Here is a 72089-nt window from a genome sequence, read left to right on the forward strand (position 1 = left end):
TATCAGAAGGTGCTGCAGGAATCTACTGGGTTCTCCCCATTCTAATTATTGTATGGGAGGAGGATGAAGGGGCCCCTAAATCTAGTCAGAGCCCACTGGGAAGGGGGGGATGAATCCCAAGGGGACCTCTACTGTAGCATATGTTCTTAAGTTCAGGGAAAGACTGAAGGAGCTCACGAACACTGTCCACGAGAACCTTCAGGCTGCCCACAGGCAGCAGAAGCAATAGTATGATCGTAAAACCCGAAACCACACTCTGGAGGGTGGGCAGAAGGTTTTTTGCCATCATGCCGACCAAGCAAGACAAGTTACAGGACACTTGGCACGGACCTTACTGGTTTGTGGCACAGCTCAATGACACAACCTACCTGGTGGCTAAATGTTCAGATGAATTGACAAATGTATTGGCAAATTCCTGTGGGTGCAAAATTTATTCAGAAGTCGGCATTCATTACCCTATTTGGCCTATACCAGTCTAGGTAATGCCCTTTGGGATGAAGAATGCTCCGGCTACTTTCCAGAGGATGGTAGATCGACTCCTAAATGGCCTCCAGGACTACGCTAGTGCATATCTGGACAACATTGAGATCTACAATGATACCTGGGCTAAAGGTAATACTTTTTTTTTAGTTTTGGATAGGGTAGAGGGGGAACCTGACAGATTTTTATTGCTGTCTGTGACCCATTTAGGGAACTTCATCTTCTCAATGTGTCAGTTTTACCACTATCATAAGTGAAAGTAAAGGAAAATCCAAAATTTTGGGTTGTCCTCAGAACAGTGATAGCAGGGAAATCTTCCAATTAGGACACTAGTCCAAGTGACCCTGGTGACAACCAGGGATTCTCTCACTTTGGAGGGATTTTCTGTCACATCCTGCTTTTGGCTTTGGGACAGGCAGTGAAGAAAAATCTCCCCAGTGGTACACAGATGTGCTCTCAATCCTAAGTGTGAATTTCCTTTTTATAAATGTAATTTGATATGACTCGATGTTTGAATTAAATACATACTTGGTGAAACTTTCATAAAGCAGTGGCAAAAAAAAAATCAGGAAAGGTTAATCTCAAGTATGTAAGGGTGCATGGGGTAGTAGGAGGGTGACACTTCTCCATGTTCCCCTCCTCATTGGGCACCAAGTATGAGTCACATAGGAGGCCTACACCATGGTAGGTTCTTCTAGGCTATGCTAGTCAACTTGAGGAGGGTCAATGCCTCACACATGGGGTACCTTTACTTTGTGTTGTTTACCATGTACACTTGAACCCCTAAACTGTTCTGCAGTGAAACTCTCTCATTCCCATGTCAATGTACACCTTCACTGTAAATTGTTGCATTTAGGAGGGTCATGCTGAGCCTATGCCCACTCCACCTGTCCAGTGTATCTCCACTACATCACTCCAGGAGTGTAATGGAACCCTACTGGGCACCTAGCGCGGACTCCATGTGTGCACTCGCTTAACTCTTCCTCTGAAATACACAGGCCGGGAACATCTGAGCGCTAATCTGCTCTTGTTTCTATGGGAAACAGATCGCCATGGGAGATATGCTGATAATACTCCCTCACTCCAAGAGGACACCCACCTGTCACATGTACACGCTTAACAGGCTGCTTGACTGACTGATGGCTTCCTTCATCTTTGGTAACCGCTTACTGTTTTCATAACGCAATGTGTGAACCTGGTTCTAAACTATATGTGCCAATGCTTACATATACTCTTTTAGTGACTTTAGACCAAGCAAAAAGGCAAGGTTTAAAGGCGTACTTGAACAATTCTGAAAAGTTCAGAATGGAATGCAGTTCTTTTCCTAAATCCCTAGTCCCTATCTCAGGCTTGTGTGCTGCCCCGGTGCACCTGCATAGGTAGAGTCCATTTATGGCACAGTCCATGATTAGCAGAATCCAGCAGCTGGTATCTTCAGGGCAGACTAGCAGTCCCCCTACATCCTGGACAACTTTGGAAGACAGGCAACCTCGGACTCCAGCATTGGTGGTGACATGAAGCTTACAGTGAAGGACTCAGATACCTCATTGGCTGCCGTTCTACAGCTTCAAGGCCCCCTGGCTCTGGACCATTGTCCCTTTTTATAGGCACAGGCCACTGGGTTGTACCCAATAAAGCTTGCCAAAGAAAACTGGGAAATAACATTAACCCTAACCCTTCCTTCCAGGGCAGCACCTATCTAGACTACTATAAGCAATCTGCTTACAAATTCTAAAATAGAACATGGTGTTGGATACCGAGAATGCATTCAATTTGATCTACAGTGATGGAAAGACAAGACACCATGCTTTCCAATACTACCCCGCATCACAAATTTATTTCTAATTTCATTGGTAAGGACTATGTTGTCATAAATCACTTTAGGGGTTTGGACATTGTAGCTTGTAATATGATGATCACATTTTCTTGTGCAGCAGACAGCTACTAGGTAAAACCCAAACATACAACCTCAGGCAAATAACATTAGCTGTGCCTTGTTCTTACATGTTTAAATTCCTATGCCAGACATGTACAAATGTGTACATCCCATAATTACAGTGTGTTTACACGCACCATTTGTGACCCAGGACTATCCTAGAAAAGCTTGCACAACAATCATCAACTAGGTGTGTCTCTAAGTGAATACCGTTACACTAATCCAGGTAGCAATTTTATGTTCTTGTAAACAGTTATTTTCAAGGGAAAAACAGAAAGAAAGCATGTGTGTGAAAGAGTGGAAAGTTAGGTGTGAATATTTATTGAGTTTTTCTTCATGTGAGCCATCTATTGTATTATCATCAGTCTGCGGACTTAACAGACATCTTACTGGCTGGCTCTTTAATCAGTCGGGTTTTTAAATATATCCCTCACTTCTCACTTCTTCAAATGTGAAAATCAGCAAAATTCTGCTGAAATACCTGATTTATTCTGATATATATTTTGCTAATAAGATACAGTGTCACTTTAAATATCATTTTTATACAATACATAATCCTTTCTGCTTATCTTAACTTTATAAACCAGTCTTTCTCAATCCTTTTTAACATGGTGGAACCCTTAAAAATAACTTTCTGGTCTCGGGAACACCTTTTTAATAATTACTATATTTACAGTTCATAGTACATTAGTGTGATGGACACTAGGATGAATGCTCCTTACACTTACAGTATGGTCAAGGATCTTCACTTACAGATAGCCAAAAAAAATCACTGGTGTCAGTGGTTACTCATCTGAGAGTTAAAACTTGCTCATTGTTCTAGGGACCTCTTGAAAATTCTAGAGGAAGCCTAGGGTTCCATAGAACCCTGGTTCAGAAAGGCTGTTATGGCCTTTACATACATAATATCCATTAAACATATTGGCATTACAGTTCCTATCCTATCCCATCTAAAATGAATCAGAAATTGGTGAGTTCTTTCTTACGGTTTCTGTCACGGAATTCGGTACATCCTCTGCTGTACAATAATAGGCATCCAATAGCCACATGTTTAACTATACACAAATACCCATCAAATTAACCACTCAATGGAAACATCTGCTAGACTATTTTGCGCCCTAGACAGGACCAGCTACTTGCGCCCTCCCAAAAACATTTTTTAAAAAATTGAAATGTTTAAAAACAGTAGAAAATATGAAATCAACAAAACATGAAACTGCTAAATTTCTTTTAATTTGCAAAAATAAGTGTCATAAGATGCCACCAGCACCAATATTAAAGACAAACTATATATTAACCAAATATAAATTAACTGTATTAACAAATCAGACAGAGAAACAAAAGAAAAAGACAGTCACAAATCTCCACAGTGATCAGTAGCCGCCAGATGGCTTGCAGTAAGGGCCTGAGTCTGAAAGGAACACTGGAAAGAGCAGCAGCTCAGCTGCTACACTGGCCCCAGACATCTGGCATCTTCCTCTGTTCTTTCTTCCTCCCCCTCTGCTGCCCCTTCCCTCAGCTGAAGGATCATTCATGATGTGGCAGCATCCCACAGGATCGATCAGCATCGGCGTCCCTCACCCTGCCCATTGCCCGCCCCCCTCCTCCTCCCATCACCTCCATGATCCGCCATCCTTCTAGACTCCGCTCATCTCTGATGGCTCCTGCCGGCGTGCAGAGTCCAGGCTACGGCTCTCAGTGTGGACTTCCCAGCACTACACCGCTTCCCTCTCATACACATCGGCCTTGATCATCCTACTCACATAGGGTTAACTCTGCAACCAGAGCACACTCTCACCTGCTGATTGGCTCCAGCTGTGTAGAAGAAGGCGGAGCCAGTGCTAGACATGCCCAATTCGGTCACTATCTGGTTCCCTTTTACAGCTGGTGGATCCAGTGTGTGTACTGGAGATGTACAGACCGGTTCTCCAATGAGAGACTGCTGACCACCCAAGGTTCTGAACTAATGTCATCACTTACCATCCAGGGGTGAGCCGACACTTCACTGCTACATGGAATACTGATATATAGAAAAATATATATATATGCACTAAATGGTCATGTGTGTGGACAGGCTGTGAGACAATTGTGCAGAGTAAAGATACCATTATTCCCTGTGTATGAGGAGAGGGTGACTCTGCAGAGAAATGAAGAATTCTTACAAGAGGCCCATAAGCCACACAGCAAGAGCGCTGGTCTGTGCTGTGCCCAGGTGCCCCTAGGTGGCCATGTGCCCTAGGTGGCTGCCTAGTTTGACTAGTGAAAGCACCGGCCCTGCTGAAGGTCTATAAACACTTGTGTTACAGCCTCCCAATCATCACTTGTAGCAGCAGACCCACTTCTCTACCTCGTCCAATCACAGAACACTTTGCATTCATTGAGAAAATGAAAAAATATTCCTTGAATGGCACCCATGCCGAGTGTGTGACCTCCCGTGTTCACAATGTAACAGGGTATGGGAGTTGAAAGCTAGGGGAGATCACTGTAGTAGCAGTGTCTACTACAGTGATTTTCAGCTTTCACAGTGGTCCCATTGGTATGACACATTCATACTTATATTACAACTATGCAAAAAATTGCCATACCTAAACTTCAGGTTTAAAACAAAATAGAAACTATTACAATCACCAGTTCTATTATGCCTTCCTCATTCCTTCTGCATACTGACCTTTCATCATAATAACAAAGCCCCCCTCTCTTATCAGCTGGTCTAATGACATAATTATGTTGATTTATAATATTTCTGAAATCCCTTTTGTATGTACATTTATTCCCTATATACCATTACTTTTATATTCTGAATATCTGCCAATAATAGTGCCTAAAAAAACATCTAAATTGGTGATTCTAATCAATAGATGTATTGAAGGTAAATATATTTTTCAGAACTGGTATCCATCCCATTAACCTTGATATTATTAGTCCTATTATGGGGACCTTCTTTGCTAATAAAATATTTTTTAACTTTTAGCTTCATTATATATTTATCCACATCTATATATAAATCTATTAGACTCATATTTCTACTTCAAACCTTTATCTAGAACCTTTAATTCTTTAAGTCCTAGATCAGTCGGACTAAGATTACAAATTCCCTGCTCAATTACTCTTGTCTCTTAAATTTATTTCCTTCCTCTGTACCATCTCTCCTTTCTGTTTTTTCCTTCTCCATGTCTGTTGTAATCTTTCTCTTTGCTTCCCTCTCTCTCTGGCAAGTCACTTGGTGTGTGAAAACAATTATATGTGGAAATTGTATACAAGGTTTCTCCACAATTGTGGTTTCTCTGTTTTTAGTAATCAGCTCTGTCCCTATATTGAATGTGGGCTATAATTCATGGTGGACCCGTGTATATCCTCTCTGATTCCAGTTGAGGTTTCTATATCCACCATATTCATTATGATCTTTAAACTTATACCTGTTGTTTTTTTTTGGCAGGAATCCCTGGCAGGAATTGAAAGCTTGTTAGAGTACTATTATTGTTATCTGGCAACCCAGCAGTTGGTGGATGGGCTGCGGCTGGATGTCAATATATACAACAGCTGGCAACAGACGGGACAAATGCTAAAGTGGTGTAAAGTTTGCCATACACTAATACAATGTAGAATGGTGTTTGAAATGTGTTCTTTTTAGGATCGTTTGTTCGATTTTCTAAACTGACATTCATTTTGATTGCAGTTTCAAGAAAATTTAAAGGAATAGGATGATACATTTTTTTCGAACAAACAAATTTCTATCAGTGTGTGTGTTTTTTGTTCAGGAAAATCCATTAATTCCAAAACCAAATGTTAGAGGCAAACAATATTTAGAAATACTTCTGAATAACACTTGTCAAGTTATTGAATGTATTGATGATAATTTTTGTGCAAATGTTCATGCAAATTTTTGTATAACCATGTGTTTGATAATCTACTACTTTAAAACCAGATAAAGTATAGGCAAATGCGCAGTACAAAACAACAGGCAGTAGTAGAATGAGCAGATTGATGGCTAGGTTTAGTCCAGTCAAACAGAGGCCAAGTTACAGGCAAAAGTCTGATTTACTAAAAGGGTATTGCATCGTCACACAATAAATTGTGTGGCATGTCTATGCTCTGTGCATGGTTGTACGTTTATGTTGGAGGAAATATAAGCACTTTGGGCAGGATTGAACAGGGAAGGATGGTTCATCTAATGCAGGGTTTCTCATCTGGGGTTCCTCCAGGGGTTGCTAAGAGTTCCTTGAGCAATTTCTGCCTTTCAGATAAGTTCCCACTGACACCATTGATCTTTGTAGCTATCTGTAAGGGGGTAATTCCTCCCAATGTCCACAAATGTAAGGAGCATTCTTCCCACTGATCATCACACTAATGTACCATGAGTTGTAGAAATAGTAATTTTTAGCAGGGGTCCCTGAGACTGGAAAGTTATTTCAAGGGTTTCTCTGGGTTGCAAAGGTTGAGAAAGACTGATCGTATGTAATTTACAAAGTAGAGGTATGATCTTATACTCTATTATGCCTGTGTTTTTCCTACATTGTATATGCTTTTGAATGCAAATTTTCTTTAAATTTCATAAATACAATTGATTGGGATCCACAAAAAACAGTTCCATCCAACTCACAGGTAGTACAAGTTTGGAGTTTAAAAAAAAAAGAAACAAAAAAATATATTATTTGTCTTTGCTTGTATGTATATTGATTTTGTGTAGACAACAAAATGTAAGCACCACTGTTGCATCAGCTGATGTATTCATTTATGTGTGAAATGACAGTGTAAGAGACATACAGCACTTTAATATTGTAAAAAATTATTTATTGCAAAAAAAGGACATAAGAACAATTATGATATCTGCTTTACTATCATATATCAAAAACAATGTAAATCCATCTTTTCTGTCCAAGTCGATATTTTAAGCTAGAGCAATAAAATTATCAATGATACTTAATGGTAATTAAACTTGTAGAAACAACAGGGGTGATATAGTAAAGGAATATAGTATGTTTACTTTGCAAAGTGCATGTTCACATAGCATAGTAACTGAGGTGTGGTAACTTAACCTCCTGCTGCCCATGCAATGCATATATGCAGCGTAAAAGAGGGTGGGCTTTTACGTCAACATGCTGAGAGCATGCTCACCTTTAGTAAGTCAACCCCAGTTGTGTCTAAACGAAAAATCCATATTCAACTGGAGAAAGCTATGATATGACTCCAATAATATTAAGCAACATTTACACATTCCCTGTCAATGGATGCCTCTAAAGCCTTAAAGTGATATTAAAGGCATTTAAAAAAACGAACAAACATGCCATACTTACCTTTTCTGTTCAGTGGTTTTGCACAGAGCAACCCCGATCCTCTTCTTGGGTCCTCCACCGGCTCTCCTGGTCCCTCCCTCCTGCCAAGTGCCCCTAGAGCAAGCATCTAGGATGCATAGAATGCATGAAAGTAAACAAATCTTGAGCCTTTACACTTTATACGGTTTAAAAAATGAACAATAGCTATAATTTACTGCCCTGCTTTACTGTATCACATTTGTCACAAAAGTGGATTTAAGTGGACTTTAAACCACATTTTAAAATACAATATCTTGATACCTTCAGCTTTGCAAATACCTTGAAAGATATCAAGTTCATACCAAGCAAATGCTCCCCTAAAGCTAAAAATTCTAACTCTCCTAAATATACATTCTAATAAAAAATGAACTCAGTGTATTCCTATACTTGCCAAATCTTACACTATATATGTAAATGTTTTCTGTAATGGCAGTGACATGGTTTAAATGACCCTATAAAGAAACAAGGGTACATGGGTATAAAGCATTTTATGTTGAGGAGGAACCATTATAATGAACACGACATATAGAATTTAAATTACTTATATTGTACAAAGAGCATATAAAGTAACCTATAGAAGATAACTAACCAAGATCCCACTTCCAGGTGTATCAGGTGCTTGGTTCCCCACTGGGTGGTTCCATCCTATGGTCTCTTCATCACTACTGTGTCTTGTAATGGTGTAGGGCAGTGGTCTCCAAACTGTGACCTGGGGGCCAGATGTGGACCTTTGCTTGCTTTTTTCTGGGGGCATTATTCCACCAAGTGACACCAATGCTGGAGCACCATTCCCCCTACTGACACCATCAATGGGGAAATATTCTTATCATTGATATCAACAATGGGACACTATTTCTCCCATTAAAACCAATGATGGGACACTGATGCCAAGGCATTTTCTGCTTCCACTTGCCACAGTCCGGTCCCGCTAAAGCCTAAAACACAGTAAAGTGGCCCTTTGCTTAGAAAGTCTGGAGACCCATGGTGTAGGGAAGGCTGATGGAATCACGTCATGCATCCAACACTCCCAAGAGTATGTTTGATGAAAAATATTCTTTGGCATCAGTAGCTCTTAAAGACAGCAAAGATCAGTGACATGGGTGTCAGAACAAGTATTGAAAGTCTTCCTTAACAGAGATAATGTTCCTCTTTTCCAGGTGGCAATGTAGTTGCTTTATTTATTTAAAAAATATAGATTACCAGCATGTGTGGAGCTTCTAGTGACATTTTCTCATCTCAAACACTATCATTATCATTGTCTAGGATATCATCATCCGTGCCCAGGATTTATCCCTTCTTCCCAAACAAAAAGATACTGGCAGAGACAGACTAGTTTGCATTATAAAAAGTGAATAATTGGTATATCAAACAATATTTAGCAGGTCCATGAATTCTAGGGTAGCTTTGAAAAGCCTGCTTTGAACTGAGAACTTATAGCCAATCCAGTCTCTTTGCATCTTATCTTATACCATCAGTAAATTTAGCAAACAAATTTGCATTACAGAATTTGAAAGAAATTGATTTCCTTATTTATAGCAACTACACAGTAGTGACTTGGCCTATCCTGCTTGTAGTCCAACATTCTTTATTGCTTTCATCCTATCTTTATTGATGTACACTATATATATAATGATCTGCTTTCTTCATAACAGGGATGGTTCAACCAAAGTCACATTCAATGTTATGTTCTTCATTTAGAAAAACCTGTCAACTGTTTTGGACTTTAGCTGCATTTTTTTCAATGTGCTTTAAGTAAAACAGTATTTTATTAAAATACAAATTCTTTCAAAAACTATCTTCTGTTTTAGATTTGGACAACTAAAACAATGCTTCTATTGTGGCTCACTGGCTTTAGTTCAGAAAATTATGTAGACAATTTACACAGCATTTCATTAAGTGATATAAATAGCTACATAACTGTGTTTAACTATAAAAAATGTATTGCAAAACCACTAACTCCTTAACATGCAACTTTGCCTTTGAGATTCCAGTATTTAAAAAAGTCCTTAATACTTATAAACCTGTGTAATAGTATGGTAATTACTGCTTGGTAATCTGAATACTAATAATCTAGAAATGTTTAACAGCCTTTTAGATGTCTTTGTGGTAATATTTATTTATAATTACTACGGGACATTTGAATGGCTATGCATTATGTACAATATTTTCTATATGCTGCACAATGTTGTATAATAACAAAAGATTAGACTGTGTAGTGTTTTATAAGTTACACACTTCAAGCCTGCAGCTCTTTAACTGTCTTGAATCTGTATAAATATACATTTGGACCAGGTAAAGTTCATTGAAAAATTGGTCATTTGTGGGTTATATTCAAGGTGGCATAGAGAAAAAAGATTTTCAAGTCTCAGTGGAGTGAATTACACGTAGTCTTTTCCTGCAGGTGCTGAGGGTGCATTTTTGTGGTAGCCTCTAGGTGGTGGGTATGAGGTTTCCCTTCTAGGACAGGAGCAGCACAGCAAGGCCCCTCCTAAAATTGCCATTGCGGCACCAGCCCAACCAATAAATAAAGCTGGACCAAATTCATATCTGTAAGAGAGAGGAACATTCATTAATGCTGAAACATTCAGTGGCGTAGCAAAAGAATATTATTACAAGGTTTTGGATACTTTCTTTACATATTGTTGGATGTGATTTCTGTACATGAATTGTAGAGCTGCCAAGTGAATCCTAAAGCTTAGCATGTGTCAAAGGCAACAATGTCATCTGCACTCCAAGATAGAATCTTGCAAATGGTTTTATTGTGCTATATGTTCATACATAGCCCACTGGGCTACTCCATCTGAGAAGGGAAAGGATCCCAGTTGGGTAGTAGATGGAAATGTAGCATGTATTTCAAAGTTCTCTTGCTGTCTTTTATGTTGCTGTTGTATGAGTAGAGCCAGAACAAGCAAAGACAGAGTCTGTTCCTGAAGCTGGGGAGAACAATTGCACATGTGCCTGGAATGGAGTCACATACAGCACTGGGTTTAAAGCTAATTGGGTTTCCCCACCATTTCTTAGCATACATTCTGCCAAATGATAGGAGTATTTACTAATTGTATTGAAATCTTGAATCCTTGTACTCACAAACAAAAGTCTTCTGAGTATTTTAAAATAAAGTTTTAGGAAAGTGTAAAAGACTATAAAGTACACTTGCTATACTTACTTGGAGTTGGTTGGGGTAAATGCATTGTAGAAATCCCTGGCAATTTGGTTTCCATACCATGCTGTTGCAATAAGCACACATAGCCCTAGAAAGAAAAAAAAAAAATCATAAGCCATTAAGACTCTAATTAAAAACTCAGATCCTAAGAAAAAAAAAGGCTGAAAAATAACAGATTATCAGAATGTCCGGCCTTAGATAACAGAGAACAGTCATACGCAGAGATACCAAAAGGTATTTTGAAATATTTTGCCATAAACATACATGTTCAGATTCTCTATGTGCACATTTTATATCAGTGTGTGGACATACAAAGCGAAAAATATGTCATCATCACTCCAAGTATCTCCAGAATGGGTCCACGTTTTATTCAGCGATCATATTATAAATACAGAAATAACATTTTAGAGCCTCACAGGACCCCTTCATCAGGCACTCCATGGAAGACCACAAGACACTCAATATAGAAAGTGTATGAATTGTCAGGTAGCAAGTGTCCCACTGTTTTACTTTGAAAAGGTCTGCATGTGTGAATACCATTCCCAGGGTCACCTCTAATTGTTTATATTTAAACCTGTTTCAGTATCAGTGTCTGCTGGAAATTATAGTGTAATACTGTGAATTTAGTGAACAACAACCTATCTCCATGGGACACCAAATAATAGTTATACATACCAGCAATGATGAAAAGAATACCACCAACGATCCCAACTTTGGCTTTCTTCACCTCATCATCTTGAAGGCAAGTTAAGCATTTCATTCCCACTGCAGCAATACAAGCAGCAAAGAAACCAAAAAGAATTCCACAGATCATCAACGCCCGGGTCGCCTGCATAGTGCCTAGTAAAAGTGAAAGGGAATATTACAAAGTATCCTCATTTATTATGCATTACATTACAAATTGGTTCCCATTCAATGGTCAAGAGGCACAACAACTTGAAAAGTACAGTAAATTCACTTTGGGGGCTATATACTAAAACTGCATGGTACAAAATCTGGTGCAGCTCTGCATAGAATCCAATCAGCTTCCACATTTTATTGTCAAGGCTTAAAACACGGGTGTCAAACTGGCGGCCCTCCAACTGTTGCCAAACTAAAAGTCCCATGAGGCATTGCAAGATTGACGGTTACAAGCATGACTCCCAAAGGCAGAAGTATGATGGGACTTGTAGTTTCGCAACAGTTGGAGGGCTGCCAGTTTGACACCCCTGGCTTTAAAGCACAAGTAGAATGTTAGAATCTGATTGGCCACCATGCACAGCTGCATCAGATTTCGAGTGCACCAGTTTTAGTAAATCTCCCCCTTTGTATATCTAAATAATATCATTGTGCACACTTCAGCTTTGTATTGGATAGAGTGAAAATTGAAAATAAATGTTAATGTATTGGATTGCTAGATCCCTTTTTGGGTAAGCCAACAAGATTGTTAAGTTATCCTTTACATGATACCCAAGAAAATAGGCCTTAAGCTCAATTAGCCCCAATTTCTGCAGAAAGCAGAGACCAGTGATAAAGAAAACAGACAATAAACATTTTTTACCCGCCTGAAAATTTGCATATCGAGCCATCTGTTCTGCAGAAAATCATGCAATACAGAAGTTAATATGATCATGCTTCAAGAATTGTTTGAATCTTCAAGGATCATACAAATCTACATGTGTGTATTTATGTGAACACTACTCTGTAACGGGACATGGCAGGTAATTCAGTGCTGTTGCTTTTGCTGCTGCCTGAGGGAATTTTGTAATATTAATCATGCAATCATACACACATCAAAAATGATACTTTGACAAATTAATGAATTGCCACATGCCCAAAGCTTTGTTGGAGAAAGATTCCTATTAACTTTTAATGTTTGCTTAATAAGCAAACAAAACCTACAGGCCTTGAAAATTGCCCCTAGTGTTTGAACGCATGATATTGCCTGATGTATAAAACTTAATTTGCAAGTCACATCTTATTTGATATAGGTTGCACATCCTGGTCTAGTTCCCATTTGTATAATGAATATGAAACAATACAGCAGAACAATAAATAATGTCAAACTTAATTCATAACGTTATTCTTGTATGCCATAGAAAGAAAAGAGTAACGGCTAGAAAATTTCACATATCCCCTCTAAGAAAACCCGTCATGTATTACAAATTTTAATATTTATTCTGACTCTAACTTTTGATGGAGAAGGATGAATTGGATTTCTAATTGGTGTTGTCATGTTTCATATCTACATTTGCTGATTCAATTATATTTGTGATTATCACTTTATTATGTTTGGCTTCTAAGCTATTATTTTGTGGAAAACTACTCTTGTTATGCTTCTACTGATCCCAGATTTGGTGACCATGTAATAACATATTTAAAAGACTTCCTGTCTGAAATTCTTTGCTAAGTCCTAACTTGAAAAGTAGCATGTGTTTCACATGAAGACAGGTTAAAACCTGACGTTGTTTTCTTTGTAAGTTCATCCAAATTTTTCAGTTTCAAAGGGTTGCCCTGCATGCAATCACACCCATTCATGTTTAATGTGTACATATTTGTGGCAAATATTATACTCTTTATGTTGCCAAATATGTTGAGAACATAAGCATGTGAGCAAGTTTCTTACTTCCTATTCTTATTCTGGAAATCACATGCTCATAGCCAAGACAGGAGCCCAGACTTAAGAAACCAAGGTAGCGATGATCCTGCAGAACTGTTAGTAGTGTAACAAATTCAAGTTCCTTTTAAATGTTAATTTGTTTGGTTGGTTTGGGTGACTTGACTGGTGTACTTACAAGTTCAGAACCATAACTACAGTCATTCAAACTAGATGTTTTAAAAAAAACTAAACATCACTTGGCTCGGTTATATAATATTGTCCCAAACACACTAATTTGAGAACATGAGTTTTTAACCAACAGCATTTTTCTCAATTTCATTTATAGCCTAAAGCTATTTTCAATTTATTTTCACCAGGTAATCCAGGCAGTGTGCAATTCCTGTCATAGGGTATCTCCAATCTGGATAGAGGAGCAACAGAGACACCTTTTTTACAGCAGCATTTTCAATCTGTGGAGAGTGTAGTATTAGATGGACTAGCAAATTTGTATGATTTGACTAACAAATGGATGGATAGGTGGACTTGAATAACAATTAAAGCCTAAATCTAATGTTAAACAGTTACAGCAACCGTTTTTTTCCTTTTGGGATAAAGGTTTTACAAAAATTAATTAAAGCTGGCTATTGTAAGCACCCCTGACAGTGTTAAATGTTTTGTCTCAACCTTCTAATTATCACTTTTGCTGGACAGCTTGGTCTGTTAAAGAGCCTAACGAAAGCCACCAAATCTATGAATTGGTGCAATATAATACAATTTTTGGGGGGGTTTAATACCACTTTAAGGCTAATAATATGCCTGTATAAATGGGCTTGAATCAATTCTAGTATTTGGCAGCCAATGTACAAGAAAATTAAAGCTGGCACCTAACTTTTTTGAACATATTTTTTGGTGTCTAAGGTTTTCCTTGACTGGTAGATTACCAAAAAAAATTATGGTGAGATATCTGCTCTTAAACTAGATTCTGTACGTATTTGGTCAATTTTGCATGCAAAGTTTATCCTTCCATTCTGTTTTTCCATTCTGAAAGTACTGAGGTCCACTGTAAATACATTTTCCAATGAAAAAAATAAGAACCCTTCTGTGCTGCTAACAAGCAAAATACATATGTATCTCATATCTCACATAGCAATTATAATACAACTTGCCCTGGCCTAATCGTGAAAATACAACAGAAAATATAAAATTGTAATGAATAAGTGTTCAAATTAGGACTTTACAATAAAATGCATCATTTAAGTACGTTTCCAGTATTCTGCAGAATGCAAAATATATAAGTTAATCTACCCAAAAGTTAAATACTGTTTTGTTCTAAGATTTACCAAGCAAATTATTGCAGATTGAGCAATATAGGTGAATCTACAAAAACTGACCTGTGGTCTTGGGTCTAAAATCACTCCCGATACATTCAAATCCACAGTGATCCCATAAAGGTGCCAATTTACCTCTGTGTTATTTCACACTCAAAAGGACTGAAGCTCACCTTTGTGTATGGACCACAAATTAAATTCTTTAGTATACTCAGACACACTTGTACACTACATGAAGTAATAATCCTCCATGCAGCACATACAGTGGGGATCGAAAGTTTAGGCACCCCAGCTAAAAATTTGTATTAATCTGCATAAAGAAGCCAAGGAAAGATGGAAAAATCTCCAAAAAGCACCACATTACAGATTAGACATTCTTATAATATGTCAACAAAAGTTAGATGTTATTTCCATCATTTACACTTTCAAAAATAACAGAAAACAAAAAAATGGCGTCTGCAAAAGTTTGGGCACCCTGCAGAGTTAATATCTTGTACTGCCCCCTTTGGCAAGTATCACAGCTGGTAAACGCTTTTTGTAGCCAGCCAAGAGTCTTTCAATTCTTGTTTGAGGTATCTTTGCCCATTCTTCCTTACACAAGTCTTCCAGTTCTTTGAGATTTCTGGGCTGTCTGTCACGTACTGCTCTTTTAAGGTCTATCCATAGATTTTTAGTTTTGTTGAGGTCAGGAGATTGTGAAGGCCATGGCAAAACCTTCAGTTTACGCCTCTTGATGTAATCCCCCGTGGATTTCGAGGTGTGTTTAGGATCATTATCCATTTGTAGAAGCCATCCTCTCTTTAACTTCAGCTTTTTCACAGATGGCATCAAGTTGCCATCCAAAATTTGCTGAAATGTTATTGAATCCATTTTTCCTTCTACTCGTGAGATGTTCCCTGTGCCACTGGCTGCAACACAACCCCAAAGCATGATTGATCCAACCCCATGCTTAACAGTTGGACAGAGGTTCTTTTCATTAAATTCTGTGCCCCTTCTCCAAACGTACCTTTGCTCATTCCGGCCAAAAAGTTCAATGTTAACCTCATCGGTCCACAGAACTTGTTTCCAAAATGCATCAGGCTTGTCTATATGTTCATTTGCAAAGTTCAAACGATGATTTTTGTGACGAGGACGTAGAAGAGGTTTTCTTCTGATGACTCTTCCATGAAGACTATATTTGTACAAGTGGAATAGTGTACCACAACTCCAGTGTCTGCCAGATCTTTCTGGAGGGATCGTGCAGTCAAACGTGGGGTTTGAATTGTTTTTCTCACAATCCTGCGAGCTGTTCTGTCTGATATTTTTCTTGGTCTTCCAGATCTTGCTTTAACTTCCACTGTTCCTGATGACTGCCATTGCTTAATTACATTCCGAACAGAGGATATTGACATCTGAAACCGCTTTGCTATCTTCTTATAGCCTTCTCCAGCTTTGTGAGCGTCAACTATTTTCAGTTTTCTAGACAACTGCTTAGAAGAACCCATGGTGCTGATTGTTGGGGCAAGGTCAGGTGAGTCTGGGCATTTAAAACCTTTGAGATTGACATCTGGTCTTCCCAGACGATGATTGAGAACAATCCATGACACTGGCAGGTCTCAGCTTTGCAAAGGGGGCAGTGCATGCTATAAATTCTGCAGGGTGCCCAAACTTTTGCAGACGCCATTTTTTTGTTTTCTGTTATTTTGAAAGTGTAAATGATGGAAATAAAATCTAACTTTTGTTGACATATTATAAGAATGTTTAATCTGTAATTTAATGCCTTTTGGAGATTTTTCCATCTTTCCTTGGCTTCTTTATGCAGATTAATACAAATTTTTAGCTGGGGTGCCCAAACTTTCGATCCCCACTGTATATGGTAATAACTCAGGATTTCCATGTACAGTCAGAGAAAAGAATACAATGTGGAGCATAGCTTTAAATTTTAGACAAAACGTAATTAAAATGACTTATAAACACACTTACATGCTTCAGTGCACAAAGAGTACGTACACATACTTGGCATTTGTAGGTGAGAAATGTTACATCTCCCTTTGCCAGTTGCTCCCACTCTTAGACCTAGGAAACACCTGAAACTTAATTTCTGGTGTACGTGTTTTCAATCTGCAGATTATTTGAACACTGTTGCACTTTATTGCACTGTGCTTACTTGGACACTTAAAGTGTTACTAAACCCACAACAGTAAAAACAGTCTGTATATGCAGTAAAGCATGCTTGTTATACTCACTGTGGAGCCTAAGGGGTTAATTCTCCACATTGTATAAAAAGGATGTTTGAGCCTGCCTTCTCTGATCTTCCCCTTCTTCTATTGTCCCCAATCTATCTGTTGATAGAGCAGAGCCTTGGAGGCAAGCTGCACATACTCAGTTTGGTATGTATTGCTAAGGAGTTTATTTTTCTTGGGAGAGTGCATGTGATCAGCACAGGGCCAATCAGTGCTGTCCAGACAGAGGGTCAGGGGTTATGCAGCCTCATAGGACAATCAGAGGAGAATGAAAACTCCTCCTACAAGCTTTAACCAGTGCTCTGCTGGACATTGACAGAAGTCACAAGACTGCTCTAACTGCTGATGAGAAAAGGTATTTACCAGTTTCTTTTTACTGAAATAATTGCATTTCCATGTTGTGTGTCCTGTGGCAGATATAGTGAATTCAGGGTCCTGGGTTTAGTAACATTTTAAAAATCACAATAGTACATTTATTGTTGTATTTTTACAATTATACCAGGGTACACCAAAAGTTTTATTGTTAGTATTTGTAGTCATTTTTAATACATTGCCCTTGTGTAGTGTCACATTTGTATTAGTTTGAACGCTGTTTTTTATTTACAGTGCTGCACTATTATTATTGCATACATCTTTTCCAACACGTTGGCAGAAAACCATTTTATAACACCCTAGGGAAGTACTGCATGGCCTCTCACACAAATATGACAGCAAGTTTTCAAATCGTACTAAAATAGGGCAATATATAGCCACAGTGTTTAAAAGCACCTACTCGGTTTTAGATAAATCCAACCAGTTTTTTGGCTCTAACGTTAAATTGTCTGTCCCATCATTTTGGCATGACATTTTTTGGCATACAAACCAACAGTTATTGGCTAAAAACACCTACACTCCTCCTGTTATCTAAACATTTGCCAAGAGAAACTACTTCTGTGTAATTATGTCACAATCGTGTGAATATGTCCATGTTGCTGTACAGTAAGGCTTTGTAAAACAGGAGCAGTGATATAATTTATAAGATAGGATTTTCTAAAAGATGTCCCATGAAGGAATACATTTTCCCCTTTTGTTGCTTACTAAAAAAACTAGCTTAAACAAGTCACTGACTACTCCCTATATTCTAGTCCCAAGTGGAAAAATTAAGGAAAGTGGAAAAATAGTATAGGACCTGTAGGGTTAACTCACTGGTATTGCTATTTGAAAGTATTGATGTTGGTGTAAATGATCTGGTTCCTTGGCAGGCAGCTTCTACACCCCAGAGGATCTCCACAGTCTCTTTGGCTTGTAGTGTAACAAAAATTGAAATTGAAGTGCCATACCACTGCTAAGAGGTTTAGATACACTTTTTGGTGACAATCAAAAAAGAACGCAATGCGTTTCAGGGATTCAAGAGTGACCGCTTCATCAGAGCTTGATTGACAATAATGTGAATAGAGTAGAAGTGAATTGGACCTTTAGTGTTATTTTTTTGTGATCTCCAGCACAGGCCTTGTCAGCAGCTGGTTTGGTAGTGTCATAATCGTGTGAATATGACCATATTGGTTTTTAAGGCTTTGTAAAACAGAAGCAGTGATACAATTTATAAGATAGAATTTTCTAATACATTTACCCTTTTACTGCTTGCTAAATAAAGCTAATTTATAACAAGCCACTGACTATTTATTGTGTGTCCTAAATGGAATATAGTCACAAGTACAATGGTAGACCTGAAGAAGATGTTTACCCCCAGATGCCATCACTGTCCTAATATGGAATTATAACATTGTACTAAACTTCCTAATATGTATATCACCAAATATGAAAATACAGTACTTTTCCTATTAGGCTGATTATGTCAATGTGCTTAGAATGCTTTGCTGTTGCAGGATAACTATTTGATTCCAGCTGAGTGACTAGAGTTCACCTGGTGGCATGGAGCATTTGCTCCCAGCATGGGTTTTCTGGTTGAGGCACCCATGGGCAATCTGCATTCAACAGGGGACTTTTAATTGGTCTTCCTTTGGAGTACTTTTTACCAATTCACTAATACTGACAGATGAATAACATGTTTAATTAGCAGAGTGAATAATAGAATTTGTGTGTATTTTAAATGCAAGCATATTCTAGTGGTAAAATCAAAAGTCCTTCTCAGTATCCATAAATCTCACTAACCCCTACTGTGATATAAAATGTTCAATATAAAGTTGCTCTCGTGCTCCCCTCAATCCTTTGATAAAGTCGGGTGACAAAACGCGTCAGAAATGATGTCAGATGAAGTGGCCATCTTGGAAGTGGTTCTGAACATAAAAATGCTGATGCTGATTTGGAGATGAGATGTGCATTACATGCTGGCTATTTGTAAGCACTTTTTATTTATAATAAATAGTGGAACTTAAAACATACTGCACTATATATCCATTTATTCTGATACATGAGTTGATGCCATTGGAAGCCGCAAATGTTACTGACTGAGAGGAGCCATTTGCATTTTATACTGGTGGACTAAAGCTGTCTGGTAAGGTACATGGTTTTGGAGGTGGTGGAGTGTTCACCCATGCAAGAACTGGTGGTCGTACTGGAAGATTGAGGGGAGCAGGAGAGCACACAGTTGAAAGATATTGAAGATATTACACTATATTCTAGGTACATCTCTTGTGAAGGGGAGAATGAGATAAGAGTTTGAAGTTTTGAGGAGTCTATTGGTGGAATATACCACAAGGTCTTTTTCAAGTTAATTGAGGGTAAGAGTAATAATTACAGACACACGAAAGTGGACACATGGTGGAATGATTTAGCAGGAGTTTTCACGGATTTACTATGATCTACTGTATGTGTTTGCATTAAGGATAATACACTATGTGTGTTTATTTTTCTTCTTTTGAGGATGACATTTGGAGGATGAAGTATCTATCACAGATGGAAGAAGATAATTAATAAGAAGAAAGAATACTTTATATTGAACATTTTATATCACAGTAGGGGTTATTGAGATTTATGGACTCTGAGAGGGACTTTTGATTTTGTTTTGGACTTTCGGGGGAGAAAGTGATATTCTGGCGTCTAGTAGTGTATCACAGTTATATATTTACACGTGTTTTGTATAGCGGACACCAATTTTGAGTTTATTAATATTCTAGTGGTAGGTGAAGTATGATGTTTTTGGAACATCGTGAAATATATCAACAGAACCCTTTCTCTTATCCCACAAAAAAAAATTGTTATCACTGATTTTTTAAGGAAGAAGTCTACTATACACAGCTGCGTCAGATTCTAAATGCTCTAGTTTTAGTAAATCTCCCCTATGTCTTTGAACCCTGATTTAATTTTAATTTCAAATAATAGTATGTACCATCAAATATACATTCTATACAGAAATCTCCTCAGACTGTAGGAAATCCAGTATGTCCTCCTCCTCAATCACTTGTTATGACCACCTCTTGTCTCATCCCATTGCTTCTTCACTGACTTCAAATAAGTAAAGTCATCTAGTGGAAGTAGTTATTTGCGTTAGTCATTTTAATCTGGTTGACATGAAAAGGTGATCAGCATGATGATCCACTTACTCGGGAGAGGCAAGCAGCAAATGACTTCCCACATGAACTCTGTTTAGAATAGGTGATTCCTATATATGTTCTACCAAGGATCATACATATGTGTAAAATCTTTATATTTAGCATTTGAGAAATATTTTTTAAAATTTTGAACCTGATTCTCCAATGTAACAGTAATTTATTCATTTACAGGGACATGGGGAACTGGGAAAATTGAAAGACATAACAGTTGTGCAGGTTCCAAGCTTTCTTTACTCTTGGCTGTCTTGGTCCTCAATGTAGAGATTTCCCATTACTTTCTTTCTCTGTGACACCCTGTCTTCGGGGTAGGAAGTGAGGAGACATCTCCACAGTGGGCACAAAAATGGCAATAAAAACTGCAGGAGCAAATTGGATTGTGCTTTGCTGGGTTTTTTTTGCCTTCCTCTGGATCAACTGTGGGTACAGGATTATAACTTTTTTTTTTAATGTTTGAACTGGATGGACGTTTCTCTTTTTTTCAGCCAGGCTAACTATGAAATAAAATGCTGATCTCAAATGCAAAAAAGTCGGGCTGAACCTGGGCTTTAAAATGGAAATATGGGCAAACAAATGACATATACAAGAGGCACTCTGTCACTAGATTAACAGCAATCATTTTTCTGAGTTTCCCCGTAACATAGTTTAATTACCAGTTGGTCCTGCCAGTAAGTCTGTTATTTTTTAACTTCCTTTAACAGACCAAGCTGTCCAGCAAAAGAGACAAACCAATGAGGCAAACCATTTAACACTGTTATGGGAACTCACAATGGTCATCTTTTATTTATGTAAAACCCAAAAGGAAATCCAAAACTGTTGCTGTAACTGCTTAACAAGTGTTAGTTGGTGTTTGGATTTAATTTGTTAATCACTTAGGTAAAGTCCACATACATCTACTAGTCCATCTAATATTACTTTTTCACAGGATAACACTGCTGCTATCCTAGGGTGGCTATGCCTGTCCTCCATAGATACAGTGGAGAAGTGAGTGTAGCCACCCTAAGACAGGAAGTGTGTTACTGGCTGGATCACTAAACTAAAAAAGAAATCTAATGCAGCCACCTGATCGAAGGATTGATAATCTAAACTAAGCTAAGTAATACATTTTTGTTCTTGGGTTTCCATACACTTTAAGGATGAACTTGAGAAATTACACAAAAAGACACTGTTGCAATGCCCCTGCCCACTCCACAAGGGTTAGATGGTATTAAAGTATTTCTGAAGGTTCATTTTTATAACAAACATGTCATACGTATCTGCTCTGTGCAGTGGTTTTGCACAGAGCAACCCTGATCCTTTTCTTCTCAGGTCCCCCGCAGGTGCTCCTCCCACCCCGCCAAGTGCCCCCACAGCAAGCTGTTTGATTTGGGGGCACTCGTGCATGCTCTCTCCTGAGGCACCTCTGTGTGTCCATAAGACTCACAGAGCATGGCTCAGCCCCCTGCTCCCTCCTCACTGGCTGGGATTGACAGCAGCAGGAGTCAATGGCTCCAGCTTCTGTTTCTAAACCAGATGAGATGTGAGAGAGCTGGATCGTTATTACTCTATCCCAATTCTTAACAAGCACTTGCAATGCAGGCTTGGGCACTGCAAGGGTGTTTTTTGGTGTAATTCTGGTGTTCAGCTGTAAGAAAACTTGACACCTTTGTTAATAAATGGCTCATAGATTGACTCCCTGTTTATTGCTTGGAATGTATTGTTGAAATGTTTAACCTTATATAAGAACTGATGGAAAACTAATTTAACTAAAACTTTTTAATGGTGTCATTTTATGTCACATGGGTTTTATGTATAGCATCTAGTATGGAAGAGGTTAACTTGGCATGTTGCAGGAGGAATGTTATATGGAAAAGCTGACGGTTTTGTTAATTCTTGTCTTTTATGTTTGGGAGGAGAGCTGCTTTGTTGAAAATATGCAGCTCTCCAGGGTGACTGTTTTGACGGGTCTGATCTTGTCTATTAGTCAGTTTCAATCTATGAAAGCAGACGTGTTTAGCATTGCCCAGATCCTCACCTAGGTAGACAAGGATGGGAACTAGCCATTATTAAACTGTTAATGCTGCACGCATATCACAAAATCAGCAATCCTGACTCAACCCAGCTTTCAAGTCTCAGGCTGCAAATCTTTTTATTTTATGGATAAAAGAGACCTGACAATTGTTTCCTAACAGAGCACAGTTAAAGTTTAATAACCATTTCAATAAAATCATTATACATGTGAGAGTGGTTCAGTTTGACACTTTTATTACCATGTGCTTTATAATTGCCCCACAGCTTCTGTGCTGGCTATAATAATTCTTGTTTAGCAAGTTGCTTGGTAAAAAAAGGAAAGAAAAAAAAGGAAAAAGATAAGAAAGCTAGGTGAAGACTCTTTACTAGGTTGTGAAGCAAAGTCTCAACATGCCTAATCATGTCTGCTACTTGATGCCTGAACACAGGAATTCAGTGCTTTCTTAACAGGGAGAAAAGGTGCAGGCATTTATAATCCCTCACTTTGCCTTGGTTTAGGGCGAATTTACTGTCATTCATGCTTTAGGAGGGCCGGACTGTGGCCAGTGGGAGTAGAAAGTGACCCGGCATTAGTGCCTCATCGTTGATTTTAATGGGATGAATAGTGCTCCATTGTTGGCATCAGTGGGAAGAATAGTACTCCACTGATGGCGTCAGAAGGGAGCATTGTGTCAGTTGGTGGAATGGTGGTCTATCATTGGTGGCATTTGGTGGAATGGTGCCCCAAGGGCCAGATAAAGGCAAGAAAAAAGCCACATCTGCAGTTTAGAAACTATTGGTTTACATGAAAAAAAGCACATATTTATAAGGTGGTGAATGTGACTTTCATCAAACATTCACTGCAATTTGAAGGACATGCACCAGGAAGAATTACGTGTAATAAATGTTTGGTGAATGCTCCAATTAAAAAGGAGGATGCTGTTTTAAAATTACAAACTGTTAAGAATATTAAATATAATCAGCAATCTGAATAAATTTTCTAGTCCTGTGACCAATCGTCACCTGACATCTTATAAATCTGTACCCTCCCACTACCTGTGGTGCTCTACCAATACAAAAAAAAAAAAACAATTTAGACTAGGTAGATGGAGCTTTTGGCTGCCCCACCCTGCTTTTTGCACCTTAATCTTGGCCTATCACTGTAAAGGGTGATCGTGCTGAGAACCACAAGAGGCAGAAGAAGGTGGCCATCATGTTGACTTTCTATGTATTTGCATAACACACTCTGGGTTTGAGGGTGCTCTGTGCAACTTAAATGTACAGGCCAACTCTTAGTCACTCAGAAGCTCCAATGCCAATATCCACTAATGAGAAGTTCCACAAAAATGTCTCATTTGGGGCTATCACATTTACCAGGCTATATTTTTACTTTAGAGTTTGAATTTAGTACAAAAAAAAATATTGAATGACTACAGAAGTCTGCTTGAATTTAGCAGATAAATGCAGCAGAGAAGCGTAAGCTTAAAAAGTAAGTTAAGATAAAATGGGAAAAAAACACACACATAGACAGTACATCTGTGCAACATGTGCACATTTGTTTATGTTTTATACCTTTAGCCTGGGTTCACATATGTGTGGTTTGGCATATCATATGTGATTCACACAGAAACTGCACCACATTCCTGTAAAAATCACATGCGATTTGTGTGCGGTGCGATTGGAGCCATACATTTTGTATGACTCTATTTGCACCACACCCGCACCAAAAATGTGCAGGACCCTTTTTTGGGTCCGCACTAGAATTGGATCGCATAGGTATTCACACCTATGCGATCCGATTCTGCACATCGCACCGCGTTTTGCAAACCGCTTTTGGGGTGTTGTTAACTTAACATACACACCAGCAGTGGTTCGCATGAACGGGGTGCAGCTCTGATGCGGTGCGGAATTTGCAAAGAAAACACTGATCATTCCGCACCGCATCAGTGTGAACCAGGGTTTAAAGTAAAGAAGAATACCCATTAATCTCTCAGAAGTGATCTCAGATATGAACTTAGATCTTAAGCTCTGTTGTGAGCTGTTGTGGACTGAGTGGTGTCAGCCCTGCCCAGCTGTCTTTTGCTATGATATTCAACAACTCCTACTTTCAGATCCCTCCAACAAAAAGGCTAATATTTTGTATTCCAAGATAAGAACTAAGAGGGCTCTTGGAGATAAGACAGGAAAGCTGCACAGGACAGCTCTGAATTTATGATAAAATCAGCTTTTTTTGCAGTTATAAAAAAGTTATACCAAAATGTTTCCAAAGGTATATTTAAGAAACCAAGAATTAGAAAATAAAAGAAGTTCATTGTTAGGGTTTGCATACACTCTAACCCCTTCTGAATGTCCAGGGGGCAGGAAGGATTGGTGATCATGTGACCATTGTGAATGACAGTGGTCACATGATTGAAAGCCAGCTACCAAATCTTAGTGTTTGACAGCTCGGTCTCTGTGCTGCATCGAAACATCAGCCTCCCATTGACACATATGTGCGGGACTTGGGCTTTGGACCCACCCTATTGCCATTGCACATTTGTGTTAGGCAGAAGGCAGCAGGTTTAGGCGTTTTTAACACATTGGGTTGCATTAGTCAATGCACTCTCAACACATGAACTGTGTATCCTTACAATTCACACGAATAGGCTGTTTTGGTACATGCCTTAAAAAAAAGAGACAGGCAGCACATTGTAATGTGTTGCAGCACACATTAGGTAAAAGGAAAACAGAGTGAATAAAATGTAACACAATTATAAACTAGCCAAAACAGGCTGCTGACAATTAGCAAATACTGCTGTTCAGATGTATGCTACCATTGCATCTGTTGAGGCAGTGCAATAGAAAGACTTGAACTCCAGCCTGGCCTTCAGACATTTGTACACGCTCCTCTCCCACATTAAAATTGCTTACTCTGACTTCACTGTACACTGTCAGCTTCTCACAGTATGCATTAGCAGCTTCAGCAAATCAGATAGAACATGCCTCAATCCTGGCTTCCTAGATTGTCCAGTGTCATCTAGCCCTTGTTTTTCTCTGACATTTCCTAGCCCATCCCTTTCAATCATTAGATTTCAGTTATTTCAAATATGGAGGCTCAGCATCACACGTGAGCATTACCTAGGACTGTCTGCTGTTTTCAGGAATCTATGTACAGTCCCTCCAACCAGCCATGATCTGCCTGCATTGTACAGATAAGCACAGAGACCCAGTAATAAGATCACTGGGTCTAAAATAAAGGATGTAATGAAAAGAGAAAGGCTTTATTTAAAACAAAATCATGTTAAAGGAGGGGAGGGATGTACCAGAGAAGGCAAATAAGCTACTTAAACTTCATACCCATAGTGGCACAGCCAGTGACAGCATTGCTGAGTGTATATTGACCATGTCTTCTCACAGAAGTATGTTTGTTAAGTAAGCATAGAATGCGGTGATGCCTTTATAGCAACACAGAGGGATGCTGTCAGAAAACGCCTAACTTGCAACAGTGGGACCTTGACTCATAGTTATTCTGAATTGGGCTGTACTCATCCAATCTGATATAATAGTGTCCAAGGGACATCATTAATCTAAATAAATGAGATAAAATTCCAGTATCCACCTACAGAGTAGCTGCCTGCTAGATATCTCCTATCATGACCCAGAAGTTGGCAGAATGGGGAGATGCAAGAAATACTGCTACAAAGAGGTGTCCTGTTGTACATGAAAGTGATAAATCACATTCATTTCTTTTGCACTGGCATGTCTGATGTGATAGATTGCTGTAGATGAGGATATATATGAATTTGAAGGGTTTTGAATCAGAATATCTGATATAATAGATCACTGCATAAGGACATATATGAAAATGCATGCTACAGAATCAGAACAATTTATAAAAGACATTCTTAAATCCTGGCAATTTGTGGACACACTTAACAATGTCAAATAAAATCAGATGAGCTAGTATTTTTCATTCCCTTCTTCTCCCAGGTGAACTGCCATAACAAAGATTGATTTGGTTCTATACAGATTGGTTTGAAGTGCTGAAAACTCCGAACTTCCAGTTAACTGTCACCATACTTTAATGGGCATTTTTAACAACTCGGTTTCAAAACGTTCTCGTAATCATCAACTCATACAAACATAACCTTCTCCTAGGAATGATATGTTTACTTTTCAGGAAGGTCAATACATCCTGGGTTTTCCAAAAGTATAACTTTGGACACCATAAATGCTAAGGTTATATTTGTAGGGAATTGTGCAATTTGACCAAATGGCACTGTTTAGCTACTGCATTCATTCTGTATGTCCAACCAAAACTTTTTTTTTATAGAGTAGAGAAGGATCAGAACCACTTCTGAGCTTTTACTGTTATCCAGGATGGTTGTGATGGAAAGAATTTCTCTTATTTACTGTCAGAAAATCTTTGAAATGGAGCCTGGGATATCTTCAAATAAAGACAAGGGTTCTATCCCTTCCAGAATAAATCCAAACCTTATCAACACAAAAGGTTTGGCTGGACATGCACTTTAATTTTTAAAACACCAGCAGCAAAGAGTTAATTTTCAGTAGAATATCTGACTTTTAGCTAATGTCTAGACAGGAAGGCCAATTTTCAGTGTCAGATCAGTTTTCAGTGTCAGTTTCAGTGTTTACAGTAAATTGATGAAGGCAAAAAAAGGTTATCCAACAGAGGAAGTTACATGAAAGAACATAGAATAAATTAGCTATGATCAATTTTGGCATCCCAAGATGGTGCATGTTTAGTCATGGCTGCAATTGTTTAGATTTATCAGCTCATCATGAGTAATGGCCTTTCTTGCTGCTAGCCAAGGTAACTTTGGCATATAGGTAGCTTTGCCATAGGATGACTTAGGTTAACTTCTCATACTGTTTATGTAGTTTACTTGGCATAAGCAAATAATTGTCAATAACCTGAAATATCTCATTTAGCTCACATAAGTCTACTGGAGAAACCATTTACTATGCATTAAGAGGCATCAAATGATTCCATTAGTATACAGGCCAAAGTCAACTTATCTGTAACTCTCCAACTACTGCATGACTTTTCATAGGATAATTTTGCTTACATGGTGAAAAGAAAAAATGATGCATCGTAATTCATGGAAAAAAGTCAGATTTCGTCAAATAATGTGTAAAATTAAATGTGCTGGTTGGCTCCATTGGTTTCTGCACTGCTTGTTTGGCACTTAATAAATAATGCCCAAAAGGTCAAGACTGGCAGTGAATGGATGGTAGGATACGCTTATATTTAGGGTTCACAACAAACAAGTTCCAATGTGTAAATCCAGAAAACCAACTATATTGGTCAAATGTTCTTCTGCTTTAATTTATGAAGTGACATGCTACTATAATTATTTACCGTAAGCCAGTACAGCCCTGTTAAATATTATATAACATGTTCTACTTTTCTACAGGTATAGAAATTGAGGAAAATACTAACAGATTGCTTATACAACATCTTATATTCATTGGTAATTAAAAGATAAACATATGGCAGAGAGATAGATAGATAGATAGATAGATAGATAGATAGATAGATAGATAGATAGATAGATAGATAGATAAATTGGTATATACACATTTTTGTATGTGTGTATTGGAAGAACTGGAACTCATCTAGTAAAATAAGTATAAAGTCATACATGAGAAAAGTGATACTTACTGCCTAATTTCAGAAGAGAGTCAAAGGTTTTGCACTGCATCTGTCCTGTACTCTGCATGACACAGGACATCCACAAGCCTTCGTAGGTGACCTGTGCTGTGATGATGGCATCTCCAGCAAAAGACGACATCTTCCATTGGGGAATAGCTACCGCCACTATAAAGCCAATCCATCCTATACAAGCCAAGGCAAATCCTAACAGCTGTAAGCCTGTATTGGCCATCTTCTACAACAGGGAAGTATAGCTACTGCTTCAAGATACAGTAGTTCTGCTCTGTTGTATTAATAAATATCTAATATCAAGGCTGAAGCTAGCCTGCAAACTGAGTATAAGAAAAGTGGATGAGTAGCTGGACAGTCCAACACCTAAATGAACTGTGATGACTATCAGCCTTATTTAAACTCCCATCAGATGTTCTCCTAGTGGTGCTCCTTAGAATAACATAAGATTAGTTGGACAATCACTCCCCTTACAGCGTTCTTCTTCACAACCTCCCACCACTGCTCCTGACACAACATGTTTTTCTAGTCTGATTTAGGTTAGTGGCTAAGTTGATTTCAACCCTGAAGTCATTGTTTTGGTTCTCATCCATAATAGATATTTGCAAAGCCAGGTGTTCTACACACACAGAGGAGAATAATATAAAAATGTATAAATAGAGTGAACAATAACATGGAAAAATAGATGAATCAGGCAACCATCACTTTGGTTTCTATTACATAAATACCAGTCACTTGGGCACAAGTATTCTTCTGTTGTTTGAAAAGCAACCACAGTTAACAGGAATTTAAATGTAACTGTGAACTAGAAGGGAATCAGACACAATGAACAAAAACTGACAAATAGCCACAACAACAAAAAACTGGAAGAAGACTTTACAGTCCTTGGATGAATTTTAAAACTGGTGTGTTAAAAAGATGATTATTATCTTTGATAGATTACCCTGCAATTTAAATAATCTTAGACATTATGAAACATTTCTCTAATCAACATGTACTGTATACTGGCCAAGCTCTCCTTGAATTATGCTAAAGTTGCTAAACTGCAAGTATGAAATCTTCATTTTTATGTTGTAAAGCACTGTGTAAACTGTTGGCGCTATATAAATCCTGCTTAATAATAATAATAATAATAATAATATGTTATCCTTACCCAAATGTGTGTATGTAGACCCAAAACATTATTTTAAATTAAAGATGGACACTTCCTATCATGAAGAAGCAACTGGAAATGAGAGGAAATCTCAGCAAAGTGAGAGAAAATCCTGTTTTAGACAGTTGTCACCAGAACATATGTCCCCACTGGAAGACCTCTTCTTCTAGTGACAGCTCCAAAATTTTAACTCTGACCTCAATGTGTCCTGAAAATAGTGGTCACCATCTCTATGTACTGGTGTATTTGCATGTTGTGTTTCTCCATAACTTCTATTATGAGCTCTGGATGACTTCTTGTTACGCTCAATAAACTTACCTCTTGATTTAAAAAAAAAAGATAATAGTGGTCACCAAGATGTACAGAAGTGAATCTTCCTAGTGTGTACACAGACATCAATAAAAACTTGACAGAGGGTCTACCCCTATCTCAATCTTTAAGAAAAAAAGTATGTTTGCATACACATTAAATGAGAACACCAATCCACAGCATTTTTACACTTATCTACAAGCCAGTCATGTGTTCCAAGGGGTTCTCTTCTTCTCTGGATCTTCTGATGGTAGGCAGTTCTCAGTTATGCAAAGAGTGGTGTTAACATAATAACATAAGTGCTGATCTCTGCATCATTACACTTCATTGCTAATAATGCCCCCTCAGGTCTATGATGCCCAGCACTCACAGAATGTCCTCAGTCTTCCAGCTTGAATGATGCTGGGATTATTTCAGCCTGAAAAAGACTGAGAAATTATTGTAGTGGACAGTGTCATAGAGGAGGTAAGTACTGCAACCAGAGCTGATTTTTTATTTTACCTATGCCTGGGGTACCTTTAAATGTAAAAAGTCCAGATTCAGGCTTTAACCCTTGTGTATCAACCCTGATCTCTACAGTACAGAATGAACACAGAAGCTCTCAGCTTTGAGCACTTTCAGATTTATATCTGTCAATTTCTGGCTGCTCTGGTCAGGGAAAAAACTAATAGAGCACAGTTTGTGCTCAAAAGGCTTCAGCAGAGTGCTGGGGTGATATTAGGGGGTCTAATAGACCGCTTATGTCTCCTTACAGAGAACCTGTCACTTGCACTATGCTATCACATAGAGCTTATCAGCCCCCCGGGACACGAAAAAGTTATAAAAAAAATTTGTTTTAAGAAAATAAACTTTTATAAAATAAATAAAAACACCTTATTTGTAAAAGTCTCCCTGCCACCAGTGCAGAGAAAAAAAAGTCTCATAGTACAACATGAACAGACTTAGGGCTCATGTACATTGCAGCTGATAAACTGGCGTTCAGGAGCTTTTCTGAGTTTTTTTCAGCAGCCCCTGAACTCTCCTTAATGTTTTCCTATGTGTCCATGTACACAGTCATTTACAGGCAGTTGAGTTTACAGTAGTACGCAGCAAAATTACGTTCAGGAGTAGATTTTACCGGTGTTTCAAACGCCAAACACTTGCAAATGCGTGTAAACGCTGTGGGAACTCGCTTCAAATGGTAGAGCTTGGTTAAACGCACACAGCAACTCGCTTATTTTTCAGGGCCTTTTTAGCCCACTTTTATTTAAATGAAAGTTCAAAACATCAGAAGTTTCCCACACAGGAGTATCTATCATCCACATAAACAAAATTCAGCCTCCTGGCTCTCTCAGCTATACACAATCTTTCTCTAGCCTTTCTCTTCAGGCTTACATCTGTCTCCTGCAGACTCCTTCAAAAATGGCTCTTGCACACAGCTAGCCACTAGCACACAGCTACTCCCAAGCAGCTCCTTGCCGTTTTTGGCTTCCACCTCTCCTTGGAGGAGCCCTCCTGACTCCTGTCTTCCAGGTGGAGCCCTCCTGACTCCTATCTGCTGGGATGGAGCCCTCCTGACTCCTATCTGCCGGGGTTGAGCCCAGAACCCTGATCCTGACTCTCTCTCACCTGTGCAATCAGTCTCCTGGCCATTCCCAAAACCTGGTCCCAGGATTGGAGATTTCATCCCTCCCAGATCTCTTTGAAATCTCCAGGCTCCAGATCTCAAAATGGACCTTACAAACAAAGGAGGAAAGGGAAAAGCCACTTTCCTCCGTATCAAACACTTACCCTGGAGCCCCTCAACCTGCCTTGTTGAGAATCCTGGGTGACAGATTGCCACACTGTCACATATCCCCCCCTTTGTTTTGACCCCGTAGGGGGCAGAACACACAACTTATATCTTCTGGCACCTCTGTGCCAGCTCTCACTTATAGGGGTCCAATCTGGTCTGACCATACCTTTCCTAAAGGGGAACTCTACCCAATGACTCCTTTGGTGTCTCTCCCCAAGCCCCATTGTCACTCTGCTATGGGCTCTACTCAGACCTTCCCTATTCTTTTTCCGGGTGCATTTCCATAAACACTTTCTCTCCTGAGATCTTAACAGGGTCCCCTTGGCCTTTCTATCGACCTTTCTGCCCCTTTGCTTCAGGTGCTCAGGTTTCCTAATACCTCTCTCAGTATTACTGTCCCAAGGCTGTAGGGGAACCATTTCTACTGTATTTGTACCAGGAGCACCCCCCTGATTTCTTGTACCTTTAGCTATCAAACCTGCATGACTCATTACCACAGCATTCAGTTTACCATGAACAGTTATATTCCAGTCAATATAACACCTTTCAATATCTTTTCCAGCATTTGTTAGGACAGTGTCTGCAGAGGGCACACACACCATAGGGCAGCCATCACCCACGTGAACCTCACAAAATGCCACTTCACCTGGTGTCATGCAATCTGCAGGTGGCTGTCCCACCATTTTAACTTTCTCTACACCACTTGGATCTGTATCCAAATGCTGTACAGATGAGCTCTCTTCTGATCCATTTTGCCAGTTTTCACATACCATTTGTCCCTGTATGTCAGGTGTCTTATCAGACCTGCTACATAAACCTCTTTGTCGGCCCAATGACCCTGATTTCTTTATGCACATCCATTTGAGAAATGGTCAGGATCTCTGCTGTTCTCTGGTCCATGCTCAGCCCTTCCATCTCATGTGGTTTGTCCACACGCCCTTCACTGACAACTGACCAGCACCATCCTGGACTATAGCAGCAGAAATGCTTCCCACCTGGCTGTTAGGAGGTGAAACCTTTGACTCATTTCTCATTTCTCCAAAACTTCTCTCAAATACATTGACAGGTAGTCCAGCAGCATACCCTGATACAACTTTTAACACCATCAACAAATTCCGAAACAAACAACTTTCTTGTTTCCCTTTGATCTGTACAGCCAGCCATTCGGTGCTCCACCTAGTGGTACTCCGCAGTACCAGACCATCCGACTGTGAAGGAGACACCCCAGTATACATTAGTTGTACATTCCAAAGTTCAAGCATCTCCTTTAATACTTTGGTTACAACCCAACCACTTGACTCTAAACCTAAGACCTTCCTGACCATATTTAGGGCACTGGGAACGCTGAGAGACTCACCTGCTGAGACTTGAGAAGTTGAAATTTTTAAAGGGACCTTCTTCAAGCTGGAGATAACCACAGCCTGGTGCTCCACCAGAGCGCTGCCATGGGCTGGGCTCACTCTCAACATCTCAGCATCCACAAGCTGCCCCTGATCATTCCCAGTGACAACATCATTTTGACACTCCATGCCAACATCACTTTTGTGGGTCACAGACAAAGTCTCTGCTGTATACACGCCCTTATCTATAGGCTGTTCTATAGATCCTCCTGCTGGCACAGCAGAAACAGTGTCCACCTTATTTTTTTGCATAAAAACTTCATCTATCAACGAGATTAGCCTTTTACCCCAACTATCCCAATCCATTGTATATGTGCTCAATTCGCCAGTGCTCCTCAGCACCGAACCATCCGCCCAAGGAGACACATAAGAATAGACGGGCTTAGTTGTAGATCCCTTGCACAAATCACTCTGGATCATGTCAGACTTGGGTAACACCTGCAGGTTGCAATACCTCACATCCACCACTTTGCTCTGGTGGTGCTTCCTGAATTACACACACATTTGCATTTTTGCCAGGCTGCATTAACCCGCTGTTCACCTGAACACTTTCAGTATTATTAGGCTGCACCAACACACTCCTATTACAAGGTGCAGTTCCACTCTGCTCCACCAGAGTGACATCGCAGTTGTCCAGGGCAACCTCCGGCTCCAATACACGGAGACCCCTGGAGATGTCCAAGGACACCTGTGCTGTCTTACCACCAGTTGCTATGGGAAATGACCCATCTTTAATTACAGCTTTTGCACTGCAAGAGCTCAGGGTTTTCCCAACAGCAGTACATTTCACATCATCAACAATATCATCAGCATTTGTAGCTCTTGTGGGCTGTACTAGCCCACTACCAACCTATGACTGGCACACATTAGTGACATCGCTTTCTTTTTGAGAACCACGCACAGGTTTTACTTTAACCCCTAAATCCCCACTGTACAAGGCACTGCACAGGGAAAAGTCACTTTCAAAAGCACATTCAGTGGCCCAACTAACTGGGGTCACTCCTACATCAGAATGGACAGTCTCATAACCAGTCCTTCTCAACATGACAGTCCCAGCCATGGTTTTATCACACACAGTCTTACCCACCACAGTAGTAGGTGTCACCATCTTCATTTGAGTGCGTCTTCTCAAACGCATCCTCAACTGCACTTTCCTTGGCAACTTTTCCCTTGCCCCAGGGTGAAGTAACAGACACCCTCATAGGCTCCATGGACTCTCTGGCACCCCCTGCAGGCCAAACAGGAACTTCCTCTTGGTTGCCAGAGGCGGCTGCCAACATTTTAAAACAAGAATCTGGGCTTGCAGTTGAAGACATTTGCCCAGTATCAGCGGTATTCCAGAGTCTGGGACAGTAAAAGATCCCATGCCCCCACTGACCACATTCCACGCAGGGTATATTTCCACACTTCTCTTTATTGGGATACTGAGCCACATCTCCAATGCAGCTCCTCCTTCCAGGCAATATTTTTTCTCCGGTCGCCATGGGAGATTGCACTCTCCAAGCAGAACTTTGCTGGCTAACACGCTGTATTGGCTCCTCTTGATGCCACTTGCCATGATCCTTGTACGACATAGCCCCCCGTACACAGACAGCCCGACTGGCCTCCTCTGTGTTGCTATGGGCCTTCACTCTTGGTCCTGGCCTCTGCTCAGCCCCTCTCCTTGCACATAGCATAGGCTTCTCTCTGCTGGACCAACTCTCAAGCTATGACACATTCACATTTTTCACAACAGCTACTGGTTTAACTGCAGCAGCGTTGCCAAGGGCAACAACACCTCTTTCCCAGGTACGGACATCCTGCAGCTCTCTCCTTGCACTGAAGGTTGGCTTGCTTTCCTCTTTAGGTTGGTTCAATGCTGCCAGGTGCCGCTTGCACCAGTCCACAGCAGACTCACCCACATCTAAATTTCCCGGCTTGGCTGGGGCATGCGGTATATAACCCCCTAGCCACAGGGCTCTCTCTCTCATTTGAGCAAACATTGCCTCCTTTTTCTGTTTTGACCGCCCCATCTTTGAAGTCATGCACACAACAGTGTTACACAGTTCAGCAAGGTTCTCCTCACCTGCACACACAGATAGTGCACCAAACAGTTCATATAACTGATGAACTTACTTCAATCGCCGGGATCTCCAATTCTGCCCACGGCATCTGCCACCATATGTGGGAACTCGCTTCAAATGGTAGAGCTTGGTTAAACGCACACAGCAACTTGCTTATTTTTCAGGGCCTTTTTAGCCCATTTTTTTAAAATGAAAAGCTCTACCACTTTGAAGCGAGTTCCCACAACGCATGTAAACGCGGTTAACCGTGTTTATAACCTTTTGCGTTTAGAAGTGTTTTTTGACTGGTCCACATCCAGGGCACAATTCACATTCAAATGAGCATGCGGTAGGATACCGCATAGCATTTTTTAAAAAAACCCCATTTGAATCCACTAAAAAAGGCTACTAAAATACCGCATGAGTTATTTTATCAAGTCATGTGGAATTTTAGTAGCGAAAAGCATGCATCATGTTTCAGCTGTGTTTCCCACTGACAGCTGAATGTAAAAGAAAGAATTGCTGGCAATTAAAAAATTACTTTAAAAAACGGCGTAGGGTCCCCCCTCCCATCCATACCAAGCCCTTTGATTCTGGATTCGGGTATGTATTTTGAGAAGAAGTCCCACGCCAAAATAAAAAAAAAATAGCATGGGATTCCCCCCAAAATCCATACCAGACCCTTATCCGAGCACACAGCCCGGCAGGTCAGGAAAGGGGGAGGGCGAGCGAGTGCATGGGCAACCCCCCCGAACCATACCATGCCACATGCCCTCAACATGGGGAGGTGCTTTGGAGTAGGGGGAGCTCCCCCCCCAAAGCACCTTGTCCCCATGTTAATGGGGACAAAGGCCTCTTCCCCACAACCCTGGGCTGTGGTTGTGGGGGTCTGCGGGCAGGGGGCTTATCGGAATCTGGAATGTGACCCTGCCCCCATGTGATGTCAATGACCAGCATGCCCCGGTCAATGATGTTACACGGGGGCGAGGTCACACGGGTGATGTCACCGGGTGGCCCCACCCCTTACATATTTAAAAACTGTCAAACCAGCTCAGAGGCAGACGGCCGGAGGTGTCCTCTGGGAGTTCACATATTTGCTCCTTTTATGTTGGTAACTTGGTAACTAGTTTATGTGGTAACTGGTTATATCACAGGCGTTATCAGTGATTAAACACTGGTGATTTAAAGAGACCGTGCACTTGTTTATGTTTGTATTTGTACATTTAGGAATCTATTGTTCAGGGTTCCCAAGTACAGCAGTCAGATTCTGTATAAGGTCAAGTGTGGGGGTTCATTATTATGATGTTAAAATAAAATGCTTGCAAAAAATTTAAAAAAGGCTCCAAAAGCAAAAGGGTTAAATAATAAGTCCACTTTATAATAAAAATAGAATTAAATTCCCACAACCTCTGTCAACACCTGCAAGAGCAAACCCCAGTTTGATCCCATACCTTAGATGTGTGGAATTGCTATTTCAGGGCATTGCTCAGGGTTTATCAACCCCATTGCTACTTGCTCCCAAGGGATTGAAGGGACAAATGAGGCCATCAATGGTCTATTAGAGATATGGAGAAGCCCTCGTTCTATATCTGCTCAGTTCAGTAATGACTTAGAGAACAAGACTAGTAATAATACTATAAGCTATGCAGTTTGGTTCAGAACCCACTCCAACCTGTATTTGGAAATGAAGAAGCAAAAATACATTCTTGTTTTCTCCCCTCCTGTAAGAATATTAGTTTTGGGAGCATAGACAGCTGTATTGTTTTCCCATTCAGCTCTGCAGGAAATTACAGTATCAGTAACAAGTTGACTTCAGGTACATACTGTACATGATTTCAGCTCAGAACCTCAATCCTGGTGATAACGCGTCCCGGGTGATCGCTCAGGATCACAGTGTCACCTATATTTGAGTTATTGCACATACACAGTAATTCAAATGTTTAAATTGACAGCTGTAAGTACCTGCAATAAATAAACTAATAAATAAAATAAACTCAAAAGGACATTTATTACTGTAATTGGAGGCCATGAGTCGTTGGTTCAGTTAGAGTTAGAGTTTGGGCCAGCCACTCTAGTAAGTGGATGGGTCAGGGCACTGGGCCTGAGGCAGACTGTCACTGGTCACTGGGCCTGAGGTAGACTGTCACTGGTCACTGGGCCTGATGTAAACTGTCAGTGGTCACTGGCCTGAGGTAGACTGTCACTGGTCACTGGGCCTGAGGTAGACTGTCACTGGTCACTGGGCCTGAGGTAGACTGTCACTGGTCACTGGGCCTGAAGTAGACTGTCACTGGTCACTGGGCCTGAGGTAGACTGTCACTGGTCACTGGGCCTGAGGTAGACTGTCACTGGTCACTGGGCCTGAGGTAGACTGTCACTGGTCACTGGGCCTGAGGTAGACTGTCACTGGTCACTGGGCCTGAGGTAGACTGTGGAAAAGGTTAACTTTATCCCAGGGAGCAGTATTGAAATGTTGGTAAGTAACCAAACCAGTTACTATGTAATGCACAAGATTCATAAAGTATTTATGTATTATTAATTTATTTATTACTGTCAACAGTTACATAGTACTTTACAAACATCACATTTGCATCAGTCTCTACCCTCAAGGAGCTTACAATCTATAGTAAACAAACGTTCTTTGCCTTCCCTGACTGAGCCACAATCTTTCTTCATTTGTGTCTCACACACTCCCCCTCCCAGATTCTGCAGCTCACAGTAGGAGGTTTCTGCAACAGAGGCAGTACTGTCAATCTATAAAAGCAGAGGGTAGCAATAGGAGTGGCCAGGTGCTGATTGACAGGCTACAGTCTAGTGAACTAGCAGTGAAAATGCTGATAGACACTTCCCTGCAACATTTTTCATCCCACTGTGATGCAAGCAGGCACAAGAGAGTGCCAACTCTACTATGAATTCATGAGCAATGTAGCAGCATTGCCACACCATTACAGGAAGGTGAATTATTAGGACTTCACAGGCAAGCTTGATGGGTATTTGTGGGACTTTTCAGGGGGAATAAGAGAAAACTGTAAGCGCAATGGCATATATTTTAATAGGGGAGTTCTACTTTAACACTTAAAAGCATTACTGTTCAAAATTTGAAAAGAGTGGTTAAGTTTTCTTTACACTACCTATTTACAGTCTGATTTTTAGGCTCCATTGACACCTGGGCATTTTATAAATGTGGGCAAAATTGTGAGTTTTTGCACATGTTTACAAAACATGCTAAAAATGCGTTGTGCGTTGCTGAGTGCCATTAGTTTTTAATGGGACCCCATATGGTGCAAGCATATGGTACATTTTGCATTGCAGGAAAACATGCAACAAACACAGCAAAATGCACAGTAAAAAATTCTCAAGGCACCAAGTGGCTCCAAGTGGCAAAAAGCTACATGTGCTACTTTGCCACGTTTGTCGCATGTAGGGCAGCCTATTGAAATGAATGGCCTGACCTGTATGTATAACACAAAAAAACGAGCACATAAAAAAAGGGAGTTTAGAAAACGTTAGGTGTGAATGGGGCCTTGATCAATTTTAGATTTACATTATTCTAAATTATATGTAGCGGGAGCATCTGGATTTTTTGGGTCCTCCTGTCCCTCATAAGTGATGACTCACCCTGTACCTAGATCTGAGTGACTACTGAAACGATTTAGATGAGATTTATTAACAAACGCAAAAAATCTTGTAAAGAAAGCTGGATTAGACAGCAGTTTTAAAGCTAATACAAAAAAGTAAGACATACCTGTGCTCAAATCCGCTTCTACATGTATATAATCCATCAGGTATTAAACGGGGTGTGACCACATGTTAACGCTAAAATTTTTAGCTGAATCCCCTGCACTCTGCAGTACTCTCTTTCTAGCAAACTTTGCAATAAAAAAAAACAGGGTTTTTTGGTTTCACATATTTCAGTACATGTTAGGCTGGATAATTGGGTCAAAGTAACCCCTCTCTGGCCAGTTCCCACTCTGTAAACTGCAAATGCCAAGATGGGGCAGACACAAAGTGTAGGAGAGCTACAAGGTTCAAGTCTTGTCACTGGCAGCTTAAACACATATTGCAATGTATGTGAACTGTATGTGAACTAAAAAAGGGTGTATAGCAGTGTGCAGAGGTTTCATCCGGAATTTTGGAAAGATAATACAGACTCAATATCACAAGACACAATTCAGTGTGCTCTAATACCATGCAATCCACCCTAGCTGAACTCAAAAGTCCAAAGTAGGAGAATGACACCAACACAGCTGTAAATACAATATTAATGTTGACACTGTGGGGTGAGAGCAGAATAGCATATCCAAGACAGCCCTACAATAATGTTAATGGTAGTACAGTCTGAGTATGGCAAGCCTTACCTACTCACTGGCCAGTGGAACATTAAAGTGGTGCTAACGTCAGAAGGTTTTTTAACCTAATGTATTCTCTTGAGCCTGATCTCGATCCACTTCTATACACAAGGGCAGAGGGTCTCTCGACTCTCTCCCTCCTCTGCACCTTTCAATCACAGGGAGTGAGAAGAGGGCAGGGGTGCGGAACCAAGCAATGCTTTGTGTGTCTTATGGACATACAGAGCCAACTCTGGAGCGACAAAGTTCGAGTTCCCCCATAGCAAGCAGCTTGCTATGGGGAACTCAGTAGGGGGGGAATGCTGGCGGGGGACCCAAAAAGAGGAGGATCGTGGCTGCTTTGTGCAAAACCATTGTACATAACAGGTAAGTATTAGTTTTTTTTTAAATATTGTATCCTTTCCAATCACTTTAACTCAGTCCTGCCTGGCATTGTTACCCTTTCCCCAACTGAGTAATATGGTGCATAGAGAAAAGTAAAGCCTCCCCTTAGCAGAACCCGTTAAACAAAGCGATAATGGCAATAGTAACACACTATGGTGGAACTTAGCTTCCAAGCTGAATGATGGCCAATCCTGCTCTCCCCAAGCTGATCAGGTCCCATCTTGTTCCCTGTGCTATGGCTGGGCTCATCCTAGGCTGCAGTTCTGTTCCCCTCTCTCGGTGCCGTCTTTCACAGCATTGGATAGAACTAAAATAAAGTCTGTGCAGCAGAAGGGAAACAATCTGCTGGGTAGCATAAAAGGACTGCTGACACACCAGGCTCTACACCTTCAAGTCTTTGGGGCAAAACTGACCTATGTGCATCAGTAGAAACTGAATGGCTGAAAATATATTGTGGCCATACCCAATGGTCAGTGAAGCAATTTGTGTTACAGTGAATCCAGGGACCTAGCTCTGAGACAGGGTGTGCCCAGAAAATAGCATTTGCTTTGCTGGCAAACCCAATTTGCTCAAGTGATCTGGTAAAAAAAATGAATACTGGCACCTCAAAGTGGATGTCAAGCAAAAATATTTTTATCAAGTTATGATTGCTATCCAGGGCTCCATTACAGATTTCCCCTCACATCCTGTCCTGCTGAGAAAAATTTAACCAGGCAGGAAGTGAGGGAAAAATCTGCTACAGGGAAATAGGCAAAAATAAAAATCTGATGGGGTTTTAGCCTTCATTTAACCAAGTAGCATTTGTTAATTATATCTTTGTTGCATTTGGAGAGTTACCTTCACTTCCTGTCTGGTAACACATTGTCAGCAGGATAGAAAATGAAGGTAAATCTCTCTAACTGAGCCCAAAATAGTGGTAGAAAAGTGATAGGGTTTCTATCCCTTTACTACCCTATCCAAACATTTTTGCTGGGCATACACTTTAAGTTTGATAGACTGATAAATCCCTCTGAAATGTATGTTTTTCCAATCATGTGACAGCATACTCGTCAAAATTATGAATCAGGTTTAGGTTAGGTAGCATCATGAGTATACTATGTTCCTGATAACAGTAATGCTGTCACGAAACAAGCCCAGAGCAACGTAGACCAGTTGAAACATGAATGATATATGAGCATTCCTTATATTGGGACACGAAGATCAGTTTAAGCTGTTTCTAAATGTTGCTGTAAAGCTGCAGCTATGCTGACATGTAATGCTTTTAGTACTGAGGGTATATTTTAAACCTCATAAATGTATTCTTCCTATTCAGCCATGTTAAAACCAAACTAAATGTAATCCCTGACCTCTCTATGGACTATAGAAGTGATTTAGGTGGCATAGGGGTAGGGTTTTTTTCCTCAGCCTGTGGCTTCTTTCTAATAAAAGTGAACTGTAGGGTTTTGTACACCTTTGTTTTGATGCGCCTGGATTGTATTGGCCTTTTAAAGGAGATCTATGGTCGCATCATCCACTTTGATTTTATAACATCGGCATTGTAATAGCAATAGGAGCAATAGTTATTATTGACAATGCAAAAGGTTTACTTGAAATATCTCCTTTAAATGTTGTGAGTTCTGCCTGTCTTCTGGTCATCTCTTTCCACAATTGCCTTGGTTCCCAGCATGCTTTGCAGCTTCTCCTCTGCTGTTTACTTTCAATTTCTAAGGACTACATATCCCATGGTACCTTGCTTCCTGCAATCAATGATCCCTGTGTACTGACTCTGCCTCCTGAGACTCCTCCTCTCATCACCTCTGTAATTCAGATGGCAGGCTCTCTGAAATGTGTGACACAGCAGAGACCACCCATAGGGCCTAGTGAATCTCCTAGATTGTAAGCTCGTAAGAGTAGGGCCCTCTTACCCCTCGTACGTTGTTTGTTGTTGTTGTACTGTGCCATGTATTGTCCCCCCTATTGTACAGTGCTGAGCAAACCCTTTGGCGCTATATAAACTCGTAGTAATAATAATAATAATAATACGTGTCTCAGAATTCAAGGAAGTAAATGTGTGGGGATCTTTACAAAGTAAGCTTACAGACTTCAAGATCATTCAGAGTAATTGGAGTAGGCTATAAATAGTTGAAATGCAAAGTGGAAATGAATGCATGATTTTGCATCTTAGCCATAGATACACTTTAAAGTGGAACTTAAAGTGACACTAAAGCTTTGTTTTTTTTAAAAAAATAACAAACATGTCTATACTTACCTGCTTGATGCAGTGATTTTGCACAGAGCACCCCTGATCCTCTTCTTTTTGGGTCCCCGCTGACTCTCCTGGCTCTTCCCCCTTGAGCAGTACCCCCAGGGAAAGCCACACTGCATGCTCATACCTGAGTCACTGCTCTGTGCATCCATAAAACACAGAGTCATGGCTCGGCCCTATCCCCCCCCCGGTCTCTCCTTATTGGCTCAATGGCTGTGACTGTCTCAGCCAATAAGGAGAAGGAGCCCTCAGACACCAGAGGCTGTCGTAAACATCGCTGGATCAGTGGGGGCTCAGGTAAGGATTGGGGGGCTGGTGGTCGCTGTACTCAGAAGGTTTAATATTCACAGCAGACTCACCTATGCATCCATGTATCCATACTTTATTTTGTTGTGAAATGCCTTGGAAAAACACCCCCTAGGATTTCTAGCTGCATCCATCTTGAGTAGGGGCAGATAAAAGAAAAAAAAATGCCTATGAAGACTTCTGGGATGTATGACATCATTTTGACCTAGGCTAGAAACCAGGAAGACAACTAAAGTAATATAAAAAAAATAAAAACGTTTCAAACAAGTAAATATAATATATCTTCCTATCTATTTACTAATGCTTGTAGCATAAAGATTAACATTAGTTAATTCAGAGAATTTAGTTCTGCCTTAAGTATATGTGTGTATAATTTTAGGAATATATCTTTGGTATATCACCAAATAGATGAAGTAGTAACATTTTTATTGTAAGATTCCCACTTGTGGTTTTGTGTACCTTCGATATTCACTGTTTTGAACTAAATACTGTATAAAGAATAAGCCTGTGCAGCAGGGTGTGTCTTTGGTCTCCAGATGATCATGTCCTATCCTGTTTGTTTCCCTTAGACTGCAACTCATTGTGCTCATCAAACTTTCAGACAGGTCATTGGAGGAAGACAGGTTTAATCCCTTAAACTTCCCAAATGTGTTTGGGAGATATTTGGTATACAAATGGCGGCATATATACTGGAATTTTTTTTTTTACTAGTAATAGCAGCGATCAGCATCTTATAGTGAGACTGCGGGACTATGGTAGGCATTCTGACACTGGAGGGAAACTGACACTGTACTAATGGCACTGGGCAGGAAGGGGTTAATATCTGGGGTGATCAAAGGGTTAACTGTGTGCTGTTTTACTGTGTGCTGTTTGTCTGTTTCACTATGTAAGCATATTGCTTTGTATTACTCTGCTATGCAGAGCAGGGGCGGACTGACCATTCGAGCACTTGGGCACTGCCCGAGGGCCTGGGGTCAGTAGGGGGCCCCATGAAATGCCCCTGGCACCTTTTTTATAGGCTTATTTGGGTGTGCTTTGAGTGTGGACAAGGACACAGGGGCCCCATGATCCCCTATTGCCTGGGGGCCCCATGAGTTGTCAGTCCGCCCCTGATGCAGAGAAATACAAAGCAATGTGCAGGAGCTGACAGAGGAGAGATTTGTATTGTTTACATGCAGGTCTCTCCCCCGTCAGTGATACTTGGCGATCGCCGGGTCCCAACAGGGAATCACCAGCTGGGACCCAGTGATTGACAGCCGAGGCCATATATATACGTGATTTTGCCCAGCCCTGCCGCCCTGTAGCAGTATTTTTGCTATAGGGTGACGGGAAAGCAGTTAATGGGTAAATGTATTATTTGTCCTTCAGTAGAAGAAAGAAACCTATTGAATGATGAACTACCCATCTATAGTATAATGACGCCATGTACACATACAGTATATTCATTTATGCATATTTTAACGCCTAACATAACGCTTCAGACAAACATAAGTTATAGTTAAAAAGTAGCCTTTGCTGCTATGTTCACTTTCAACCCAGAGCTGTCCCCTGAAGTACTTCTTTTTCACCACAAGATGTCCTTAGTGTGATGACCAGCATCATTTAGCTCACTTTTGCTGAGCCCAGGTTGTTATAGACCCTCTCCACTTTGTGACTAAACAGTGAAATGAGAAGAAGAACAGTGATAAGCTCATCTCTCTGTCATTTTGCTTTCTCCTCCTATCAACACACTCTTTAAACCAAATGGATGGCTCTGTTGCTTCTTCACACTCATGTCAGCCCTACTGTGCAGGGACTGCAAGAGGCTGATACCAGGTCAAACTAAACTACTAACACTGTTCATTTATTAAATAAATAAATTTAGTGGTTTTTTATCATAGTTGGCAATTTTTGAAAATAATTAGGAGTGCATCCTTGAAGGGATTGAGAAGAAAAATGTCTGGTCAATAAAATAGGCATTGCTTCAGAGTGAACAAAATGAGAAATAGTCTGGCGCACTACAAAGGAAAATAGAGTCCACAGTGTTACTGGAGTAATAAAAGTCTCTATGTCCAATATCCAGAATGCTTGGATCAGTGGCTTCTGCTGTAAAGCTAGAAGATACTCTGTAGGCGAAACACAGGAAGAACCCAATATTTATTCCAAGGACAACAAATTGTAAACTTATAAGATAGAAGAATTTAAAGTGCTCATCATGTGAAGGCAGACACCACTGCAGTTGACCAGCTGTGCTGAATTCTGCAATGGTATGGAGCATTTGGCAGTGCTGGTGGCTTCCAGCACTTCCTGGATGGTCCAAGAACCCTGGGAGAGCAGAGATGACATCACCCAGAGTGGTTGAGTGCGGTGGGTTTGGCCTGTGTTTGGAGAATCCATGCTCCTTCATCAGGCCATGGGGGAGGCCATCTAGGAAATGGTTTATATGGGCAACAAAGAAGACTAACAGCACCTCACATACAATTAAGCATCAAGACAAGCTAACACATACCAAAAACTAGAAAAAGTAACTAAAAGTAATAAACATAATTACATTAAAGTAATACTTACAAGTCGATCTGTGTTTCAAATAAATTAAAATACGGAAGACCATAAGGGTCCTGTGTAAAATAGATAAATATAGTAGATACATATTTTGATTATATAAATATTACTATAAAATTGCTATAAAAATTCATCGTGTATATATATAATGAGTATTATAATGTTGGTAACAATGTAGCTATATCTTGATATCTATAGCTGGATCACTATAAAAGTACAAATTACAAATACAGTAATTATGTAAACTATTATTTCGAGGAGCTCCTTAAGTTGCATAGCATAAAATAGCAGCTGACCATAGAGCTGATCGGAGCCTGGAATGGCTCTGATCATTTCTATGGTCTAAAAGCATTTCATCACTTCTGGTTTCACAGTTGTAAATAAACCTTTATTGGTTAGAAAAAAAGCATCAGACCATAATGATCTTGGTATGATCCAAAGCTTTTAAGGGCAGAGGATAGATCTGGAGTATAATAGCCCCCAGATCTCTCAGTAAAGGGCACTGCCTATTGCTATCATCAGGGAGATATTCCCTGCAATAACAATAAAAGTAATAAGAAAAATAAAAAAAATGACAGTGTAAAAATAATTAGGAAATAAAGTGTGACATACAGAATTGCAACACCCACAATTCTCTAGGGCCTCTGGTTTAAAAAATATATAATGCTAGCGGGTTCTAAGTAATTTTCTAGTAAAAACTGATTTTTACATGTAAATTAAAAGTGTCAGAAAAGGCCTGATCTTAAAGTGGATATCTGTTTAGCGTGCAGCTTTAAAGTCTGTTCTTGAGCGTGAAGTTAGCATAATGGTATTGTTTTGCTAGCTGTAAGGGACATTACTGTGTGTGATTCATACAGGTCTGCTCTGCCTTGGATGGAATTTGCATAGCTCCTGCAAGTCAAAAATTGGTAGCCTCCAGTACTGAAGAGAACATCTGCGACAAGCTGTGACAGGTAAAAGCTGTCCTGACAGGTTGCCTTTACAAAGCAAAAGAGAGCAGAATACTATGTAAGAGTTTATGCAGTCTAACCATCTGTTGTTTTGTTACCTTGTTCATAGTCTGTGCACTTTCAGGAACATCCCACTTATTTTCTAAAGTGCATCACTGTACAAATACAACTAGGAAAAGGAACTAGACTGATGACTTCAATAACAGGTCATGTAACTAATGTTCTTTTAGAACGACATTCACTTGTGCGTTTTCTATTGTCTAGGTGCTGAGCTGCTTTCAAATTTATCATTATTCTTAAGTGCCTTGTGGAAATAGACTGTCAACAAAGTCTGATGTAGGGACTTTGTCTAGGGACAGAAATGTAGGTATAACTGGCGTATTGGCTTTCTATCACTTAAAAGTTATCTGAAAACTTAGCTTGGTTATGGTCACAAATCTTTCAGCACAACTGCATACAATAATTCAGTAAAATATTTCCAAACATTGCCCTGAATGGTCAAAGTGACACACTGGGAAATATTCTAAAATTTACAACAAATTAAAACATGGAGTATTACCCAGTTATATAGACTCCATTTAAAGTGCTAGAGACTCTTACAAGCAAAAAATTCAAAACACTAAATAGAATAAAACATCTTGCCTACAAGTCAAACTAATCTGTTATATTTATGTAGCCACCCTGTTCTAAGTAGGGGTGACTATCTAAATGTAGTTTGTTGAGTCAAAAACAGCCCAAGATGATATGTAGTGCTGCACTCCTTTGGTCTTCCCCAAAGCTCAGTGTTGCTGTTGTTTCTCCGTGCTGCCAGTAGGTGTCACCTTTGGCATTAGAGTGAGAGGCCCCAGTACTGCTGGATTATGAACATTTATGCTCCCTCTGGCAAACCAGAGGAGGTACATTGTCATTGAAGCATGCTGAAGGAGAGTATTACTATTTGTGTCTCACCTTGAGGCTTTTTCCCCAGGGGTTTCAGTCTGGGAAGGTGTTATGTATGTAGCCTTACCTGGTAGGCCTGTAGCCAGTTTGGGCCTAACATATGGTTTGTACTGAGAGCTGGGTTGGGGACAGAAGTGATCCTTGAAACATGTCTTGCCTGGTTGAAGAGGAAGCTGAAATAAGATGGAGAACCAGGGCCAGGACCCCCACAGCACATCTGTGCATCCGTTCCCTCCAGCACACCTGTACTTGCATCCCACGTCCCCCCAAGCACACCTATGCCTCTAATTCAACCCCTCCTCCAGCACTTCTCTGCTCCATCCTCCTCATGCCAGTACACCTATGTTCCCAATTGCCCCCCAGCACATCTCTGATTCTATCCCCCATCTTCCAGTACACCAATGCCTCCAATATCCCCCTCAGCACACCTTGGCTTCCATCCTCCCCAGCACACCTGTGCTTTAATTTCCCCCAGCACAAATGTGTTGTCATCCCTTCCCCTACCCCAGCACACCTATGCCTCCAATCCAGCCCCCTTCTACAGTGCACCTCTGCTCCATCCTCCCCGCTCCGGTACACCTATGTTACCCAATGGCCCCCCCATAACACCTCTGGTTCCATCCTCAATCCTCCAGCACGCCAATGCTTCCAGTTCCTACCCCACTTCCAAGCACACCTGTGCCATTACCATTAACTTCTTCCCAATCTAGTGTGTACTGGAGGGCAGGCATCAGTTCGCACTGGGGATTGCCCTGTAGTGTTTGATCCTGCTCATATGTGACTGCCTGGGAATCATGCACCACCTCACTCCCTAGATGTACTGCAGGATGGAGGCAGAGAGGGAATTTCTCAGGCAGCTATACATTATTCCACGGAACACTCCACTGAAATGCCCCCTCTGCAAGCATGTGTGGGGGACATGGGCTATATAGTGTTCCAGGAAAGAGAGGTCCCGGGATACACAGTATGCCACCTATCATGTACAGCAATGTGTGGCTGCGCTCATTCCTGGCATGCAGCTCATTGCACAGTTGAGACTGGATGCTTAGCAAAAACACAGGACAGTTGACAAGGATGGAATCTCCCATCCTGATGCCCTAAGGTGGCTGCCTAAACCGCCTAATGCTCGCTCCAGCCCTGAAGACACTAAAGGGACTGGTGTCTAGTGTTTCGCAATCCCCAGTTCTAGCCATGGACTCAGCTCTGGGGTAAATGTCAGCCCACCCTGCCACTGGAGGTCCCTCACATACCTCTGGGGGTAGAGGGGGTTCTACATTTGGCTTTCTATATACAATTCCCTTATCTTAATACCTGCTCTGTAAGAAATGTAGACTTCAATTTGAGAGAGATTAAAAGTGTAACAGGAATGGAAGAAGCCTTATTAAAATGGACTGCAGTGGGAAAGGATATCTCCAAAATCAGCCCCTTTCCTATCCCTGTCAAAACATGATATAGTGTATGTCAGGGCAAAATAAAAAAAATCATTCAGTCATTAGTTTAGCATTTTTTAAAAATGCTTCAAGTGCAGATCTGACAGAAATCTAGTGCAGTCCTAACACCCTATTTGGGCTAACAATACAGTGGGGTTGATTTACTAAAACTGGAAAGTGCAATATCTAGTGCAGCTGTGTATGGTAGCCAATCAGTTTCTAACTTCAGCTTGTTGAGCTTTTACAAAAAACTGGAAGGTGATTGGTTTCTATGCAGAGCTGCACCAGACTTTGAACTCACCAGTTTTAGTAAATCAACCCCAGTGCCTTTGCCTTTGCTGTTCCTAAAACCCAACATTGTTTTAAGCCTATTCTGGACAACATAAATCTGCCTATCCACCAGCCTGCTCTGTTGCACTCCATATGCATACTTTAATTTCTATTTTACAACCAAACAATGATGCTGCCTTGACTCCCAAGAGCCTGTTCACACACTGTGTAGGGAAAGGTCTTGGGAGATGTGGTTCGGGGGTGTGTGCTGCATCAATAGGAATTGAGATTCAAGAAAATGCCTCTGCATGAATTTTAGTGATGCTGTCACAGGGAATAATGAAAACTGTTTCTCATCACATGAGGAGGGAAAACAATTACAGAGGCACAAGATGCCTAAGTCAAGCGGGTGCAAAAGAGGTCAAACTGCGGTTTGTAATAAGAAAAATGTCTAAATCTTTAATTGCAGTAAAAACACAAATCAATACACATGGTAAAACAAAAACAATGATAAAAGGAGAGAGCCTCACCACTACCAAAGTGAAAAAAATAGAAGAGAATGTAATGGTTGTCCGGGGTGACGCCACGCATGCTATAGTCCCAGCACCAAGGAAGGGTTATTGAAAACCCAGATAAAATGGGTGTAAGATGTGGGAATAGGAGGGATAGTGCCAGAGAAAGCTGTAGAATAGAAATCTAGGTCATGAAGTAAATTTAAATTTAAAATTAAAATATAGTCCGCTTAATTTCTAAACAATTATCTGGATATCACATGAAAAATTGATGGATAGTAAGCATGATAATAATAACAAAACATATGACCAAAAAATAGTACTGAAACAAAATATAAGTTCTCTGGAACGTCCTCAAGGCTGTAGATGATATAAACCTGGATAGAGATATAAAACCAGGTGCAGCAATATATATCCCATAGAGACCGGATTCAATTTGTATTTTCAAGATGGGTTTCACACTAGTGTGTGCAATATAGAGACAGTGTTCCAAAAAGAAATCATGGTGGTATAGATGGTGGTTTGATTGCCAAATAAATTACCTCATGCAGCCAAATTTGAAACACTCCAGCAGCCACACAATGCACATCTCAGTGAGAGATCAATATATTCTAGATCATGAAGTGTTAACACCGATCCCATAATACCAGCTTAAATGTATACTGTATATATTTCTCCAGCAGTGTATTTTCACCAATAACCTATTCATAGGCCAGCATTTATAGAAAACTGAACAGATATAAGAAGTTAGCTTCAAGCCTGCCACCAAACGAACATGGATCCAGGGTAAGTGGAATTCTGTAATCCTTGATAGTGGTTTTCAGGTGTAAGCAATCATTCCTTAAATGGATCAAATGATGTTACCCAAATAGGTATTTTCACACGTGGTATACAGCATAGAGTCCTGCTGGTCAGGTTATATATGGTGCTATCACTGATGTGGACAGTGATGAACTGATCAAGGTTTCTGCAGAGTATACAGCGTACACAGCGGAGCAGCTGATCCTGCTTGTAAAGATGTGCAGGCAGTTGGAGCAATGTTAGGCAGATGAAGGATAAGCAGAGTGTGCAGCAGAGCTGCTGAGCCTAGCACAATAGCTGATGGGGTCGGACAAGGTGCCGTGGGTGCATGCAATTTGGCTTTACCATCTTGAACTTGCCGGTCCAAGAGACTGCGCATGTGCTGGCGTCGCCCGGAAGTGACATTAAGCTTTTCGCCCACCGAGTCACTTGGGTTTCTTCAGAGAACACCACTTGGCTATTTCGGCATATTCTCTATGTATATGGGGGCCACTATTTAGTTTATTACATAACTTTTGACCCCCCTTTTTCCTATGTATTCTCAATATAGTCCATAGTTGGCAGTGTCCTGGTTACCCCCCCCCCCCCCCTTCTATATGTTCTCATCACATGAGCAAAGAGAAAAGAAAAACATAATGCTGGTACATTCTGCACTCTGTATAAGGAGAGGGACGTTTGGGGGAAAATTTGTATAATGCTCACACTTACACTTTAAGCTGACTATAGAGTTATCCCTGAGTGGCTATGCCAACTACAAAAACTTTACGTGTGCCAAGGCACCAAAACAAGATGGTAGGCATTTAAGTCTCTAATCTCACACACTGTGTACTAATGGTTTATGCTTTATGCAGTAGTCAGCTTATTATTTTTGTAATACTTTATTTAATATTTACAGTGCCATAATTGCAATATTAATCTATATAACTCTATGACAATTAGAAAATGCACATCCTTTCTAAACTTGTGTGATAATGAAACACTGAAATCTATTGAGTCATGTTGGGTGAAGGCCAGCAATACTATTAACATCAAAAGTTGGCAATAGATGCCAAATGACCAAAGGCAGCTCAGAAAACAGGCACAGTCACTGTAGGGGGGCTCCATCCCAGAAGACACGCCAAACAGTCTAAAGGCTGGCTTTCACTGGCTCCCTCTACATACACTGTAGGAACCCTTCGTTCCAATAACCCAGGTAGAGCCTAAGAGTGTAATCTTCAGCACACACTGGGCATACTAACTCTTGCTGAATGAACATAGTCCTAGATGCAGAGCAGCTCTCTCTTTTTTCCAATTTCCATTAAATATTAATTTCCAGTCTGGTTCAGTGAAAAATAAAATAAAATCTTTATCCCAAAATGCACAATGGATCAAACAAAATTCCCTATCATCATCTATCATCTTAAGGTACATTTATAAAGTATTCCATTCTAAGTGGTAAAAAGTATCTTTCCATCTCCCAACTCATGACGCAGCATGATTTATGGCTTACTGAAAATCTGTGTTAAAATAAATATTGAGATTACTAGTAGAGATGAGCGAATCGAACATGGCGAAGTGGAATTCGTTTCGAAGATCAGGAAAAATTCGATTCGCGCCGAATCCGAAAATTAGCAAACTTCGGATGCACAAATCGAATTTTCCCAAAAATGGCGGCGACATGTGTGGCGACGGAGCGGGGATATCTGGGAAGGCGCGCAGACAAGGCGCGCTGACCCATAATGCATTCATTCATGACATGTGATCGCATTAGCCAATCAGCAGACAGCCAGCCAGCACTGTGTAATGGTGGAGCTATAAATTGCGGCCATCTTAGAATTCTCCATTAGCCTCCGGTCATTCAAGAGAGACAGACCTGTCTGTATTAGGGACAGAGTTAGGGCCACAGAGACTTTAGGGCCACAGAATCGTTACTCAGGGACACAGAATCGTTACTCAGGGACACAGAATCGTTACTCAGGGACACAGAATTGTTACTCAGGGACACAGAATCGTTACTCAGGGACAGACACAGAATCGTTACTCAGGGACACAGAATTGTTACTCAGGGACACAGAATTGTTACTCAGGGACACAGAATCGTTACTCAGGGACACAGAATTGTTACTCAGGGACACAGAATCGTTACTCAGGGACACAGAATTGTTACTCAGGGACACAGAATTGTTACTCAGGGACACAGCATCGTTACTCAGGGACACAGAATTGTTACTCAGGGACACAGCATCGTTACTCAGGGACACAGAATTGTTACTCAGGGACACAGAATTGTTACTCAGGGACACAGAATTGTTACTGAGGGACACAGAATCGTTACTCAGGGACACAGAATTGTTACTCAGGGACACAGAATCGTTACTCAGGGACACAGAATCGTTACTGAGGGACACAAAATCGTTACTCAGGGACACAGAATCGTTACTGAGGGACACAGAATCGTTACTGAGGGACACAGAATCGTTACTCAGGGACACAGAATCGTTACTCAGGGACACAGAATCGTTACTCAGGGACACAGAATTGTTACTCAGGGACACAGAATCGTTACTGAGGGACACAGAATTGTTACTCAGGGACACAGAATCGTTACTCAGGGACACAGAATTGTTACTCAGGGACACAGAATCGTTACTCAGGGACAGACACAGAATTGTTACTCAGGGACACAGAATTGTTACTCAGGGACACAGAATCGTTACTCAGGGACACAGAATTGTTACTCAGGGACACAGAATCGTTACTCAGGGACACAGAATCATTACTCAGGGACACAGAATCGTTACTCAGGGACACAGAATTGTTACTCAGGGACGCAGAATTGTTACTCGGGGACACAGAATTGTTACTCAGGGACACAGAATCGTTACTCGGGGACACAGAATTGTTACTCAGGGACACAGAATCGTTACTCGGGGACACAGAATTGTTACTCAGGGACACAGAATCGTTACTTTCTGCTTCACAACCACTATTGAATTAAAGAGTATGTCAGACAACACGCAGAGGAGTGGCAGAGGAGGCAATGTTTCAGGAGCGAGCAGCCGTGGCAGCAGAGGAAGGGGTCGAGGCAGCACTAGTCACAGCCAGAGGCCAGTGCTCCCGGTGTCATCCAGCGGTCGTGTCTCCACCGACAACCCTGCCGTCATCGATTGGTTGACTCGGTCGTCTTCCTCTTCCCAGGTCACCTCTGACACCTACAGCCAACGGTCGGTGGGTACGTCAGACACAACCGTTAGTTGGCATGGCCCGGGAGCAAGCCCACTGAAATCACGTGTCCTCTACCTGCCCCTGTCCTTTGGTGTTCCCTCACCAAGCAAAGTATCGCATGCTGTGGGCTCAGCCCCACTGTACAGTGAGGAAGAGCTAACAGAGGGCGGTCAGGAACGGGGGGAGACATCCGCCTCTTCAGCAGCCAGGCGAAGAAGTACTGGCGAGGAGAGTGGCTCGGTAGCCGGTCTAGAGACAGGTCTGTCTCCTGACCCACACGCAGCCGAGGGGGCTAGTAGTGACGCGGAGACCCTAATTGATGATGATGAGGCTGATCGCACTTGGCAGCCTCGTCGTCATCAGGCTATTGCTTCCGCATCATCAGGAGAAGAGGGTGCCAGCTTGGCAGCGAGCAAAACAGTCGGTGGGTTGCCCAGGAGGCAGCAGGGTCGCAGCAGTGTCAGTGGAGGCAAACGACCACGGAGTAGAGCACCAGCTCCACTGCAGCCTACCACCACGGCCAGTAGTGGTGCCGGTGTGCACGGAGGAAGTAGCAGTCAGCCAGTGAGGAGTAGCGGGGGCAAAGTTTCCTACTCGGCAGTGTGGCAATTTTTTGTCAAGCCGCCCGAGGAAGTAAACGTAGCCGTATGTCGACTATGTGGCCAGAAAGTCAAGCGTGGCCAGGGGGCCCATGTTGGGACTACAGCGTTGCGGCAGCATATGCAGCGACGCCATTCGGTGGCCTGGGAAAACCGTGATAAAGATACGACGGTTCTGCCTGCCCCAGCCCCCGCTCCATCACCCGCTCCGTTCCTTGCTCCGTCACCCGACGTCAATCGCCCTCTATCAGCCAGTCAAGGCTCCAACACCTCTGCTGAGGGGAGTTGTCGCTCGTTGGCATCTTCCGCTCGTTCAGATGCTCCTTCTCCTGATACTCCTCTTCACGGATTCCGTCAGCAGTCTTTCTTGGAATCCGTTTCCAAGAGACAACAGTTTGCGAGCACGCACCCGACGGTGCAGAAGCTGAACGTCCTCCTGTCCAAGTTGCTGGTGCTGCAGTCCCTCCCTTTCCAAGTGGTGGACTCAGCACCTTTCCGAGAAATGATGGCTTGTGCCGAGCCGCGGTGGAGAGTGCCAAGCCGGCATTTCTTCGCCAAAAAGGCAGTGCCAGCCCTGCATTCACATGTAGAAGAGATGGTGGGCCAGTCTTTGAGCATGTCGGTCTCTGCCAAAGTGCACGGCAGCGCCGACGTGTGGAGCTGTAACTACGGTCAGGGACAGTACATGTCATTTACGGCCCACTGGGTGAACGTGGTGCCGGCACTGCCGCACCAGCAATTTGGACAGGTCACGCCGCTTTTGCCTCCACGTTTGCACGTCCTTGGTCCAGCAAAGATGTCCGCCTCTACCACCTCTTCTTCCGCCGTGTCCTCAGCCGCCACTCACGTGCCAAGTCCCATTACCCGACCGGCATATCACATGTGCAGGGCGCAACGGTGTCACGCTGTGCTGCACCTGGTATGCCTTGGTGAACGTAGTCACACAGGGGAGGAACTTCTGAGTGTAATGAACAGAGAAATCGACAGATGGCTGTCTCCGCGCAAACTGAAAATCGGAACCATGTTGACCGACAACGGAAAGAACATGGTGTCTGCTCTGCGTCAAGGAAGGTTGTGCCATGCGCCATGCATGGCTCACGTGTTCAATCTGGTTGTCAAGCGGTTCCTAAAATCCACCATCCCACTGCAAGACATCCTTAAAATGTCACGTAAACTTTGCATGCATTTCAGCCAATCCTACACCGCAAAGCACACCCTCCTTGGCTGTCTCCGCGCAAACTGAAAATCGGAACCATGTTGACCGACAACGGAAAAAACATGGTGTCTGCTCTGCGTCAAGGAAGGTTGTGCCATGCGCCATGCATGGCTCACGTGTTCAATCTGGTTGTCAAGCGGTTCCTAAAATCCACTATCCCACTGCAAGACATCCTTAAAATGTCACGTAAACTTTGCATGCATTTCAGCCAATCCTACACCGCAAAGCACACCCTCCTTGAGCTGCAGCGGCAGAACGGAATTCCACAGCATCGCCTGATCTGCGACGTTGCAACAAGGTGGAATTCAACCCTACATATGTTAGACCGCCTTTACGAACAGCGAAAGGCCATCACCGATTTCCTGATGTTACAAGCGGATAAAGGTACTCCCCTGTGTAACTTAGATGTCAGCCATTGGCAGCTCATGCGTGACACCTGCCGCTTGCTCAGGCCCTTTGAGGAGGCCACGCTATTCGTGAGTCAGCAGGACTATGGGATGAACGACGTCATTCCTCTGTTGCACGTCCTGGAACAAATGCTGTTAACAATGGCTGGTCAGGGTGCGGTAGACGTGGCGCACAGATCTCAACGCCACATGACCCCTGTGGGGGCAGGACAGGAAGAAGAGGAGGAGGTAGAGGAGGAAATTGGTGCTCAGGAATTATTGAGTGAAATGGGTGGTTTTTCCACTCAGCGGACAGGAGTGGAGGAGCAGGAGCATCTGGTAGAGGAGGAGGAGACAGAGGACCCAGACGCACCGTGGCAGTATGCTGTGGAGATGGAGGCAGGGAGTCCCTCGCATTCCTTGGCACAAATGGCCCATAGCATGCTCAGTTGCTTGCGTAGCGACAGCTGAATAATAACCATCAGACAGAGGGATGACTTTTGGCTGTCCACCTTGTTGGACCCTCGCTACCGTTCAAAAATGGTGGCCTTTTTCACACCTGCTGAGAGGGAGGCCAAAATAAAGTACTATAAAAACCACCTATGTAGTCAGTTGGTCTCTGCCTTTCTGCGCCAACGTCCATCCTCAGACACTGTGGGCCCTGTGCGCTCGCGTTCCGCTGCCATGGCGGGAGGGGTGGGGTGGTAGGAGCAGTGGCAGCTCCACCAGCAGCGGCTGCCTCAGTCTGCAGTCGATGATGAGTAGCTTTCTTCACCAGCGCAGTGAGGAAACTACTAACCAGCCGCAGCAGCAGCAGCATCAGGTGGACCTGGAGCAGGACCTCAAACAACAGGCTCGGGCCTACTTGGACAGCACCCTGCCAACCGAGGTAGACAATCCCCTTGACTACTGGGCAACGAAACTTGACCTTTGGCCCCAACTAGCTGAATTTGCCCTTGAAAGGCTGTCATGCCCGGCCAGTAGCGTGGCATCGGAGCGCGTGTTTAGTGCGGCAGGAGGTATTGTAACTCCGCGGAGGACACGACTGTCCACCCAAAGTGTGGAGAGACTCACGTTTGTGAAATGAATCAGGCGTGGATTAGTCTGGATTTCAAACCACCAGTTCCTGACACAACTGACTAAATCCGCCATGAATCATGCCCCAAACATGTTATTATTTTTAACATAGGCCTCTGTATGGCCTTCAATTTAAGCTGCTTACGCTTCGCCACTCTGCCATGGGCCCCTGTACCGCCTCCTCTTGCTGCTGCCAGGTCCAGAGTGTGTCATGGGTCCCTGTACGGCCTCCCATTGCTGCTGACTTCATCGCCAGACTCTGCCATGTGCCACTTTCAGGTCTCCTTACACTGTTGGTGGGTTCCATTTTGTGATAGGGTGCTGTATGGCCTTCCATTGCTGCTGCCTCCACCGCCACCCTGCGCCATTTGCCTCTGTCGTCTGCTCACACTGCTGATGGCTTCCGCTTTTTAACCGAGGCCTGTGTTTGGCTTCCGAATACTGCTGCATCCACCGCCACCCTGCGCCATGTGTCTCTGTCGTCTGCTCACGCTGCTGACGGCTTCCGCTTTTTAACCTAGGCCTGTGTATGGCTTCAGAATAATGCTGCCTACACCGCCACCCTGCGCCATGTGCCTCTGTCGTTTGCTCACGCTGCTGCCAGGTCCATACTGATTCATGGCCCCCTGTACCGGCTCCTCATGAACGTGGTTCAGCGGGTTTGCATCACTTAACGGCAAATCGTTGACAAACGCTGGGACGTTCAGTGTTGTGCGCATTAAGCCAGACACCAAAGGGCAGCACAGACCTGTTATTACTCGCTCAAGCATGGCTGAACAAAACCAGTCTCTACCACAAATTGGACCCAGACCTGCCCAGGGTCTCGTAAGTAGATTGCACGGAGGAGTAGAGTTCGTTATTGGAATTAACTGTGAGGGACTTTTAAACCTAGGCCTGTGTATGGCCTTCAATTGAAGCTGCTTCTGCTCCGCCACTCTGCCATTGGACTCTTGATAGTCGTCGACTATCAAGAGTCCAATGGCAGAGTGGCGGAACAGAAGCAGCTTCAATTGAAGGCCATACACAGGCCTAGGTTTAAAAGTCCCTCACAGTTAATTCCAATAACGAACTCTACTCCTCCGTGCAATCTACTTACGAGACCCTGGGCAGGTCTGGGTCCAATTTGTGGTAGAGACTGGTTTTGTTCAGCCATGCTTGAGCGAGTAATAACAGGTCTGTGCTGCCCTTTGGTGTCTGGCTTAATGCGCACAACACTGAACGTCCCAGCGTTTGTCAACGATTTGCCGTTAAGTGATGCAAACCCGCTGAACCACGTTCATGAGGAGCCGGTACAGGGGGCCATGAATCAGTATGGACCTGGCAGCAGCGTGAGCAGACGACAGAGGCACATGGCGCAGGGTGGCGGTGTAGGCAGCATTATTCTGAAGCCATACACAGGCCTAGGTTAAAAAGCGGAAGCCGTCAGCAGCGTGAGCAGACGACAGAGACACATGGCGCAGGGTGGCGGTGGATGCAGCAGTATTCGGAAGCCAAACACAGGCCTCGGTTAAAAAGCGGAAGCCGTCAGCAGCATGAGCAGACGACAGAGGCACATGGCGCAGGGTGGCGGTGGAGGCAGCAGCAATGGAAGGCCATACAGCACCCTATCACAAAATGGAACCCACCAACAGTGTAAGGAGACCTGAAAGTGGAACATGGCAGAGTGTGGCGATGAAGTCAGCAGCAATGGGAGGCCGTACAGGGACTATTAGTCGTCTCCCCACGCTGCTGCTGGGGGGACTTTTCAACATAGGCCTCTGTATGGCCTTCAATTTTATCTGCTTACGCTCCGCCACTCTGCCATGGGCCCCTGTACCGCCTCCTCATGCTGCTGCCAGGCCCGTAATCTGCCATGGGCCCCCGTACCGACTCCTCATGCTGCTGCCAGGCCCGTAATCTGTCATGGGCCCCTGTACCGCCTCCTCATGCTGCTGCCAGGTCCAGAGTGTGTCATGGGTCCCTGTACGGCCTCCCATTGCTGCTGTCTCCATCGCCACACTCTGCCATGTGCCACTTTCAGGTCTCCTCACACTGCTGGTGGGTTCCATTTTGTCATAGGGTGCTGTATGGCCTCCCATTGCTGCTGCCTCCACCGCCACACTGTGGCTCCACACTCTGGTTTTGGCCCCGTGACTGCCCAAATGAGTGAAGTGTGCGGTGATTCTAAGATCGACGGCACTCATCTGCATGTCATACTGACTGACAGTATTATTTCTCTTCCCCAGCAGACTCCAAGGGCATTTAAATTAAAGGTACAGTGTTCTGCACTAATATAAAGGCTCTCTGAAGCCTAGAAACACCCTTTTTACACGTTAAATTCGCAGCGAATATATTCGCCTCGAATTGAATTTATTCCGCGAATTCGGCGAATCAGCCGAATCGAATTTTTGAATAATTCGCTCATCTCTAATTACTAGTATTGAACTAATTGTCCAGAAATAATAGTTGCCAGGTCATCATGCTAATCCAATGGCTTGAAGCTTAACTCCAGCCCATACTTTTTTGAGTGTTGGATAGTATTGAGAAGAGTATGTAATTTTGTCAAATTTTTATTGCTGTCTGTGATCCTGTTTGAAAGATTTTGCCTCAATTATTTTTCTTGTGAAAGCAGGATGAATGAGGGGAGTGGTTGTCACTGTTGCAAAGGACACATACAGTATATTAATGATAACCTGACAGAGGTTCTAACCATTCCTCATTATATTAAAAGAGAATGGTTTAGTTGCAGTCTGAGTCCCTGTTAGAGAGATTCCCTCCACTGCTTGTTCCTACATAAAACGAGGGAAATTATTTTAAATGTGGTCTTAGACGACAGTAAAAGCTTGACAGGAGATCCACACCCTTCCCATCTTTGCCAAAATTAAAAATTAAAAAGAAAACAAAACTTTTGGCTATGTTTGAACTTCTAATACTTTTAGTGTGGCTGACCTGGAGTAAGTATGCATATCAAGAGTTCTGACTTCATTTTGCCTACTTTTTGAGTCAATATGGTGTGGAGAAGAGAAAAAGGTGACAACACTACTCCTCCATAGATGCAGTGTGGTGTGTAAGTTTTGTCATCCTAGGACAGAAAGTGTATTGCTCGCAGGATCACTAGGTGAAAAAAGTCAAAACAAAATCAGCCACCACATCTAAGATCTGGTAAGCTGTATTGTATTACAATTTTTGTTCTTTGGTTTAGATACACTTTAAAACTGAACTCCAGGGAAATGACAAAACTACCTTTACAGTGGTGCACCCCCCTCCCTGCTCCCCTTCCCCAACACTGCAATGGTTAAATGTACATTTTTTTCTACGGTACTATGAGGAGACACTTTTACTTACCCCATCCCTTGCCTTGCTCCCTCATATATAAAATAATCTTACGCATTTTGAGAATGGAGAATGTGAAAACACATAAAGAACTAATACTTTAGAAATCTGCTCATATATTTTTGTTAATAGTTTCTGCTGGTGTTTTGAAATTAATGTCTTAAAACACACAACCTGGTACCAAAGTTAGGGTCAGAATTATACTACATTACCCTCTAGGCCAGGGGTTTTCAAACTTTCTAAACAAAGAGCCAGTTTACTGTCCTTCAGACTTTAGGGGGTTCGGGCTGTGGACATTGGAAGTAGAAAATGTCCCAGCATTAGTAGAGGCAACAATGCCCCTACTTTGGTGTCAGTGAGAGGAATTGTGCCCCATTGTTGGTGTCATTGGGAGGAATTGTGCCCCAGTGCTGGTGTCACTGGGAGGAACTGTGCCCTATTGTTATTGTCATTGGGGAGAATTGTGCCCCTTCATTGGTGTCAGTAGGGGAAATTATACCCCGTTTTTGGTGTCAGAGGATGAAATATTGCCCCAATCTAAAAGCATGCAAAGGGCTGTATCAGGCCCCCAGGCCACAGTTTGGAGACCACTGCTCTAGACCAATGGACTTATGCATCTATCTGCTATCCCAGGGACTGGTGAGCCTTAGTAACACACTAACTAGGACTAAGGCTGGATGTCATAGTCAAATTAAGCACACAGAAATGCAAAGTGGATATGCTGGAAGAGATCAATTTCTAGTAGGTTTACAGACCCAATCAATAACATAATGTGTGGCTGTGTACACCCCTGGCAGCCTTACCACCCTAGGCCATGGTCTATGCTAGCTATGATGAAATCCCTGGCTACACTGAAAAACTCAAAGGTCCTAAGGAAAAACATCTCTTAACTGGAGCAATATAATTACAGAAAGGAGACCCTGACCTGTGTCAAAACATTTGATATTATAATATTCTCAATGGGATAAATCCCAATCTAATATCTATTCAACACTTGTGGGTGTTATTCACATATCTATTCCTCAACAATGCTACAACAAATACTGTATTCTTTATTGCTTTACCAAAATACACATCCAAAAGTACTTAATGTAGGGTCTTGCATGCATATGACTATATCATATATATCTTATACTAGAACAATCACTATGATCATCCAGCAGAATGAAACAATATACAAAACTCAGGATATCAATAAACCTGTCCCAGAGTGTCTGCCAATACAAATATACATGTGCTTCCATCTACAAACTGATAGGAAAGTGACCTCGCATTAGGGCTCTTCGTTTATATAGGATCACCAATGGTTGTAAATGTTAGAGCACCAAATTCCTTGTAACACTCTTAAATTATCTTCTAAGTCAACAAATGCATCTTATACAACTGTTATATGTTGCAGTCCATGGACAAATAACAGACAAATGACACAAGCAATATGGATGGCAATCATAGGGTGGAATCCTTAAAGCAAAGCTCAAGGCATTTTTTTCATTTCCGAAAGAGTAAGTAAGGCTTATAACCCATGTTAGCTTTATTTTGCTATCTGTGTCCCACTGGGGAGATTTCCCTTCATTGCCTGTCTCAAAGCCAAAACAGAAAGAGATAGGAAATCCCCCAAAGTGAGGGAAACCCTGGCTGTCCTTGTTGGAGAACTGCCCACTATTCATGTTCTGGTGACAGCTCTGAATTCCTGTTTCAATCCTTCTTCCTTTAAATACACTTTACTGCATATGTGCAGAGGCAAAAGAGGGTGGGCTTTAATGTCCACACTCCCACATATGCAGCAGCAGAATAGGTTTCCGTGCTCACCCCCAGCTGTCAAAGATAGCTCTCAGTCTTTACTAATGATTTGGAACTGGCAGGACTAACTCCCAATGATATGACCACAGTGACAGCCAATCATTTGACATTTGGCAGTGATCATTTAATTAGGCAGACATTCCTGTCATAATAGCCCAGTTAAAGGGATGCCAGGGCAGGGATATATATCAAATAATGGGTTGTCCTATTTAGGGAAATCTCTAGCTAAATTTTTTTTTTTTTTTGTGAGTGGGGTGGGAAACTGTTACAACCTCAGATTTCTTTGTAGTTTTTAGTCCTGTCCAGGAAATTTTTCTATTACTTTTTTTCCTGGTGAAAATGTTTTCACCAGCAAAGGAAGAAAGAAAATAGGGACACAGTATCAGTAAAAAATGCTTTTTGTTAAAAGGGTGGGAGTGCCTAGAACCTCTGTTTGCTCTCTATTTCCCCTGACTCCCTACCACAGGGACATTTTAGCCAGGGCAGAAAGTGAAGGAAAACCTCCCAAATGGGATGCACAAACTGAAAAAAGAGAAGCTCTAGCTATCCCACACTCAAAAAAATAAAAAGTCAAAGTAAGCTTTTTCATTACACATGACAAACTGTTGGCCTTACAGGAACATTTGTTCAATACAATATTCATAGGATACTTCCTTAGAAGTAAAATGTATCAATATGCAAGGATAAATCTGGGCATACACCAGTTTAACTTTGAAAACTTCCATTTTTGGAACAATCATTTCATTTATGTTTCCATAATATTTTTTATTGAAAAGAGAAAACATACAATACGAAACACATTTTCCACATAACAGAAAGTGTGGTAAATATGTTGAAATGTAAACATGAAAGTACCATTTCAACAAAATATAGAAAAAAAAATCAATAGCTTGTTTCACACAAAATCAGATATGTGTATATAATAGAGCTGAAGAAGTGGAGATCATCATCTGTTTAATAATAAATCAAAGGTATATAAATAAACCCAATCGAGGTTCAAGCAGCCTATATAGCCTCCAAAGAGGTGAGCAACGAAAGGAAAAGCCATTGAAGAGGTGAAAGGAAGAAGAAAAGAGAGAAAAAAAGGAGGGGGGGGAGGGGGGGGGAAGGGCAAGAAAAATGGAAATAGATATGTAGAAGGGGGACAGACAAGAGAATAGAAGGGGAAATGGAAGGGGGCACATAGGCATAAGTTATTCTCTCAATCCACCACCCTCTCCCCCACCCCAGGGGAACCGAACCAACTGAATCCAAAAATAGTCAGAATAGAATACTGTTATAGTGTTGAGTTGTTTTGAAGAAAGTCCAGCAGTATCATATAGTTGTAAATTTTATATTCAAATGGTATTTATTGAAAAAATTTTCCAACAGACAAAAACATAAACATATTAACAATAAACTGGAAAGGTTCACATGAAGGATCATAATGCATGAGTAGAAAATAGGAGTATAGGATCCCCACCAAGCGGCCGGGGATCTTTCATGTTCTAATTGTATACATGAAAGGTATGCTCATTGTTATGCGAACCGTTCTATAGGAATATATATTATAAATGGGGGGGAGATGGGAGATGGGGGGGGAAGAAAGGAAGAGAGGGCACCAGCGGAGTACAGGTTACGTGCAGTACACTGGGTAGTATTTGTAATCATTTTACAGAGCAATTTGGGTTTTTTAACCATCGAGACCATTGGTTATTACATTTGTGAGAGGAGGAGTTTCAGAGAGCTGTCCGTCTTTCCATTTCACATTGGAGGTTAAGATCAGAGAATAGGCGAGATAAAGGGGGGGTGGTGGTAGAGTGCCACAGTCTGGTAATATTGATTTTTGCAGCTGCTAAGGTGTGTATAATGATGGTCCGTAGATTTGTAGGAAATTTATCTATGCCAATATGGAGGAGAGCTAAAGCGGGGTTCGGGGTTACTAAGGTACCTGTAATTGAGGAAATTATTTGGAAAATTTTATTCCAATAGGACTTAATTGACCTACAGTTCCAGAGTATGTGGAGAAGTGTACCAGACTCTCCGCAGTGTCTCCAGCAGGCTCGCGAGTGTTGTGGGTAGAATAGGGCTAATTTAGTGGGGGTTAAGTACCACTCGTGTAAGATTTTTAAATATGTTTCCCAGTGGGATGAACATTTCGAGGCCTTGTACGTAATGGTAAATGTTTTTTCCCATATACTTGGGGTTATTGATTGGTGGAAGTTTCTCTCCCAATTGGTTAAGGAGGACGTATGTGTTGCAAATTGTGTTTCAATTATAAGTGTGTAAAAAATAGAAATTCCTTTTTTTGGGTAGTTGGTTCTATGGAAAAAGTGATGTGCCGTTGCAGGAATTTCTGTTGTGTGCGGGATATTTGTTTTTTTAAGTGCATGGGCTATACGTATGTACATAAATTGTTCGTTTTCAGGGAGGTGGAATGTGCTTTGAGTGGTGTAGAAGGAGTTTAATTTGTTTGAGGAGTATAAGTCTTGAATGTGGAGTATGCCAAGGGCCGACCACTTCGTCAAGTTTAGATGGGGGATGATGTGATGTAAGGACGATAGTGGAGTAGGGGTTCGGATGTTGTTGTTCTCTGATTTATTATAATCAATAAAATCATGCCATGCTGTTAAGGAGGCTTGTATGCATGGGTGTTTGTGAAGATCTTGAATATGCGCCGCTCGGGGTAAATATAGAATGTGGAAGATACATAGATGTTTCCAAGGTGGTCCAAATTTTTTCAGGGGAAGGGTGCCACCAAAAGAAGAGCTGATCTAATAGAGCAGCTTGGTAGTAGGACTTCATATGTGGTAGGCCTGCTCCACCTCTGGAGGTTGGACGTATTAGAAGATTTGTGGTGCATCTGTGTTTTTTTGAGTTCCATAGGAATTTGTTTAATATGGCCTGGAGTTTAGTGAAGAATGAATGTGGGACCGGAATAGGGAGTGTACGGAAAATGTATAATATCTTAGGGAGTATACACATTTTTAGGGTTGCTATTCTACCTAATGACGATAAAGTAGAAGTACGAAAGTTCTTTAGATCCTGTGGGATAGTTTTGAGTAGCGGTTTGTAATTAGTTGTGTAAAGGTGATTAGTAGTATTAGTAAGTCTAATCCCCAAATATGGAATGCTATCCTTTGCCCAGGTAAAGGGGAATTGTTTAGAAAGTAAATCTTGGGTTATAGGAGGGGTATATAAATTTAATATTGACGATTTAGGTTCGTTAAGTTTGTAGTAAGAGACCGCCGCATATACTTGAATGTGTGTACGTATCGTCTGGAGTGATTTGTATGGATTTGTAATCATCAGTATAATGTCGTCTGCGAAAAGACTGATTTTATGCTCAGTGGTGAGGTATTCAATAGAGATGAGCGAATTATTCAAAAATTCGATTCGGCTGATTCGGAGAATTCGTGGAATAAATTCGATTCGAGTCGAATATATTCGCTGCGAATTTAACTTATAAAAAGGGTGTTTCTAGGCTTCAGAGAGCCTTTATATTAGTGCAGAACACTGTACCTTTAATTTAAATGCCCTTGGAGTCTGCTGGGGAAGAGAAATAATCTTGTCAGTCAGTATGACATGCAGATGAGTGCCGTCGATCTTAGAATCACCGCACACTTCACTCATTTGGGCAGTCACGGGGCCAAAACCAGAGTGTGGAGCCACAGTGTGGCGGTGGAGGCAGCAGCAATTGGAGGCCATACAGCACCCTATGAAAAAATGGAACCCACCAGCAGTGTGAGGAGACCTGAAAGTGGCACATGGCAGAGTGTGGCGATGGAGACAGCAGCAATAGGAGGCCGTACAGGGACCCATGACACACTCTGGACCTGGCAGCAGCATGAGGAGGCGGTAAAGGGGCCCATGACAGATTACGGGCCTGGCAGCAGCATGAGGAGTCGGTACGGGGGCCCATGGCAGATTACGAGCCTGGCAGCAGCAATGGGAGGCCCGTAATCTGCCAGCACCCTATGACAAAATGGAACCCACCAGCAGTGTGAGGAGACCTGAAAGTGGCACATGGCAGAGTGTGGCGATGGAGACAGCAGCAATGGGAGGCCGTACAGGGACCCATGACACACTCTGGACCTGGCAGCAGCATGAGGAGGCGGTACAGGGGCCCATGACAGATTACGGGCCTGGCAGCAGCAATGGGAGGCCCGTAATCTGCCAGCACCCTATGAAAAAATGGAACCCACCAGCAGTGTGAGGAGACCTGAAAGTGGCACATGGCAGAGTGTGGCGATGGAGACAGCAGCAATGGGAGGCTGTACAGGGACCCATGACACACTCTGGAACTGGCAGCAGCATGAGGAGGCGGTACAGGGGCCCATGACAGATTACGGGCCTGGCAGCAGCATGAGGAGTCGGTACGGGGGCCCATGGCAGATTACGGGCCTGGCAGCAGCAATAGGAGGCCCGTAATCTGCCAGCACCCTATGACAAAATGGAACCCACCAGCAGTGTGAGGAGACCTGAAAGTGGCACATGGCAGAGTGTGGCGATGGAGACAGCAGCAATGGGAGGCCGTACAGGGACCCATGACACACTCTGGACCTGGCAGCAGCATGAGGAGGCGGTACAGGGGCCCATGACAGATTACGGGCCTGGCAGCAGCAATGGGAGGCCCGTAATCTGCCAGCACCCTATGAAAAAATGGAACCCACCAGCAGTGTGAGGAGACCTGAAAGTGGCACATGGCAGAGTGTGGCGATGGAGACAGCAGCAATGGAAGGCCGTACAGGGACCCATGACACACTCTGGACCTGGCAGCAGCATGAGGAGGCGGTACAGGGGCCCATGACAGATTACGGGCCTGGCAGCAGCATGAGGAGTAAGTACGGGGGCCCATGGCAGATTACGGGCCTGGCAGCAGCAATGGGAGGCCCGTAATCTGCCAGCACCCTATGACAAAATGGAACCCACCAGCAGTTTGAGGAGACCTGAAAGTGGCACATGGCAGAGTGTGGCGATGGAGACAGCAGCAATGGGAGGCTGTACAGGGACCCATGACACACTCTGGACCTGGCAGCAGCATGAGGAGGCGGTACAGGGGCCCATGACAGATTACGGGCCTCGCAGCTGCATGAGGAATCGGTACGGGGGCCCATGGCAGATTACGGGCCTGGCAGCAGCAATGGGAGGCCCGTAATCTGCCAGCACCCTATGACAAAATGGAACCCACCAGCAGTTTCAGGAGACCTGAAAGTGGCACATGGCAGAGTGTGGCGATGGAGACAGCAGAAATGGGAGGCCGTACAGGGACCCATGACACACTCTGGACCTGGCAGCAGCATGAGGAGGCGGTACAGGGGCCCATGACAGATTACGGGCCTGGCAGCAGCATGAGGAGTCGGTACGGGGGCCCATGGCAGATTACGGGTCTGGCAGCAGCAATGGGAGGCCCGTAATCTGCCAGCACCCTATGACAAAATGGAACCCACCAGCAGTGTGAGGAGACCTGAAAGTGGCACATGGCAGTGTGGCGATGGAGACAGCAGCAATGGGAGGCCGTACAGGGACCCATGACACACTCTGGACCTGGCAGCAGCATGAGGAGGCGGTACAGGGGCCCATGACAGATTATGGGCCTGGCAGCAGCAATGGGAGGCCCGTAATCTGCCAGCACCCTATGACAAAATGGAACCCACCAGCAGTGTGAGGAGACCTGAAAGTGGCACATGGCAGAGTGTGGCGATAGAGACAGCAGCAATGGGAGGCCGTACAGGGACCCATGACACACTCTGGACCTGGCAGCAGCATGAGGAGGCGGTACAGGGGCCCATGACAGATTACGGGCCTGGCAGCAGCAATGGGAGGCCCGTAATCTGCCAGCACCCTATGAAAAAATGGAACCCACCAGCAGTGTGAGGAGACCTGAAAGTGGCACATGGCAGAGTGTGGCGATGGAGACAGCAGCAATGGGAGGCTGTACAGGGACCCATGACACACTCTGGACCTGGCAGCAGCATGAGGAGGCGGTACAGGGGCCCATGACAGATTACGGGCCTGGCAGCAGCATGAGGAGTCGGTACGGGGGCCCATGGCAGATTACGGGCCTGGCAGCAGCAATGGGAGGCCCGTAATCTGCCAGCACCCTATGACAAAATGGAACCCACCAGCAGTGTGAGGAGACCTGAAAGTGGCACATGGCAGAGTGTGGCGATGGAGACAGCAGCAATGGGAGGCCGTACAGGGACCCATGACACACTCTGGACCTGGCAGCAGCATGAGGAGGCGGTACAGGGGCCCATGACAGATTACGGGCCTGGCAGCAGCAATGGGAGGCCCGTAATCTGCCAGCACCCTATGAAAAAATGGAACCCACCAGCAGTGTGAGGAGACCTGAAAGTGGCACATGGCAGAGTGTGGCGATGGAGACAGCAGCAATGGGAGGCCGTACAGGGACCCATGACACACTCTGGACCTGGCAGCAGCATGAGGAGGCGGTACAGGGGCCCATGACAGATTACGGGCCTGGCAGCAGCATGAGGAGTCGGTACGGGGGCCCATGGCAGATTACGGGCCTGGCAGCAGCAATGGGAGGCCCGTAATCTGCCAGCACCCTATGACAAAATGGAACCCACCAGCAGTTTGAGGAGACCTGAAAGTGGCACATGGCAGAGTGTGGCAATGGAGACAGCAGCAATGGGAGGCCGTACAGGGACCCATGACACACTCTGGACCTGGCAGCAGCATGAGGAGGCGGTACAGGGGCCCATGACAGATTACGGGCCTGGCAGCAGCATGAGGAGTCGGTACGGGGGCCCATGGCAGATTACGGGCCTGGCAGCAGCAATGGGAGGCCCGTAATCTGCCAGCACCCTATGACAAAATGGAACCCACCAGCAGTGTGAGGAGACCTGAAAGTGGCACATGGCAGAGTGTGGCGATGGAGACAGCAGCAATGGGAGGCCGTACAGGGACCCATGACACACTCTGGACCTGGCAGCAGCATGAGGAGGCGGTACAGGGGCCCATGACAGATTATGGGCCTGGCAGCAGCAATGGGAGGCCCGTAATCTGCCAGCACCCTATGACAAAATTGAACCCACCAGCAGTGTGAGGAGACCTGAAAGTGGCACATGGCAGAGTGTGGCGATGGAGACAGCAGCAATGGGAGGCCGTACAGGGACCCATGACACACTCTGGAACTGGCAGCAGCATGAGGAGGCGGTACAGGGGCCCATGACAGATTACGGGCCTGGCAGCAGCATGAGGAGTCGGTACGGGGGCCCATGGCATATTACGGGCCTGGCAGCAGCAATGGGAGGCCCGTAATCTGCCAGCACCCTATGACAAAATGGAACCCACCAGCAGTGTGAGGAGACCTGAAAGTGGCACATGGCAGAGTGTGGCGATGGAGACAGCAGCAATGGGAGGCCGTACAGGGACCCATGACACACTCTGGACCTGGCAGCAGCATGAGGAGGCGGTACAGGGGCCCATGACAGATTACGGGCCTGGCAGCAGCAATGGGAGGCCCGTAATCTGCCAGCACCCTATGACAAAATGGAACCCACCAGCAGTGTGAGGAGACCTGAAAGTGGCACATGGCAGAGTGTGGCGATGGAGACAGCAGCAATGGGAGGCCGTACAGGGACCCATGACACACTCTGGACCTGGCAGCAGCATGAGGAGGCGGTACAGGGGCCCATGACAGATTACGGGCCTGGCAGCAGCATGAGGAGTCGGTACGGGGGCCCATGGCAGATTACGGGCCTGGCAGCAGCAATGGGAGGCCCGTAATCTGCCAGCACCCTATGACAAAATGGAACCCACCAGCAGTGTGAGGAGACCTGAAAGTGGCACATGGCAGAGTGTGGCGATGGAGACAGCAGCAATGGGAGGCCGTACAGGGACCCATGACACACTCTGGACCTGGCAGCAGCATGAGGAGGCGGTACAGGGGCCCATGACAGATTATGGGCCTGGCAGCAGCAATGGGAGGCCCGTAATCTGCCAGCACCCTATGACAAAATGGAACCCACCAGCAGTGTGAGGAGACCTGAAAGTGGCACATGGCAGAGTGTGGCGATGGAGACAGCAGCAATGGGAGGCCGTACAGGGACCCATGACACACTCTGGAACTGGCAGCAGCATGAGGAGGCGGTACAGGGGCCCATGACAGATTACGGGCCTGGCAGCAGCATGAGGAGTCGGTACGGGGGCCCATGGCAGATTACGAGCCTGGCAGCAGCAATGGGAGGCCCGTAATCTGCCAGCACCCTATGACAAAATGGAACCCACCAGCAGTGTGAGGAGACCTGAAAGTGGCACATGGCAGAGTGTGGCGATGGAGACAGCAGCAATGGGAGGCCGTACAGGGACCCATGACACACTCTGGACCTGGCAGCAGCATGAGGAGGCGGTACAGGGGCCCATGACAGATTACGGGCCTGGCAGCAGCAATGGGAGGCCCGTAATCTGCCAGCACCCTATGAAAAAATGGAACCCACCAGCAGTGTGAGGAGACCTGAAAGTGGCACATGGCAGAGTGTGGCGATGGAGACAGCAGCAATGGGAGGCTGTACAGGGACCCATGACACACTCTGGACCTGGCAGCAGCATGAGGAGGCGGTACAGGGGCCCATGACAGATTACGGGCCTGGCAGCAGCATGAGGAGTCGGTACGGGGGCCCATGGCAGATTACGGGCCTGGCAGCAGCAATGGGAGGCCCGTAATCTGCCAGCACCCTATGACAAAATGGAACCCACCAGCAGTGTGAGGAGACCTGAAAGTGGCACATGGCAGAGTGTGGCGATGGAGACAGCAGCAATGGGAGGCTGTACAGGGACCCATGACACACTCTGGACCTGGCAGCAGCATGAGGAGGCGGTACAGGGGCCCATGACAGATTACGGGCCTGGCAGCAGCAATGGGAGGCCCGTAATCTGCCAGCACCCTATGAAAAAATGGAACCCACCAGCAGTGTGAGGAGACCTGAAAGTGGCACATGGCAGAGTGTGGCGATGGAGACAGCAGCAATGGGAGGCCGTACAGGGACCCATGACACACTCTGGACCTGGCAGCAGCATGAGGAGGCAGTACAGGGGCCCATGACAGATTACGGGCCTGGCAGCAGCATGAGGAGTCGGTACGGGGGCCCATGGCAGATTACGGGCCTGGCAGCAGCAATGGGAGGCCCGTAATCTGCCAGCACCCTATGACAAAATGGAACCCACCAGCAGTTTGAGGAGACCTGAAAGTGGCACATGGCAGAGTGTGGCAATGGAGACAGCAGCAATGGGAGGCCGTACAGGGACCCATGACACACTCTGGACCTGGCAGCAGCATGAGGAGGCGGTACAGGGGCCCATGACAGATTACGGGCCTGGCAGCAGCATGAGGAGTCGGTACGGGGGCCCATGGCAGATTACGGGCCTGGCAGCAGCAATGGGAGGCCCGTAATCTGCCAGCACCCTATGACAAAATGGAACCCACCAGCAGTGTGAGGAGACCTGAAAGTGGCACATGGCAGAGTGTGGCGATGGAGACAGCAGCAATGGGAGGCCGTACAGGGACCCATGACACACTCTGGACCTGGCAGCAGCATGAGGAGGCGGTACAGGGGCCCATGACAGATTATGGGCCTGGCAGCAGCAATGGGAGGCCCGTAATCTGCCAGCACCCTATGACAAAATGGAACCCACCAGCAGTGTGAGGAGACCTGAAAGTGGCACATGGCAGAGTGTGGCGATGGAGACAGCAGCAATGGGAGGCCGTACAGGGACCCATGACACACTCTGGACCTGGCAGCAGCATGAGGAGGCGGTACAGGGGCCCATGACAGATTACGGGCCTGGCAGCAGCATGAGGAGTTGGTACGGGGGCCCATGGCAGATTACGGGCCTGGCAGCAGCAATGGGAGGCCCGTAATCTGCCAGCACCCTATGACAAAATGGAACCCACCAGCAGTGTGTATGGGACCTGAAAGTGGCACATGGCAGAGTGTGGCGATGGAGACAGCAGCAATGGGAAGCCGTACAGGGACCCATGACACACTCTGGACCTGGCAGCAGCATGAGGAGGCGGTACAGGGGCCCATGACAGATTACGGGCCTGGCAGCAGCAATGGGAGGCCCGTAATCTGCCAGCACCCTATGACAAAATGGAACCCACCAGCAGTGTGAGGAGACCTGAAAGTGGCACATGGCAGAGTGTGGCGATGGAGACAGCAGCAATGGGAGGCCGTACAGGGACCCATGACACACTCTGGACCTGGCAGCAGCATGAGGAGGCGGTACAGGGGCCCATGACAGATTACGGGCCTGGCAGCAGCATGAGGAGTCGGTACGGGGGCCCATGGCAGATTACGGGCCTGGCAGCAGCAATGGGAGGCCCGTAATCTGCCAGCACCCTATGACAAAATGGAACCCACCAGCAGTGTGAGGAGACCTGAAAGTGGCACATGGCAGAGTGTGGCGATAAAGACAGCAGCAATGGGAGGCCGTACAGGGACCCATGACACACTCTGGACCTGGCAGCAGCATGAGGAGGCGGTACAGGGGCCCATGACAGATTATGGGCCTGGCAGCAGCAATGGGAGGCCCGTAATCTGCCAGCACCCTATGACAAAATGGAACCCACCAGCAGTGTGAGGAGACCTGAAAGTGGCACATGGCAGAGTGTGGCGATGGAGACAGCAGCAATGGGAGGCCGTACAGGGACCCATGACACACTCTGGAACTGGCAGCAGCATGAGGAGGCGGTACAGGGGCCCATGACAGATTACGGGCCTGGCAGCAGCATGAGGAGTCGGTACGGGGGCCCATGGCAGATTACGGGCCTGGCAGCAGCAATGGGAGGCCCGTAATCTGCCAGCACCCTATGACAAAATGGAACCCACCAGCAGTGTGAGGAGACCTGAAAGTGGCACATGG

The 72089-nt window shown here is 43.4% G+C and overlaps 1 protein-coding gene across 1 annotated transcript; it reads right to left on the reverse strand.

Annotated features, from left to right (window-relative positions):
* Positions 1 to 7185: 7185 nt before the first annotated feature.
* On the reverse strand, positions 7186 to 28605 carry CLDN1 (claudin 1). Its single transcript, XM_089680154.1, has 4 exons — positions 28222 to 28605; positions 11567 to 11731; positions 10895 to 10979; positions 7186 to 10275 (listed from the first exon to the last, which is right to left on the reverse strand). The coding sequence occupies exons 1-4, from the start codon at positions 28442 to 28444 to the stop codon at positions 10107 to 10109; spliced, it is 642 nt and encodes a 213-aa protein (XP_089536280.1). The 5' UTR covers positions 28445 to 28605; the 3' UTR covers positions 7186 to 10106.
* Between the last annotated feature and the right edge of the window lie 43484 nt (positions 28606 to 72089).

The sequence above is a fragment of the Staurois parvus genome, unplaced genomic scaffold (genome assembly GCF_062004578.1).
Source record: "Staurois parvus isolate SC_StPar_1 unplaced genomic scaffold, SC_StPar_1.0 ptg000235l, whole genome shotgun sequence".
Lineage (NCBI taxonomy): Eukaryota > Metazoa > Chordata > Amphibia > Anura > Ranidae > Staurois > Staurois parvus.

What these genes read in the sequence shown, in the direction of transcription:
- CLDN1 (XM_089680154.1), bottom strand. Translation starts at nt 28,444, where the DNA reads ATGGCCAATACAGGCTTACAGCTGTTAGGATTTGCCTTGGCTTGTATA. An exon ending in TATTCTTTTCATCATTGCTG is followed by an intron (nt 10,980 to 11,566) that starts GTATGTATAACT and finishes TTTTCTTTCTAG; the next exon opens with GGCTATGTGTGCTTATTGCA. An exon ending in TTTACCCCAACCAACTCCAA is followed by an intron (nt 10,276 to 10,894) that starts GTAAGTATAGCA and finishes TCTCTCTTACAG; the next exon opens with ATATGAATTTGGTCCAGCTT.